This window comes from Diceros bicornis, chromosome 4 (assembly GCF_020826845.1).
Source record: "Diceros bicornis minor isolate mBicDic1 chromosome 4, mDicBic1.mat.cur, whole genome shotgun sequence".
NCBI lineage: Eukaryota > Metazoa > Chordata > Mammalia > Perissodactyla > Rhinocerotidae > Diceros > Diceros bicornis.
The window spans coordinates 99,034,027-99,104,362 of record NC_080743.1 but is presented as its reverse complement, the minus strand read 5'-3'; the positions used below and the strand labels follow the sequence as shown (position 1 = coordinate 99,104,362).

General features: G+C 43.8%; 3 protein-coding genes across 8 annotated transcripts; 1 reads left to right on the top strand and 2 right to left on the bottom strand.

The window, feature by feature from the left end:
- Positions 1-6,927: 6,927 nt before the first annotated feature.
- C4H1orf116 (chromosome 4 C1orf116 homolog) lies at positions 6,928-20,949 on the bottom strand. The gene is made up of 5 exons (XM_058540170.1): positions 20,871-20,949; positions 15,718-15,903; positions 13,125-13,302; positions 9,939-11,893; positions 6,928-9,908 (listed from the first exon to the last, which is right to left on the bottom strand). The coding sequence occupies exons 2-4, from the start codon at positions 15,820-15,822 to the stop codon at positions 10,338-10,340; spliced, it is 1,839 nt and encodes a 612-aa protein (XP_058396153.1). The 5' UTR covers positions 15,823-15,903; positions 20,871-20,949; the 3' UTR covers positions 6,928-9,908; positions 9,939-10,337.
- A 16,995-nt stretch (positions 20,950-37,944) lies between these two features.
- Positions 37,945-42,398, bottom strand: YOD1 (YOD1 deubiquitinase). Of its 2 annotated transcripts, none has more exons than XM_058540177.1 (2): positions 41,466-42,381; positions 37,945-40,431 (listed from the first exon to the last, which is right to left on the bottom strand). In XM_058540177.1, exons 1-2 carry the CDS (start codon positions 41,806-41,808, stop codon positions 39,728-39,730), a joined length of 1,047 nt encoding a protein of 348 aa, XP_058396160.1. In that variant the 5' UTR covers positions 41,809-42,381; the 3' UTR covers positions 37,945-39,727. The 2 variants fall into 2 exon arrangements, with proteins under 2 accessions (XP_058396160.1, XP_058396161.1); XM_058540178.1 differs by having other exon boundaries at positions 40,395-40,457; positions 41,466-42,398.
- Positions 42,399-43,529: 1,131 nt separating this feature from the next.
- On the top strand, positions 43,530-69,389 carry PFKFB2 (6-phosphofructo-2-kinase/fructose-2,6-biphosphatase 2). Of its 5 annotated transcripts, XM_058540176.1 has the most exons (17): positions 43,705-43,787; positions 44,796-44,906; positions 51,135-51,260; positions 51,772-51,868; positions 52,297-52,363; positions 52,500-52,574; positions 52,939-52,995; positions 53,909-54,033; positions 55,828-56,035; positions 56,471-56,617; positions 57,378-57,482; positions 58,253-58,382; positions 59,151-59,213; positions 59,477-59,541; positions 60,153-60,332; positions 66,636-66,644; positions 67,331-69,389. In XM_058540176.1, the coding sequence occupies exons 2-17, from the start codon at positions 44,816-44,818 to the stop codon at positions 67,385-67,387; spliced, it is 1,602 nt and encodes a 533-aa protein (XP_058396159.1). In that variant the 5' UTR covers positions 43,705-43,787; positions 44,796-44,815; the 3' UTR covers positions 67,388-69,389. The 5 variants fall into 5 exon arrangements, with proteins under 5 accessions (XP_058396156.1, XP_058396159.1, XP_058396157.1 ...); XM_058540173.1 differs by lacking the exons at positions 43,705-43,787; positions 66,636-66,644; positions 67,331-69,389 and adding an exon at positions 43,530-43,628 and having other exon boundaries at positions 60,153-65,755; XM_058540174.1 differs by lacking the exons at positions 60,153-60,332; positions 66,636-66,644 and having other exon boundaries at positions 67,325-69,389.
- The last annotated feature ends 947 nt before the right edge of the window (positions 69,390-70,336 follow it).

The window sequence follows — 70,336 nt, the reverse complement described above, 5'->3', positions numbered from 1 at the left end:
TCTATATCTGATGAATCACTAGGGGCTTGTTAGATTTGTGAACATACGTAGACTTGCTTCTCCCCTCTCCCTCTTCACTGACTTATTTAAACTCTCATTGGGACTGTTGGGCACATTGTGGATTAGCTAACAGAACACTCCCACCCACCCCCTTCTCCCAGGATGGACTCTAGGAGAGAGGAGGGGGAAGGGACCCTTACAGCTAGAGGAGGCTTGTCTCATTGACCTAAAAGAAGAGTTTCTGAGCAAGATTTTGCTTTCCTGATTAAAAAGGACAGCTACAGCTGATGCCGCACTTTCTTTCCCCTCTTCCTCCTTTGAATGCTGTGTGATACTATGAAAGAAGATACCTGACACTGTGACCGGAGCCACCATCTTGCAACCACTGAGGGAAAGGCAAAGAGAATCACAGTGCCTCCAGCCCTGACCAATGCCAGTAGCGCCTACCCCCAGATTTCTCAGGAAATCTGGATTTAACTTAATTGAGTAGAAAACTGGGGCAATTTCCTGAGTTCCAGCCCTCTACCAAATATTGGGAAAACAAAGATGAATAAGACAAATCCAGATCATAGAGGAGCTTGTAGTCTAGAGAGAAGAAAAGACAATAAAATGTGATTATAATAAAGATAGTAACAGGGCCAGCCTGGTAGGATAGTGGTTAAATTCACGCACTCTGCTTCGCAGGTTCGGATCCCGGGCGTTGACCTATGCACTGCTTATCAAGTCATGCTGTGGCGGCATCCCACATACAAAATAGAGGAAGACTGGCAAAGATGTTAGCTCAGGGCTAATATTCCTCAGCAAAAAAAAAAAAAAGATAGTAAGGATATGGAACCATAGAAAATAGAGCTCTAAGAGAGAAAGGGGAAAAGTCTAGAGAGAAGAAGGTATTCCAGACAGAAGAAACAGCATGTGCCAAGAGAATATGAAAGAACATCGTTCACTTAGAAAACTGTCTGTGATGTACCATACCAAGGGATGAGGCTGGGAAAGCAGGTGGCAGGAGATGGTGGAGGGCCTGTGTGCCATGCGAAGGAGTCTGAACTTTCTCCTGTAGGCAATGAAGAGCCAACGGAGGATTTAAAGTAGGGAAGTGGCAAGATCAAGTCTGCATTTTATGAAGGTTACTCTAACCAAGGCTGTGGGGAATGGAACACACTGAGTGACACTGAAACAAGGAGACCAGGTAGGAGACTATCAGTCAAGGATGCTCTTGGCTACAGGTAACAGAATCCCCTCTGTCTTAAATAAAAGGGTTATTTTTAAATAATTTTAAACTCTAAAAAAGTTGCAAAAATGGTACAAAGAGTTCCCACATACCCTTCACCCATCTTCCCCAAATGTTAACATCCTACGTAGTACACTTGCTAAAACAAGTTGGGATGTCCTTTTCTGGTGCAGGATCCAACCGCGCTCGGATTCCACATTGCATTTATTCACTCTGTCTCTGTCGTCTCCTCCTATGTGTGGTAGTTCTTACAGTCCTTCCTTATCTTTCAAAATCACGGTGCTGTTAAAGAGAACTGGCCAAGTATTTTGTAGAATGTCTCTCAATTTGTGTTTGTCTGACGTTTCCTCATATTTAAATTCAGGTTGTGCATTTCTGGTGAGTACACCACAGCTGCGACGTGTCCCTCTCAGTGCAGCATAATAGGAGGTACGTGGTGTCAATATGTGTCATAATTGGTGACATTAGCTTTGATCACTTGGCTAAACTTGTGTCTGCCAAGTTTTTTCATTGCAGAGTTGCTATTTTTCCCTTTTCAATGAGCAAGTGTTTTGCAGGAGGATACTTTGAGACTATGCAAGTATTCTATTTCTCATCATACTTTCTTCCGTTAATTTTAGCATCCATTAATGAATGATTGTTGTCTGCAATAATTAATACCACGGTGTTTGCCAAATTGTGATTTTTCTATTTCCAACATTCCTCCTATATTTATTGATTGGAATTCTACTATGATGAAGAACTATTCCTTAAAGCCCATTTAATTATTTTTATTTATATCAGTATGGAATCATGTATATTTATTTTATTCTATGTGTTATAGTCCATGACTATCATTTATTTTGTTGCTCAACTTGTCCATGTTTGGCAACTGAGAGACCCTTTACAGGCTCTTTTGTCCTTTAGACATGCCCCCTCCATTTTTTGAGTATTTCCTTACTTTTTGCCACCACAAGATGTTTTGGGCCCATCTTGTCCTTTCCCTGTCGTCACTCTGGAATTCTCCAAGGGCCTCTGGAACTCCTTTTTGGAAAATGATATTTAGAAACCAAGATCTGGGTGGTAGATGTGCTCATTGCAACAGGGGTGTCATGGCTACTAGGTGCTCTCAGCGGAGAGATCTGGGAAATATATATATGAATATCACACATACACACACACATCTATATCTTTGTCTATATTCGTCTATCTGTATTTGGATTAAAACCACGAGTCTATATGGATACCTCCAATACCAATCCAAAATCACAGGGTTCATTCTAGTCTTCCTCATTTTCTTATTTACAACTCCCTTCTCCAACAGTGGGAAATCTGGCTCTTTTATTAATAATGTACAGTCAGGAGTCACTTAATGATGGGGATACATTGAGAAATGTGTTGTTAAGCAATTTTGTCATTGTGCAAACATCATAGAGTGTATTTATGCAAACCTAGATGGTACAGCCTCCTACGTACCTAGGTTATGTGGTACTAATCTTATGGGACCACTGCCATATGTGTGGTCTGTTGTTGACCGAAATGACATTATGCAGTGCGTGACTGTAGTTACTTATTTGCTCGATCATATAATACACATAAATTCAAAATGCTAACCCATAAATGTGAAAAACACATTCATCAAATTCATCAACTAGAATCTGTCTTTAGCCTTTGACAGCATGTAGTCAAAATACATTTTTTTCAAAGTTACTTAGATTAGTTCTTTTCTTCCCCACTCCCACTCTCACTCATAATAATGAATGGTTATGTCGTTCACTTTTAATACAATTAGGTTTACTTTTTACTGTTTCTATTCCATTTTGGATCCTTCCACCTTCCTCTTCCAAAGACACACACATCCTGGTTGTTATTTGTTCATTATTCATATATTCATTATCTGGATATAGGAAACATCATCACGGTTCTAAAATCTGAACTCTACACAAAGGTATCCTCAGAGGCGTGCTATCCTCCCCCTTCCTTCTACCCTGATCCCGTTCCCCCCTTTGTTCCCACAGCTTCCCTACCCACCCTGTAGGTAATCAATCACATTAGTTTTTGGTTTACCCTTCATGTATTTCTTTTTGCACAAATGTGCAGACACGTGCATTTTCTTAGGGCCTCTTCTTTCTTTCGTAAAAGGCAGTGTAGTACAGATGAAAAGGCCATTCTGGTTGCCGGGTGGAGAGGGGCTGGGGGAGGCTTGCGTGGATTGAAGGGAACACTTAGAAAGCTGCTGCTAGAATCCAGCAGAGAGACGATGGCACTGGTGCAGCTGTGGTGGTAGGGAAAAGAGGAAAGAGGACAAATTTGAACAGTGTTTGTGGGTGACATTGCCACGATTTGGTAACTGATTACTGAGGGCGAGGGAGAGGGCTGTGTCATGGATGATGTTTTGGTTTCCAGCTTTGCTGATTGGATGGATGCTCGTGTTGCTCACTGAGATATGGAACACAGTGAAAGGATCAATGACGGGTCCCCTACATGGGTCTGTGTTTGGACATGTTGAGTTTGAGGTGCCTTTGAGACACTGAAGAGGAGAGAGAGTAGGCAGCTGAGGCATAAAGCATAGAGGGGAGGTCTGAAGAGAAATTTCTCAAGCAGTTAATTCTCCCCTGGGCTTCTGGACACTTAGGTCAGGAAACGAGAGTGCAGCAGCACAGGGAGATATTCTGGTCCCATGCAGAAGAATAAGAACAAAAAGAGAACCTTGGTAGTCACCCCAACCTCTTCTTGCAAGAGGTTAGCTGCTCAGGGCCAGTGCCCACCAGAGGACGCGCCTTCCCAGTGGGCAAGGTCAGAGGCACAGGGCTGTCCCTGCTTCTCAAAGTGGAGGTGAGATGGCAGAATATTCGGGCTAGAGTTGTAATGGATTTCAAGTCACCGTAAAATGCCGATGATGCCACATCGAAATAACTTCAACTAAATGACATCCCTACCGCCCATAAGACCTACCTGGAACCTTGGCTAATGCAGAGGAGCCCCCGCCTGAAGGACTGGGTGGGGAGTCACTGGGAGAGAAGACCAAATCTCTCCCCATATCCAAGCAACTGGAGGCTCTGCTGAACCCCTTGGGAAGACGGTAATGGGGATTGGTGGGAGTTGGACACGTAGATGCCACAAGCCATTTTGCGTTATGTCGCCCTCTCCACTTTCAGGAATGAAGGTAAGGAGGTAGAGTCCTCTGGAGTCTCCAGAGCTCGTTTCCACAAGACATCCCTATTCATGGATGAGAAATTTTTTGAAAAATCTCTTGGGGCAGATTCTCCTGAGTGTGGCTGGAGGTAAGAAGGATTTCCTGGGTGTGCTATAACACACCAGGAGGGAAAAAGAGAAAAGAAAGGGTAGCATAGGAGGTGGTGGTTGGCTGTACGTGAGTGTCAGGTCTCTCGGCAGCCCCCATCCCAGTCTTCAGGTCAAAACTCATAAAATCACAAAATGCTTAAAGGAACTTGATTTTCCATGGGGAACAATTAAAGGCCAGGGCTTTGAGTCTGGACTGATAGCAGTGGGGATGGTGAGGGTGACATGTGGTGGGCAGTGTGCAGAGCGAGAGGGTGGGCAGGTGTGGGGAGGCCTCCAAGCAGCACACACAGTTGTAGATAGAACACAGGAGGATGGTGAGGAGATTGGCTGCAGGAGGGTCTGGAAATTGGAGGATGGCTTTTGACTGTTTCAGGTTGAGGATTTTTTTTTTTTTTGAGGAAGATTGGCCCTGAGCTAACATCTATTGCCAATCTTCCTCTTTTTTTCTTTTTTCTCCCCAAAGCCACAGCACATTGTTGTATATCCTAGTCGAAGGTCCTTCTAGGGCCGGCCCCGTGGCTTAGCGGTTAAGTGCGCGCGCTCCGCTACCGGTGGCCCGGGTTCGGATCCCGGGTGCGCACCGACGCACCGTTTGTCTGGCCATGCTGAGGCCTCGTCCCACATACAGCAACTAGAAGTATGTGCAACTATGACCTACAACCACCTACTGGCGCTTTGGGGGAAAAAAATAATTATAAAAAAAAAAAAAAAGAAGGTCCTTCTAGTTCTTCTATGTAGGATGCTGTCTCAGCATGGCTTGATGAGTGGTGAGTAGGTCCGTGCCCGGAATCCAAACCCACAAACCCCGGGACGCCAAAGCGGACCATATGAACTTTACTGCTACACCACCGGGCCGGCCCCAGGTTGAGGAATTTAGGTGTAGGGTAAGATTAATTCAGTCCTCAAGGGGGATCCATGTGGCATCTGCATTACATATCTATGATAATAATATTAATAGAGCACATTTATTGAGCAATATGCTAAGTGCTTTGTATATGTATTATCTCATTTGATTCTGTTCTCATAACAACTGGGACAGGTAAGGATTATTAATGCCTCTACAGGGTTTGTTCCTGTTACAATTAAGTTCAATTTTTTTACTCCATTCTTAAACTAAATAATAACTGTAGGACAGCATACAGTTCCCTGAACCAGACAAGAAAGGAAGCTAAAGGAATCAAAAAGAAATCAACGAAAAAGGAAACCCAGGTGCAGAGTCTGGCGGCCTGACTCCTAAGCCTGTGCTGTTGGCCACTATATGTTCTCAGTCCCTCCCCTCCTTCTTCCCCTCCCCCATCCATCCATCCATCCATCCATCCATCCATCCTTCCATCTTTCTGACTATATCTATATCCACTTATAGACGTAATTCCTCTTTAGGTGGGAGGTTGGATTAGATAACCTAAAAGTTTCCTTCCAGCTCTCAGGTTCTATTTTACCTTAGACTATATTGTGATTATTTTTGGCAGGATGTTGATCTTCCTAATGAAGTTGCTTGGACTTGTTGAAACATACATTTCAGGGCTGGCATGGATCTAGGAGACAGTCCAGTTAAGTCCTCCATTTTATGAGTGAGATAAAGTGACTCACTGAAGCTCACATGGTCCAGAGCTTTGCCAGGATACCATCCTGCTTCAGATTATTTTGAACTTTGGATACATGGCAAGTGGTAAATAAGGATAATGATCCAAGTAGGCAATGAGCAAGAGGGAACGAGGGCCTAGAATTGGAACATCACCCGTTTTTACCTCACTTGTATGCTACGTCAGTGATGACGATCACGACAGTGGTGGTGATGGTGATGATGGCGATGACTCCTACAATTCATAAGGCCCTTATATCAGAAGGGATTTGGAGAGGTCATCCACTATACCTTCCTGCCTCCTGCTAACTAATGCCTGATTCATTCCTGAAAGATGCCTACCCTACTTTTAAAAAATGCTCCAGGAATCTTAATACCTCTTCTAGCCCCATCTCTTTCTGATTTTAGCCCAAGTTCCTTCCTGTTATATAAGTTTACTCTTTTCTTCCATTTTAAAATAAATATGTATACAATTACATTTAGTTCCCCAAACTACACAGCAAAAGGAAGTTAAAGGAAGCAAAAAGAAGCAAATTGTACGGTCATGGGTAGCAAGAGACTGATAAAAGGGGAGCTGGGTTTGGGAACGGAGACACTGGTTCAGCCTTCACTGAGACACAAACACCATATTCACGCTGATCTCTTTCTTTTCAAATTCCAGGAGTCATGGTGTGGGTGAAGTTGAGTCACCTGGAGGGTGTGCCAAAGCCTAGTTGTTACTTTGCACTTTCATTTGCAGCAAGATCCCTCCCCTGTCCTCTCAGAGCTGAATTGGGTGAGCTCTTGGCTTCCAACTCTTTCTACATTTGCTCCCTTTGAGAAGGAAGGAACAAGACCCAGAAGACAATACTATCATTTATTGAGTATCTACACTGTGTCAAGCACTGAGCTTTACATATTTATATCACTCATTTATCCCCAGATCTTGAAAGGATGGTCTTATCTCCATTATACAGATGAGAACTCTGAGGTTCAGAAAGTTCGAGTTCCAGGTTCCCTGATTGTAAGTGATCGAGTTCGAACTAAGCCCAGATCTGTTATGCTCCATAGTTACTCCCGTGAAGGAAAGGAGCTTGGGAGCATTTTAGCTGCATTCCTCCCTAGATTCTGACTGAGATGGACAGGATTTCTCCTGCTCATCCCCCTGGTCCCCACCTCCTCTAATCTATGAGCCTACAGCTTCATATTCTGACAGTACGATCCTTTTCTTCCTACATGTACGATCATGGATCAAGGGTTGGAGTGGTTCATCTCACATGCTTACACACATTGTAGGCTCTTAAATCTTCACCTCCAGCTCTAACTCATAACATCACAAAGGGCCTGCTCTCTGTTCTTTCACTTGCCCTGCCTTCCATGGAATAAACATCAACTTTTGCACACCTGCCCACCCCCAGGTTACAAGGTGGTCTCTGCTGGACCACACTTCCCACTATGTAAGGAGGCACCTGAGAGGTGCCTGGGCCCATCCCCTGGCCTCTGCGTAGGCTAGCAGGGGGGCCTGCCCCACCGCGTTGGAGTGCAGAACTCCCAGGTAGCACATGAGTGGTGATTCAGAGGAGCAGCTGCCAACACATCTGAGAGCACAGACCCACTGTGCTAGTCTGAGCAGAGGCCAGGCGCATGGTTTGCTCCCAGCAGCAGTGAGACTGCAGCAGGTAAAGCAGAGATACAAGGCCACGTGGAGGGAGAATTGCTACTTGGCATTTTAAAATAAAATGAATGGCTTTTACAAACTTCCACCCAAAATCCTTCAAAAAGGGGTGAGAACAACCCTGACCCCACTCTCATCTTCCACCTGATCAGTCTAAGCTGAATGAAGAGCAATTCTATATGGATACGAGAGGACAGATAAAGTTCAGGATGGGGATGTCCTCACTAGGTCCCCTTACCCCTCTTCAAAATGGGGATAACTGGGTTTGGATTTATTATCCGATTCTTGAATCCCAAAGACCATCCTTAGAGAAAAACATGCTCTTTGAAGGGTGAGGACATGGGGAAGCATGGTATCTTTAAGTAACAAGGGAAGAGAGCCTCTCAAATTAGGAGAATTGGAGAAATGGGCATGCCACTAGGATGAGGATGCAGAGCAGGAGGGCAGGCTGGATGTAACTGTTTTGTCTCAGAGAAAAGTGAAATTTACGCCATGTTGGTCGGCCTTGTGTTGATGCCAGGGCCCCAGACCCCTACCAAGTCTTACTACAGCTAGCCCCAAGTTTCCTTCTTTATCAGGGCAATTAATAAAAAATCAAGTGATTGTTCCTCATGTTGTGTCTTGAAACATACATATGAAGTTCAACCAAATACAGTGTGTCGAATCAGTCCTCCAGGAGGGGGCCTTCCGTCTTCTGGGGAGTCTGTGATAAGATGTGGCTTGGCCCATTGTAGGAGTCCCTGTCAGCTGTGACAGAGCATGTCTTCTCCCAGGGCCAGGAATAAGGCCCCAGGCATTCGGGGTGCGTGTGAGAGTGTGCATAGAAACTGTCACACCCACACCCCACATACCATATCAGGGTGGAGCCATTTGTTGTCCTTACCTTAACCATCTCATCATTTTCTGAAAGACTGAGCTTTGACGGTGCTGGGTCCCTAAGACCACAGCCCAGAAATGCTCAGCAGACCTAAAGGGCACCTTGCCAACAATGGTTCCTTTTATCTGCCCCTCACATCTGGGGATCTTGGACTCCAACCAGGTCACAGGCATGAATCACATTTATTTCCTAAGGGGACGCAGGGGTCATGTATAGCCATGTCTGATCTCCAAGCTTGTACTCACAAGCCCACACCACCTACCTATATTACCCTCTTCTGGCATTTTCTCAAGTTGCATAACTTGATCAGGGAATTTGGGGTTAATAATGAGTTACTATATTACTACTTTTCAAAGATAAAATTAAAAAAACCACAACACTAAACATGATCCTGAACAACATTTAATCTCTGATATTTCAGAAGACACTTTAGGATCTCGAAGGGCCTTAAGGCTGAGCCTTTGATAGTGACTATGATCCTTAGGGTGCTGTGTGGACATGCAAAAGTGTGGCTTGAGGGGAGGCAGTGTGCAGCACAGAATGGGAACCAGGAGCCCCAGCTTTGTTACTATACAGCAGAGTGACCACAACGAGTCACTTCCCATCCCCAGTCGGATAGGGTTGGATAGGAGCGTCTCTAAGGTCCCTCCCAACTCTGATATTCTATGAATAACTAGCAGAGAATGCATTATGTTGATGTCTCATAGGCATTGAGGAAATTAAAAAAACTTGCAGTAGTGTGGACATGGCCTGAAACAGTCCTTTGGTATTTATAAAGCCTCAGGTTTGGCCTCCCATCTCAGCGTTGGCCCAGCCCTGGGGTCAGTCCTGTGCAGACTGAGATAGGGAGCCGGAAGAACAGGAATATAAGAGTCAGGGACCACCACACGGTGTATTATTGAATTTATCAAGCCCACGGACAAGGACCCTCCCCAGTGGAGGTGTGCCGTTTGGTCCCTTATCCCGCCTTCTCAGACCAACAAGAGCTCTTCTGCTCTCAGTCAACCTAGAGTTTTAGTTATAGGAAAGTGTCCTATCCTTGGGACTGGGGACAGTGAGAAGACAGTGGGGGAGAGATAACAAACCAACTCCTCTTGGCCCCAGGCCCTGTCCACAAGGCCAGAACTGAGAGAGAGATCCACTATGGGCCAGTCTCCATCCATTGCAGGTGTCCTGGGAGACCCACATTTCATGTGATTCTGCATTTGCCTAATGTCTCCGACACACCCATTGTCTCATTTGACCTTTTCTCTCAGGCTTAGTCACTGCTCTCCACTCAGTTCTGGCTAGGCTGAACTCGGCAAGGCTGAACTCGGCAAGGCTGAACTCGGCACAATGTAAGAAAATCTCCAACAAGAGCAGAACTCTGAGCAATGACTCCTTGTGTCATATAAATAGCTTTGGTGACAGATACAGCCTATAGTACACACACACACACACACACACACACACACACACACCCTCTTGTGGAAATCATCTTCAGGATGATTCATGCAGGCACTCACTGGCACAACCACTCTAAATATAAATGTATGCTTGGACTCAAATCTCTCCCTCCCCTTCACCTCAGAGAGAAGAGAGCATCGGAGAAAAGCCTACCCCTACCCAAGCCCTGAGTTGTGAGGTGGGAAAGGCTCCCGAGTGGAGCCCTGAGTCTCTTCTTGTGTGAGGGGGGCAGAGGAGGTGGCGATGGTGGTGCTGGAGCCAGTGCCTACTCCTTCAACAGTCCCAGCTTCTTCAGAGCCTCCCTTCTATGTTCATCAGCGATGCCTTTTGGGGAGATCTTGACACTGACACAGGGGGGTCGAGGCAGCTTGTCACGGCTCTGTCCTTGGTAGGACAGGCCTTTGGAGCTCTGCTTCTGCTCCAGGTCGGCCAACTTTCCCACCTGGATAACTGCAAAGTCCTTCCCCGTGCCCAAGGAGGCAGGGCGGGGCCGGGAATTACGTAAGACATTGGGCGAGATCTTGTCCAGGAAGGAGCCTTTTCCCAGAGAGGTGCTAGTTTGGGGGCTGGGATCTTTGTTGGCCGAGAGGTAACTGCTCAGCCCCACGCCTGAACGCTCCAGAGTGTTGGACTTGAAGTTCATCTGTCTCAGGCCAGGGATGTTGCTTTCCTGGAGAGTCAGCCCTGAGTCTGGCTTTGGCTGAATTAGGGGACTATTTACCCTTGGGGCCTTAGGGATAGGAACTGGCACGGATTTGGCAGCTGGAACCTTCCCTGGAGTGGGTTCCTGGGCAGGAATCAAAACCTTGCCTGAAGAAGATCCCTGAGCTAGAGCCGGAGCTGGAGCTGGAGCCTTCACTGGAGAAAGTCCTTGAGTTGGAGCAGGAGCTGGAGCCTTTCCTGCAGCCAGCACAGCTGCAGAGACCTGAGCTGGAACTGGAGCTGGGACAGGGGGCAGCGCGCGAGTCTCCTTGGGTCTGATGGAGCTGGTGGGCTTACTTAAGTGCGGGCTGGGCTCATCTTGGTCCTGGGGTAGCCCCAGCTTTTCCAGCGCCTCTCTGCGGGCTTTCCTCTGCTCCTGCAGTGAAGAGGAGACCAGGTTGGACTCTCCAGGGGCAGCCTCAGAGTGGCGGGACAGCCAGTTCTGGGGATCACTGTGGAAACTGCTTCGGCTGCTCTTCAGAACAATATTAGGTGGCAGCTTCCGGGGCTTAGGGGCTGTGAGGGGAGCCAGTTGGGCATTTGGATCCCCTCCTGATGGGATGGGAGCATTTTCAACTCTCATATTCTGAGACAACTTAGCAGGAGGAGGCTGAGGTTGTCCTGGTCCCATCATTGAGCCTTTCTCATTGGCTTTTTGGGACATGGCCTCTGAAGAAGTCTCCTTTCTCTCCTGGGGGCTGAGTGACGTGTGGAGCTGGGGCGTGTGGCTCTGCTCCCCTGGCCCTTTGGGCAAGCTGTCGTCCCCACACTGCTTGGGCTGGGTGTCCCGGAAAGCCTCCGGTGGGGGGATGAGCGCTGGGTCCAGATCAACGGCAGCCTCCCGGGGGCCGGCCAGAGCCCGGCGAGGCTCACTGCTTCGGCTGACCTGCTCTTTCTCAGGCTCTGGGACAAGTCCCTCAGATTCCCCTGGGATGTGGCTATTAGTCTGGGTGGTTCTTCTCCTGAGGTTCTGGTTCCTGCCAATGTGGATATTTCTGGGGAGGCTGTAGGAGCCAGACCTGAGGCCCAGGCCTCGCGGCTCAGGTGGATAGGGTGAGCCGGACTGAGTTACTCTCCTTGGCTGTGGTCCTTGCTGAATGGTCGTCTCCTCTGAATGTCCTGTGAAGGTCCAGGAGAACAGGCAAAGAAGAGTGGACAGAAGTGAGAACTTTGCTGCTGAGGGGAAAGCAAATACTTCTGAAATCTCCAATTAGCAACGGATGGGTTTTGGTTTTGGTGTTCCTTTGCTCTTAAAGGGGCAGTACTCTTGTCTGGATATCTTTTAGACTAACAGATCAATACTAGCAGATTCCCTTCAACCAAAGATTAATTTTTCACGATGTTTGGGGAAAGGGCAGGATCACTCCATGTCCTTGCCTCAGGCTCTTCCTAACCCTCTACAGATGCACCAAGGTTGGGGAGAGATTCAGGACAGTCCCTCTAGCTATCCTGGGGCTCCCAGGCAACTGAGGCCAACAGAAGCATTGAATGTGAACAGTGTGAACGGGTGATTTGCTCTTGATTTGACCAGGCATCCGCCTTCTTCCACCTTCACTTTCTGTAAGCACCTGGGTGATTCTGTAATGGCTACAGCTGTCCCCGCACTAGAAAGTGACATGGGCTCTTTCTTTCCAGTCAGCTAGGCAGGTGCATCAGGCCCACTGGGCCAAGGAATCAGTCTCGGGCAGCAGCGAAGCCCCAGGTCCCCATTTACTGCTCTATCTCCAGGGAGGGTCTAACACCTCATCAGTAAATATTTACTAAATGAATGAATAAATCATTGCAGTCCTGATACCAGTGGGATTGTCCTCAGGAGTAAAGTGCCCTCCTCACCCTGGGACTCGTTGCCACTCTTATGTGCCATTCTGTTCCCCTTCTACTGATCCTCAACACCACTGGCTCTCCACAATCTCTCACAAGGGCACCACTTGAGGAGCCCTTCCCTTTTCTTATCTTCTGCAGCCTCATCCTCTGGGTAATCCAGATTAGCTCTCTAGACTGACTCAGTCTCTCCAGAGCCATCCACCCACCCCTCCCTGATTCTCTCCCCCACCTCTTTGGTCATATCTCTTTAGAATTTCTCCACCAGAGACGGGAGCTGGTCAAACCCCTTTCCCTCCTAGGCCCCTGATACTTCATAGAAAGACATAGGAAGCTGGCTTGTCAGCAGTCCCTCCTTCCCTCCAGGGACAAGGCTCTATCCTAGCCAGGAGAGTGGAGAGGAGTGCGGTTGTCCCGTGTTCTGCTTGTGACCCTTAGAGCAGAGGGCAAACAAGGTGAGAAGTGGCCAGCAGGATGTACTGACTTTCTGGATTTCACTGGAGGTGCTACTCCAGACAGTCTCTCTTACCCTGGGGAGCAGCCTGGGTTATGGACAGTGCTCGGGGACCTCGAGGAGCTGTACCTTGCTCAGACTCGTCAGTGAACAGTCCACTGTCAGCCTCAGTGTCCAATGAGCCTATGGTCTCCTCCAGGAAGAGCAGACACTCCTTCTCTTCAGCAGACAGGAAGTCGTAGCTGCTGTCACTCTGGAATGAGGAGAAGAAGGAGAGGAAGAGAGAGCTGTGAGAGGGAGCTCCGCAGAAACTGCAGAAACTGGCGGGGCCTGAGAACCACCCTGCATTGGGGAAGGAATGCTGAAGAGCTGGAAATCTTCCCACAATGCTACCCTGCAAACTTGCTGGAGTTGCTTCCTGAAACTGCAGGCACCAGGGAGGGCAGAGACGGTCAGGCTGTTGTCCAACTAGCACCCATTTCTGGTAGCCAGGCAGGCGGATGGCAAGGGGCCTTTCTTTTGCTCAGCCCTGGGTGGAATGCTTAGGTGCACAGATCAGAAGCAGTTCCAGGTTCTAATTCCTATACTTCTGTGTGACCTATGTCAAGTATTTTAATTTGTGTGTCTCTGATTTAGCTCTAAGTTATATGGGCAACATAATGATTTGACCTTAAACTAGAATGGTATTGCTTTTAACTTTTCAAAGTACTTCTGTATATTTGATCCAGCATGTCAAGGACAGTATGAGGACAAACAGGAAATACAGCCAGCTACTGGCTGCCAGGTCAATGAGAACAGTGGCATGACCAGCCACAGATAAATTCACTAAATAATTTATACTTGACTTTGAAATGCATTCCATACACGATTTTTTCCCTTGTGTATTTACTTTCCTGATGGCATTTGGATCTGGCTAACATTCAAATAAGTGTGCACTTCTTGAGCAAATATTAACTTAAGGGTGGGGAGGTGGAACAACTTGATCGATATGGGAGAGGGGGAAGCAATCTGGTATTAAATATTAAGTAGATATTAAAGTAAATAATTTTCAATATGAGAAAGCACATAGGAATATTGGGGAGAAAATGCTATGGCCATTTCAGATGGTTACTGCCCATGTTCTACAAGGCCAGGAAGATCCATGGAATAGTCGCTCTCCAAAGTTAAAGGTCGAAGGGAAAACCAAAAGGGCAAATGGGAATATAAGAAATTTGGCCTGAGTCCCTTCCTGGCATCTCCACCCCTCTTTCCAATATTTGAGTCTCTTCAGAGTTGTATATTCTCTAGACTCAATCAGATGGCCAGGAAAGATTTTGAGACAGTTTAAAAATATCCTGAGGGGAAGGGAGGCTGTGGTTGGAATATCCCTTCCAGTTCCCCTGGCTCCTTAAAGAGCTATCTGTCAGTTGACTGACTGAGGCCAACATGTCAAGGGAAGCCCCAAATATAGCCCGTGGAAGCCCTGAAGCCCACACCAGGACTTTCTTGAACAAAATCTTCTTTACTGACCATTTCCTCCTAAAATAGCTTGCCAAATAAGCCAACTCTGAGTTTCTCCTTTGCAGATGCTTCACTTTGAAAACCTTTAATCCCTGTCATGCTCTGTGTCCAATGGTATGTAACTACTCATATTAGCCTCAGTCTAACAGAAACAGAAAGATGTCTCTGTGGCCCCATCACCTAGGGTCAGAAAGAAATTATATACAGACTGTCTGCACTTTGGATTTTGTGTGCGTGTGTACGCTGCTTTTTCTACTCAAATTTTACATATAAAAACTCATTGACTGTATTAAACATCCTTGACATGCAGTAGAGATCCTTACAATCCTGAAATTTTCAAATACCTCTACAGGATATAAAGCAGTAAAGTATAAATTCTCAAGGGTTATTATGCATGTGACGAGTACCAATAACAAAGGAATGCTTACAGACATGGGGCAGATTTACTCCTTCACACCAGCCTTACAACAATCGAGATTTAAACTCACGCCCAGAAAAATTACAGTTGATTACATGCCACTCACAAATGTTAAACACAGTGACTTTGGAAGGTTCTCAATCTCTGCTCATAGATAGGCTATTTGTTTTCTACATAGAGGCATGTGCTAAGTGCTTTATATGCATCTTATTTACTCCCCCCAAGAACCCTATGAATTCAGTGTTAATACTATCCCCTTTTTAAAACTGAGGAGACTGAAGCTTAGAGAAATTAAGTAATTTGCCCAAGGTCATACAGCTTATAAGTAGAGAACCCAGATCTGTTTGGCTCCAGAACCCAGGCTCTTACTCCCTTCTCTTTGTTCTTTGTAAAAGGCTGAAGTAATGCTGCTCATTGCAGAGAACTTCAGGAATCAGTGTGCTACAAGGATCTATCTTCTAGTTTCCACCAGGACCTCAGATCATTGGTCTGCTCTCTCACCTCAACTCAACCCCGCAACTTAATGAAAACTAGGAAGAAGTCTTATTTGTCCTATTGCTCTCTGGGGTTGTCCCACCCTATTCTCTATAGAACTAGGGGTGACTCAGAGGCAGAAAACACCAATTGGTATGATTCACCCCCTGACAAGGAAGATAAAAGAAAGAGAAAGAGCAGTGAGCAAGGACAGTGGTGGGCAGGGCAGGGCAGGTATGCAGAAAGCGGGCCAGGTGCAGGACAGAGATTACGTACAGATCCAGAGCGGGTGGAGGTGATGCTCATCATGCTGTCGCAGCTGCTGACACGGGTCACAGGTTCCGAGCCAGGCCCTGCTGGCCAGAGCTCCCTCTCGGGCATTGCCCGAAGCAAGGTGCAGGGACGGCGAAAGGAGCTCCCAGAGGGGAAGCGAAGGGAAGTGAAGAATGTCCCAAGCCGGGCCTGAAAAGAGAAGAATCAAAGCCACGTGTAAGCCCAGCCGAGGCTCTGGCAAGGCTCTGCCCAGGCCCTGGAGCAGCATGGCGGCAGGGACACCAAGCAAGCAGAGAGCTGGAAGGGGCCTTGAACAGCCATTACCCAAATCCCCCAGCTTGCATGGAAGGACAATAAGCTGGCTCACATACATGCAGAAGGATGGACTTAGGTGGTGGAGAAGTAGTTTAGTCAGAAAGGAGATTCTATCACTTCTTTTAGTCACTTTTTTCCCTCTGAACCAGAGAGCTTAACTTGCATTCTCATTACTATAAATATTACAGGGGTTAATGGCTTGGGTTCTGGAGGTAATTGAGTCTGGGTTCAAATCACAGTTCAGCCATTTACAGTTATGTGACTTGAGGCAAATTACTCTTTAAGTCTGTTTTCCCTCATTAAATAGGGTTAACGTAAGGATTAAATGTTTGTTAGCACAGTTTAGTTGGTAGTAAATACTCAAACACTTAATGAACAAGTGAATAACTACTACTGTTCTTGCACTAAGAAAAAGACAAGATCTATTTAGGATTAAAATAAATTGAAGTAAGGGAAACAAGAGCTTAGAAAAGGAGGGTTTGGGTTAAATGGGAAACTATAGGCTTGAGAGAAGGGACAGGGCCCTTAATAGTACCTACTTCATAGGGCTGTTGTGAAGCCCTATGATGAAATACTCCATGTAAAACACTTTTTGCAGTGCATGGCCCAGTAACCATTAGCTGCTATCACAGTCAACATCATCACAACCACCACCACCACAGCCACCATCATCACCCTAGTCTAGGAGACACATGCATGGCACCCGCAGTGGTTGACACAAACCCAATTTCCCTCTTGTGTATCATGCCCCTCTGATGTCGCACTTATAATGAGGTTCCCTGATCTGTGTCAAATGAACAAGAGAAATGTCCTATGTGGCTTCCTCCCCACTCCACCTCATAGGGGAAAAAAAGTTGCAAGTTCATTGTGCCATTGGTAATATCAAAGGAAGGCAGTGTCATCTTCTTTCTGAAAATCCCAAGGATTTTCATATGTCTGTTTGTGGGAAACACTCCACCAGAGTTGGAAAGGCCAGAGATGACTCTCCTATGTTAAGATGAAATTCTAGAAGAATTAAGATTAAAAGACAGTTCCAAGGCCAAATAAAGAGTTGGGGGAGAGCTAGAATTAGAATATAGTTTGTCTGATTCTGAATCAGTATTTTCCCCACAACATCATGCTATGTTTCCTGCTCTCCCAATACTAGGTAAAATGTCCTAGAAAAATGTGTTCTATTTGAGATCTTGGGACTTGGTGTTTGGATTCCAGCGCAGGTTGGCCCTTTGACCTCTGCCAATAATTGCTTCCAGCACCAAAGTCAGGTTTGAGCTATGCTGGGTGAGTCAGCCTGCCAAATCTGTAGAACTGACAAGCACAAGGCCTCATGGAGCTCCTCTTCTGCTTGGCAGGAAGCCCTCAAGTGGGACAGGTAGGGAGGGGCAGGACAATGGGGAAGGAAGGGGGAAGATCCCTAATGAGCCAGACACATGTAGTTCATAAGGGTTCAGAGCCTCTCAGGAGATAGAGAGGGAACCAGAGGTGACAAAGACACCAAAGAAGCCTAATGATACATCAACATCAGGTAAGATAGCTCTTAGAGTTCCTTCATGAGGTTAGTTCCCCAATACTCAGAACCTCAAAGAAACAGAAACATGAGAAGTCATGCAGATGAAGTTCAGTCACCTCAGCTATCCACTCCATTAATGACTGTCTAGGTTCGGAAAATACTAACTCATTCCTAACGTTATGTAGGGTTGAGGCCATTACAGCAAAGGGGATCCATGTCCATAAGTCTAGGCATATAGAAGGCATGTAAAAAATGCTGGATGAATACACCTGTCTTCTGTTCTAATGTCCATTGAGTCGAGCTGTTGGAAGGCTTATTTTTTTGGCTTCTACCCTATTACTGTAAGCTATTTCTTAAACATTTCATTTCCCAGAGAATACATATGGACTCAATGGAATTTGGCAATGCTTTCAGTCCAACTAACATTTATGAGCACCTGATAGGTACAGGGTGTGCAAAACTTTATAAGATGAAGGCATTGTCTCCAAGAAGTAAATGTAAATCCAAGGGTCTAGTTTTTGGCTCCAGTTTTCTTATTTGTAAAATCAGGGCAGTAAATATTAAAATTGACTCATTGTAATTAATGTAATATTCTCTGTGAATGGGTGAACAGATGTTGCCTCTTCCTTTCAGAAAATTACTACCCTTGCTCTTCCAAGTACACTTCAGACTTTACAGCGGTTTACTGGCTTCTCCTTCCCCCCAGGGCAGCCTACCACACTCTCATTTTGGAACCAGGATGGCCTAAAGCAGCTGGAAGAGACAGAAGCAATATGAATAGCACTGCTTCAAAAAACAGCATCGTATAGCTTACAAAGTGCCTTCAGATATGCTAATTAGATCTTCAAAATAACCTGATAACTTAGGCAGGATGTGACATTTTCTTCATTTGACAGATGATAAAACTGGGGATCTTTCCACTTCCCCTTCCTAAGGGAAGTAGGCAATGACCTAAAACTGTATCTACAAGGCAGCCTGTGGATCCCCGCTCCTCAGAGGGCATCTCAGGGACTGTCCAGAAGCAAGAGGGTCATGTACCTAAAGAAGGGTCATCGGCCACCCTTGACTAAACACTAAAAGCCCTAAGATCACCCTTCTTCTTCTACCTCATACCTTAAACCCTGGAAATTATCTGGTTCAGCTTTATGTTTCCAGGCCAGCTTTTTGCTCCAACAACACATACTGTTAGAGTAAATAAACGACATCAAATGCCATTGAAGATCCCATCATCAGGTGCTACCTAATCACTGCAGAGATAAATCTGAACCTGAAACCAAAGCTGACTGAGCCCTAAGGTACTTGTACCTCATCTCCACACCTTGTCTTCTGACCCAAAGAATCTGAACTGTAAGAAAGTCTTCTCTTCTTCCCACCCTTCCACTCTCCCTCACCACTTGGCCTGACGTGGATGCTGCATTTCCTTCCACCAACTTTACAACCTTGAAACTTGGAGGCTATTTCAGGGAAGCCATCGAAACCTGCGGTATTTCTACCTGATAAGAAGCCTGAGAAACAAGCAAAACACTCAAGATGACAGTTTGGTATCTTTTAACCCTTGACCTCTTTGGGGGATTTGAGGGAAGGAGGGAATGGGTTAAGAAATATGCACAGCCTATAGTCAGGGCCACCCATGCAAAGGCACATTAAATATTAACTACTCCACTGAAACCAGCCAAGACTTGGAGGAGAGTAAATAAACAGCATGTGGAGTTCTGGCATCTGGAGAGGGTGGGGTGGGGAGAGGGCTCCAGTCCCATTCCAGTTTGGCTTCTCTGTACCTTCTAAACAGACCCAAGGCCCCCTTGTCACCCTCCGCCCATGATCCCACCCCCATATCCTCCAAGAGCTCAGCCCCTCTCTCCAGTAGTCAAAGAGGTTTCCTATTGCTCTTAGACTGGATATCTCTGCTTTTTGCTGACTACCCAGAAATGTGCCTTAGGAGAACATCCTAAGAAAAACGTCAGGGAGACGAAAAGTTGCACTGTGTGTGTATCCCTCTCCGTGAGCACATGAGCAAGTCTCTCGGTGTGTTTAGGCAATGTTACAATCTCCTTTTTCACCAGTGGGTTTGAGGGAAAGGGTGGCTGAAATATCCTCTGCACAGAGAGATTTGTTCGACACTGCAAGTTATCACCATCGACGGTAGCCCTCAGTCAGTGAGTTTGGTGGGCTGTTCTGTGGTGTGGGCTAAGCTAACACCTAATGCTCCAGTTGCCAGGACTGGAAATCCAATATATTCACTTAGGGCTTATGTGCACCAGGCCCAGGGAGCCTGGCACTGGGGTCTTCCCACTTCCCTCTCTCTTGCAGCAGAAGGAAAAGAGGCAAAGTGAGGGAGCAGAACGCTAACCCACCAAGATGGATAACGGAGAGCTGACTTGCTACTCTGACCTGACTTCCACATCCAGCTTCTGTGTACAGGGAAACCTGCCACACAGACTGCTACTGGGAACCTGAAGGAAAAAAGGCAAAACCACTACGGGTCTTGTTGTCCTCTCTGGACTCTGCCACACTGGTTTGGCCTGAGCCCCACTTGGAACTCCCACCAGACTCCACATGCCACTGTGAAATATTAACACAGATGAGGCCCTGGCAGAGCCGAGTAGATTTTTGTTTGCCAGTCTCTGTGTCTATTAACAGGTAAAGTCGGAAAATTAATTGAGTTGAACCCAAATAAACTCCGCTTTGCAACCAGATTATCCATGGGTTTTCTAAGGATGAGCTGGTAGCCTGAGTTGGAGTTTTCCCCATGTAACCAAATCTCATACCACCTTATAAACGACCTAGTACAGCTCACACCTTACACAGCTGTCCACTGAGAGCTCCATTATCATACTACCGTTATGGAACACACACACTGCACCCTTTATTCAAATAAAGATAGACATTGAGTTTATAAAGCCATGGGAGAATTTCCTGTTAGAAATGCAATGGAAGACCAAAGCACTCTTCTCCCCTGGGTAACGCCCTGTTTTGACTCCCTCTACTCCAACTATTCTCTTCCAAAATTGCAACTCAATTTCAATTGCTCAGAGATGGAAGTTTCCAAAACAGACCTATTTTCTTTTCTTATTGTCTGCATTATATGCTTATCCAACCTAAACAGGCAGATGAAAAAAAAAAAGCGTTCCAGCTCTGGTCTCCACAAAAACACTTCAATCTCAAGAAGCTACCAACCTGCTCTGATCCCAGGCTGGACTCAGAGAGTTGAGGAACAGAGAGAAAAGCCCCTAGCTGGGGCTTACAAGCCTCCCCACAACCCTGCAGCTGCCACTTCCCACAAAGCCCCCGTCTTGCTGCAGAATAAGCAATAGTTGGTTAGTGATTAACTCACCTTCACTGGGTGGGGGCTGAAGAGAGAAAAGGAATACCCTTATATTTCAAAGGGCAGAGACAGAGACAGAGCTGCTTCCCCTGCCGCCTACTGTTTCCTCCTTTTGACCTCCTCCTGACTTACCTGGACAGGTAAGTGCTTCATCTGTGCTGCCACTGCCTCTCAGCCAATCATGGCCTTCCCTCCCTGCTTCTCATTCCAGCTGTTTCTCCAGGGAGGGTGTGGGAGGGGAATGGGCAGGGCGGTGCTCCTCTCAGCCAATCATCTCTTGCCCTCCCCTTCCTCTGCTTAGAGCCAATAAAGAGCCCTTAAAAAAATAAAAAAGGAGGGCTGGGAGGAGGAGGGACAGGTTTGGGCTGAGACTGAAAGAAGAGAGTTGGCAGGGAGGGAGTAGGCAAAAAATATTACTATTATTAAATCTTGATATAAAGAAACGCAGTCCACTGGGCAATATGCTTTTCTATGCGTCTGTTTGAGACTATCTAGAACCGCCTCCTTCCACTTGGAGCTAAGTATTCCTCTGAATTCTCCAAGTTAAAATTCTTTGTTGCCAGTTTTGCTAATAGCTTTTCTAGCCATTCAGAATCACTTTCATACTTAAGCCTTTTCCTTGCAGCTCATAATTCCAGCAGTTCCACTCAGGACAGCTGAAAAAGGTGTCTAAGTCTAGGGGTGCCAGAGCCGAGACACCCTTGCCCCACTGCTTGCCAACGACCTTCTTGGCCTCATTTATTTCTGGGGGAAATGAAACCATTTTCTGCCCCACGAGGTCCCTGTCCTGATGAAAAATTGACTGGACAGCCTTGAAGGAGGGAAGATGCATGATGTCATTTGGGTCTCTGATCTCTTTTAGCTGTTCATGGAAGGTAGTAATGAATATTAAGAAATAAAAACAAAATAAGTTACCAACCAGTTTAGCAACTCCTGTCTCCTTCCACGCAGATTTTTGGCACCTGTAGTTAAAACAACCTGAAGAGAGTAGGGAGAGAGGAGTAGGCGGAAGAATCCAATGCTTTCAGGAAGAAATCTCCCTTCAAGTAGGGAGGCCACTTTTACCAGATATGACTTTTGCTTAGAAGCTGGTTTTTCCTGCGTATAGGTTATCCTTGATACCAAAAGAGCAGAAAGAAAAATTAAAATCACTGCACATAGTAATTGCCAACATTTATTAAGCTCTTGCTATGCACTAAGTATTGTGCCGTGCTAAGCACTTTTGTGCATTATTTCATTTAATCTTTATTTCAACTTCAAAAAGTAGGCACTGTTAATATACCAATTTTTACAGGGAGATTAAATAACTTGCCCCAAATCACGTAACTAGGAGGTGGCAGAGCAGGGATTTCGATTCAGGCAGTAGAACATCAAGTTTGCCATGCACAGTATAATGCCAGTCAGCCTCTATTTTGAAGAATATCCAAAGTAGGAAACATGAAATATACAGATAAGTTGCAGGTTCTAATTCTAATAATTAGACTCATCCTTTCTCATGACATTTCTGTCTTGTAGCTATTCATATCTTTTATAACAAGATGACACATGTCTTTCATTTTTCTCCTTCTCTGATCATAGTTGGGCAGGAAATAAGAAGCGCAATGATCCTGGGTCCAAGGTAGAGAAGAGGTGGGGCAGGACAGGGAGGAGGAAGGAGGTTTGAGGAAGCCTGGGATAACCCAGTATCCTGTCAGCAACATATAGAAAACAGAGGTGACTGAGTGTTTAAGGGCAATGACCACTCTTCCTGATGTGTCATTCAAACACGAACGATGTCACAATACTAACAAAACAGGAAAGGCATCTCCAAATCAGGAGTTCAATGCAACTAGAGTTACACCCATGGATGTGACTTGAATATTTGCTTAAAAATGATTTGACTTAGGAGCATTAACCTCAAAGATGATAGTAGGCACAGTCTTGTTTGTGAACAGACACAGTTTATCAGTTTATAATGAAATTAGGATAATTAGGAAGGGCCCCTATGTTTTCCTGGGTAGATACAGGAACATAGGCAAAATGATCTTTCTGTTCCTCTCTTTCCTTTTAGACATCTCTTTTTGAAAATTATGAAATATTTCAGATACTCTGGCATAACAAACACCACTGTACCTAACACCTAACATTCTATTTTCTGTTAAAAAAATAGAATCTTGACACTACAATTGAAGTTGCTTACAAGCTTCACCCCCCCCCCACCTCTTGGCTCCTCAAAACACACATACACCCCAGCTGAAATACATCACTATTCTGAATTTGGTGTTTTTTATTCTCCATATCTTTAAATGTTTTCCTTGGAATCTTTCTTGTTTTTGCTTGGAAAAATATCAAGTCTCTAACATCAAAGTTCCAAGAGAATTGGGGAGGAGGCCTAGACTAGGGAAAAGAGAGAACTTCCAAAGTCATAAATACCTGAAAGACTAAGGCTTCCCAGTTGATGTGGGTCATCATTTAAGGAGGAATGTGTGTCATTGCTCCTTGTATATGAATTCCTGTTTGATGACCTAACTGTGAAATCTAATTACAGTCCAGCTCACCTGACTCATCTAAGGCCTCACTCCTCTGTCCTCGAGTGCTGTTGTGGTGCTGTCATCTCCTTGACTGTCAGAAACTGGTTTACTGTTTCCTTTCTAAGTACACCTCCCCACTGAAGCATCTGACTTCCCCTACACAGTGCACTTCCCCTACACACATACACACACCACTTCAAAACTGAAATATACCACAGACAGTCATTGGCCAATCTTTTCTCTTTGGGCCCCTTATAAAGTTGGACTCTGCAAAATAGAGTGAACCTCTATTTTAACCATTCATGATACTTATTCATTCACATTACAGTCAAATCCTGTTAGTGTCTTTCTTCTCCTTTTCTCTCCAAAGAACAAATGAAGTTACTTTGAACAGGTGTCATCACCATCCCTAGGAAACACTGGGTGCCTACTATGTTCATGGTATTGGATGTGACACTATACTCTGGGTCTCTGAGGGTACTTCTGACATCAGGGAGAGGAAAGGTTTTGCTCCTCAAGTAGTAGCAAGAACTTGCTTTAAAGAGAAACAGCTGCAGAAAGATGCAGATGATTATAATTTGGCTATAAGCCATGGAATTGATAGATCAGATTAAGACATCAAACAGATCACCAAGTTCTCACCAAAGTGATATCAGTGCTAAGCCTAAAATAATTAGATGGGAACTAAAGGGTGTAATTAAGTAGATTTTGATGAAGGAATTCTGAAATTACTTAATCATTAAGTAGTTCCTGGGAGCAGTTTTTTTTCTTTTTTTTTCTTTCTTTTTTTGAGAGCAGTGTTTCTTTGGCCCACCTACCATGGAAATTGGGAGGATTCAGCTGTCCTTTTCCTCCCAGTGCTAATAAAAGCTTGAGGGCTGAGGCAGTTTATTAGCATCAGAGAGTTTTATAAGGAACGTCAAATCTTAACATGTGCAAAATTGAACCCAGCCTGCCCCTACCCCTCAAACTTGTCCTCTCTCCTCCATCCCCATGCCAGCTAATTGCATCATCATACCCATTCTCAGCCAGACTCAATACTTCACAGCAATCCTCCTGTATCTCCTGTGAGATTGCTCTCATATCTGTTTCCACCTCTTCATCCTCTCTACTCTGGTTCAAGACTTCACTATTTGTAGGATCGTGGACCATTAAGGTTGGAAAAGACTACAGAAATTCCTTGTTTCACATCTTCCATTTTATAGATGCACATCTGAGTTGTCATTCTTCTCAAAATACTTTGATTTATTTTCATAGCATTCAGGATGAAATTCAAAGTCCCTATATGATGTAAAAAGACCTTCATGAGCTGGTCCTACATGATTCTGTTATCACATATTCATCCATATTCTTTACTGCAGTCACGTCTAATTTTTCTGACACTGCCATGCTTTCATGCTTCTGAGCCTTTGCACATGCTGTACCCTTTGCTTGAACCCATTCCCACCCTGTCCTCCTGGCTTAGTCTTATTCTTCCTTCAAGGTTCAGCTCCAGCTCCAGCACCACCTTCTTTTGGAATAGGGTATTAGGTGCTGCTTCACTGCAATCTCTTAACACGATGTACGTGTCTCTAGATCTAACCAACTAGGATGTAACTGTCCTCTCTCTCTGTAACATTTGAATTCATGAAAGGTATCAAATTTTTCTATGTATAACTCTCCTATTCTATTGTAGTCATTATATATTAATTCCAAAACCAATGATGAACTTTTGGGCAACTGAAGTTCTTTACTTAAGAAACTTGCCCTAAAAAATTCTTTTTTTCGACATCTTTCTGGTAGATAATCCATGCAACAATTTTGCATATTATTTTTCCCAAATCTTGTCTTTTGACATACTATTAAACTGTGGCTTACTCTTAGAAGTAATAGGCATTGGCTCATCAGAATTGTTTTCAGAGGTTTTTGACCTTTTGATGTCATGAATATACTTATGAGTCTGAGATACTATGAAGGCCCCCAGTTGGTGATGCTTTACATTGCAGTGAGTTAAAACATATCTGGCAAGGGGCTGACTGATTTCCTTTATCTTTCTTAAAATGCTTCTAACATTCTTTATGTTCTTTACTTATTATTATGGGTATCTAAAAATTGTTTAATAAATAAGAAATATCAGTTTTAATAGTATTTACAAAAAACTGTAGCTTACAGCAAATATTCAATACTAGAAAATGCCAGGGAACATTATTGAATAACATTGGATCTCCTAGCAAGCTCCTGATAGCTGTACACAGAATAATTTGTTAAAATTGCCCATTTAAGAATTTATTTTGGGGCTGGCCCTGTGGCATAGCGGTTAAGTCCAGTGCATTCCGCTTCAGTGGTCTGGGTTCCTGGGTTCACATCCCGGACATGGACCTACACCACTTGTCAAGCCATGCCGTGGCAGTGACCCACATACAAAATAGAGGAAAACTGGCACAGATGTTAGCTCAGGGCTAATCTTCCTCAAGCAAAAAAAGAGGAAGATTGGCAACAGATGTTAGCTCAGAGGGAATCTTCCTCACCACAAAAAAAAAATTTTATTTTTCTTCTTAAACTTATTTCTTGGAACACTCTTCATAGAATTTGCATTAAGTATACAATAATGTATTAATATTTATTTTATTCACTGTTAGCAGTAGACAAGGCCATGGAATACACACTTATAATATGGCAACAGTTATAAGCAAGACAGATTGATTAGACCGTAACCACTTCTCTCCCACCTGCTAGCGTCCAGGTTCCCAGAAATGTCAACTTTAACCTTCTATACCACGTGTCAGCATTTCTTACTCCTCCTTTGGTTTTAACACTGGATTTCTTCAAACCACTAATATCTCTTGTTGTCACACAACAAGCAGATTGGCACCACTATAAATTCATTAATAACAACCTCAAACTCTATACTGCCAGGCAATTACCACATTTTTCTAGGAAGCTGGATTGCACATTTTCCGCGACCAGTCTTTCTTCTCTCTCCTCAAACTTTCCACCCCTCTTTTGCCCCCTTCATTTTCAGATAATGATTTTGCCACAAAATTTGAAAAATTCAGTAAGAAAGCAGCAGCCGAGAGGCAGGAACTCCACTTTCCCATCACCAAATTTACAAACTTACCTTCTTATGCCCCCATTTTTTTCTTCTTCTCTTTTGATACAACAAAAGACTTGTTCTTCCTATGAAACCCCCTCATCCATACGTGCTCTGGATCTCATCTCACGAGCTCTATCCCTGCAATCCTTTCTCCTACATCATCATTTTGACCTTTCTACTAAAATAATTCCCATCAGCATTCAAATATACTATACCACAGCGTAGTGTCTCTGGAACCAAACTGCCTGGTTTGATTCCCTGCATCTCCACTTAAACAAATGCTATTGACAGGGGAGCTATGAGACATAGTATGTTTACTCTTCCTTTTCCATTTATCATTTTTGTCCTTCTACACCCACCCATCATGTAAATCTCCTCTCAATACATTCAAATATAGTAGTACACTATCAATTTCATCCTGAAGAAACATTCTCCAGAGCATTCTGATCTCCGTTTGGATAGGTTGTTCTCTAGCCTGCTGCATGGCTGCCATTTTGATAGCTGTCTTCATCATTCTATTGGGAAAAATCCTTTCTTCTCTTTCTTTTGTTGGATTACGTGGGTCTCATATCTTCCTCTTTCTTGAGTTAGCTCTCTTATTTTGGTAAAACACATTCTCCAGTAGTTTCCTGAGAAAGAGCACATAAGATCGTATATGTCTGAAAATATGTTTATTCTAGCCACACATTTGATTGATAGTTTGGGTGTAGAATTTTAGATTAATGTCTGCTAGCTTTCAGTGTTGCTGTTGACAAGGCCAAAGTACATTTATGTTTCTAAATTTAGGGCTTCTCTTTTGTTTCCAGTATTCTGAAATTTTCATGATGATGTATTTTGGAGTGAATCTATGTACTATGCTGCTAAATCTTTCTAATCTGGAAACTCATGACCTTCAGTTCTGATATATTTTCTTGAATTATTTTTTTTGATGAATTCTTCCCCTCCATTTTCTCTCATCTTTCTTTTTGGAACTTCTATCATTTGGATGTTGGACCTCCTGGACCTCTAGCTCTCTCTTCACTTTGCTACTGGGAGATTTCTTAAAATGTATCTACAACTTTCTGTTGCATTTTCTTTCTGCTATTGTATTTTTAATTTCCAACATTATTGTTTGTTCTCTGAATTTTTATTACATTTTTCTTTAGTTTCATTGATGCAAAATCTTCTCTTATTACTTTAAGAATATATATGTAAATATAATGTTAGTGGCTTTCTGCCTCCATAGTCTCTATTTTCTCCAAGTTACTTTTTTTCTGTTTGTTTTGGCTTTTGTGTTTCTTGTTAATGAATATCTTCAGATGTCTGACGATTCTTGGCTACCCACACAAATTCAAGAATTTGGGAACAAAAAGCTAAGTTTTGTGGTATGGATGGAGCTGGTTGATTGGGGACATCACTGTAGAGAGATCTCGTAGGGCCATTTGGTTGGAAAGTCTTTGATGTCAATATTTTTAGCCTTTTTTGTTGGCCTGGTTGGAATCCTCAGAGAAGAGTCTTCCAAAATCCTGCCTGAAGGGCATAATTCTGGCAGCTAGCATTCTTGAAGCCTAGTGGCAGAGGAGGGTTGTTGGTCTCAACATCCAGTATATAAAAACATCACTTCATCCTCTTAGCTCTAGTACAGAAACTCTCTTTTACCCTCTCCTGAGAAGGGATATAGCAAGCTCTTTGTTGCTCAGAGTAGGAGAGGAGATCTTGAGAAGTCTGTTCATTTTTGTTTTTTTAAATTATTTTACTGAGGTCATGTTGGCTTACAACATTGTGTAATTTTAGGTGTACATTATTACATATCAGTTTCTGTATAGACTGCATTGTGCTCACCACCAATAGTCTAGTTTTCATCTGTCACCATACGTATGTGCCCCTTTACCCCTTTCACCCACCTCCCTAGCCCCTTCCCCTCTGGTAACCAGACTCTTTACCCATCTTCCTGGGTTTTTTCACCCCTGTTTCTAGAGGTACTAATATCACCAATTCTTGAATTTTGTGTGGGGGGGTCGCTCCATAGAGAAAATACAGTTGCTGGCTTAGGATTCAGCTTTTTCAAACTGCTAGGTCAGTTACCACTCATCTAACTGCTGGCTAGCATCTAAAATTTTGTTGCTATTATCTACCCCACCATCTCTTTGTCTTTGCAATTTTATGCCTTTTAAAATCCCATTACTATCATTTTATTGCAATTTTGGGAGAGTGGGGATCATTGAATATGTTCAACTTGCTGTCTTTCACCGGACATCCTATTTACTCCAACCCATATCCATCTGGCATCTTTCTCCGCTACTCCCCTGAAATAGCTCTTGCTATGTTCATCAATGAGCTCCAGGTTGCCAAATCCTACAGACTCTTCTAATCTTCCTCTAACTTGATCTTTCTGTAACATCCAACATAGTTGGCCACATTCTGTTTCTTAAACAACTATTTTCTCTTGGAATTCAGGCCACGAAATTCTCATGCATCTCTGATCTCTTCTGAACTCTCAGTTATCTTTAGTGGCTCTTCCTTCTTTAATTGACTTCTAAATGCTGGCTCTTTTTCCTTTGCCTGATTTCTAAATGTTGAAAGTTCCTTGGGGTTTGGTGCTGCGGCTTCCTCTCTTTACACCCTCTCTCTAGTTGATCTCTTCCATTCACGTAACTTTTAACTCTCTATAGGTGAACAAATCCAAAATTTAGATCTTAATCTTTAGACATATTTTTTTAACTTCAGACCTGTAGATGCCTTCATGACATCTCCTTTATATGATTCACAAACATCTCAAACTGAATGTCCGATCTCTTATTTTCTCTATTCCTTCCAAATATTCTCCCCCTCCATCTTCCATGAGTCATTAAATGTCACTTTCATTGACCAGTTGCTTAAGTAAAAACCCTGAGAGACATTCTAGATGCTTCCCTCTCTGTGACTCTCCTTGTCACCAAGTCCTGGAGATCTTATCTCCAAAATATATCTTAAATCTATCTCTTCTCTTGACATTTACCTAGTCCAAACTGTCATCCATTTATTAGCTCTTCATCCTTGAGGAAGTTACTGAACCTCTCTAATCCTCAGTAACCATATCTACAAAAATAGAGATGATAATAATAGTTATCTATCTCATAGAGTTATTATGAAGATTTTACATGAGGTAATACATGAAAATGCTCAGAACACTGAAAGTGCTCAACAGATGTTAACTATTCTAATTATTACCATCATCACTTACGTAGGTTACTGCAGTAACCTCCTCCTAACTGGTCCTCCATTTCCACTCTTGCATCTTTTAACCCATTCTCCCCAGAGCAGTTAAAATAACTTGGAGAAATATAAATCTGGTGCCTTCCTTAAAATGCTTTAATGTCCTCCCAATGATCTTAGGATAACTTTGTTCCTAAGTTACACATTAACTTCATTCATTCACATGTTCATTCATTCAAATATATATTGAATGTCTACTGTGTGTCCAGTACTTTGTTAGGTACTGGGAATACAATGGTAATAAGAGAGAACCGGTCCCTGCCCTCGCGGACAAACTACTTGGGAACACATATATAAAATAAACAAGCAAAAAAATGTGGTAAATATAAATTAGGGTAAGTGCTTAATATAGCTTACAGATGCTGCAAATCTGAATCCTTGCTCGCTTCTAAAACTTCATCTCACATCCCTCTTACCCTGTTTATCACACTATGGCCAGAGTGGCATGGAAAATATTTCATTTCCCCCTGCAACATAGTGTTTGCAAATGCTATACCCCATACTTGGAATGTTTTTCTTACTCTTTGACTAACTCCTACTCATGCTTCAGGTTTCAGCTTAAATGTCACTTTCTCAAAAAGGCTTTCCCAGATTCACCACTTTTAGTTAGATTCTCCCACCCCATTATTCTCTTCATAGTACCTGTATTTCTATTCCTTTATAGCATTGTTTGTGTTTTTTCCCCCAATGTATACATAGCACCAGGCCAGTTCCTGAAACAATGTTAGCATTCAAAAATGCTCATTGAATGAATGACTATCCTTGTAATCCTAAGGTATTTGACACCATATTTTAAAGAAGTAGAAGTTCAATAAGAGTTTGTTAAATTAAAGATAACTGCTTAACAATTTATCTGAGATATATTACGACTTTAGCTGCTTCTAGCCAAATCCAAGATCATTTTCTCAGTCTTCATTTTTACAGAGTAAGATTAAGAAAAAGGCTAGATGTTAAAGGATGGGCCTAATGGAAAGGGTCACTTTGGCAGAAGGTCAACATAATTCAAAGTCTGTTCCTTAGTTTTATAGGTTTAAAACTTGATTTTATCAGTTCACTCCATAATACTCAAGCTCTGGAAGAAGTAATTCAATCCAATAAAATTCATAAGAGAAAGATTTATCAATCCTAATGCAAAGTAGTCGTCATAGTAGAAGGAAGTTTGGAATTCTAATAGCTATAAAGTTCTGTTCACAATTAGGATGGATAATTTTGTGAAATATCCCATATAATAGACTTTAAAAAATGATTCTTATTCCATAACAAAGGACACATTTTCTATTTAGTTCAATATAAATATCCAACATGGGCCGGCCCCGTGGCTTAGCGGTTAAGTGCGCGTGCTCCGCTGCTGGCGGCCCGGGTTCGGATCCTGGGCGTGCACTGGCGCACCGCTTCTCCGGCCATGCTGAGGCCGCGTCCCACGTACAGCAACTAAAAGGATGTGCAGCTATGACATACAACTATCTACTGGGGCTTTGGGGGGAAAAAATAAATAAATAAAATTATAAAAAAAAAATATCCAACAGGATTGAAATGAACTGTGCTAGAAATATTCATGGTAACTTAATAAACTGCTTCTTCCTTCTGGACTGTTCTAAATAAACATTGACAAATTCTTACTACCCCTCTCTTCCACTGTTGATTGAAAAATTATGTTATTAAATCATTTGCTTCATACCTGATATTTCCATTTCCAAGACTATATCTTTTTCTTTTCCCCCCACAAATTTTATGGTAGTTGTTTCTTGATTACCAAAAGAAAGGTGTTGCTGAGGACTTCCATTTTCAGTAACGTTGGACTAGGTAATTCAGACAAACCCTCTTTGCTAAAGCAGTGGGGAGCCAGAAGCATAGTAAAGAATTTGAAGAACTGCCAGGCCTGGGTCAGGTATGAGGATGGAGGTTTAGTGTGGGGCACCCAACATTTGGGGCCACTTTCCTCTGGAGACATATCTCTGTTCCAGAATGGTTGGCTGAGATGCTGAGGGGTGCTTCTCACAGCTTCACAGAAGCAGGGGATCAGGGACTGCGGCCCAAGATTCACCAAGGGATGGGACCTAGGGAACCACACTCGCTGTAGGTTGGGAACTCAAACAGCTGCATCCCAGGAATGAGCATATCTCTTCCAACACTGGGGTGGGGACTAGCTGTGTTGGACTTACTAAGTTATGGTGATGTCTATATACTCTACTTTATGAGCCAGTTAAGGGGTTATCAGGAATAAATTTGTTTATAATTTGTATCTAACTTCAGCACTAATTTCAAACCTGACTCGAGTAGGCTTCAACTCCCAATTAATAGCTTTCAGCCTACTGCAATTACTCAAGCGGGTCATCTTTAGGGTTTTAGAACATGGCCAAGTCACTGTGACACCTGCTCTAATATCTTAAGATTCACTAATGAAGCCCTTCGATTGAATACAGAGGAATGCCATCAGAGTAGGATCAGAAAAGTCTTGTTGGTGTAGAGAAGGAATTTTAGGAGAGCAAGGCAGAGAAACAGTTGAGAGAGGCAGTTACTAAAGCAAAGAAAGAGAACTATTTATTCTCAGAGCTGGTTCCTCGTGAATTCTTGATTTTTTTTCTTTAAACTCACACATAGGGAAATCATGAAAGTTTTAGTGAGCTTCAGGAAATAGCTTCATGATAGCCTGGCATTTGATTTCCTCTGATAAAAACCCTCAAAATCTGTACAAACAACAGAGACAAAAACAATCCAAGTCAGAACAAATTTTTATAATAAAAAAGTATTTGCGATGCCTGCTTTTCTATTCTTGAGTCTCTCATTTTAGGCTTAGAGATATAAGATAAGCATTGTACATACTACTACCAAATATGGAAGCCCTGCTTTGCAGCCTCTATATTACTAAATAAGAGCACAAGCCATTCCTTTCCAAACACTAACGGGATGGTAAAGAAGAGAAAAAGAAAAAAAATGCTCTTCTTCTAGGGAAGAAGTTCTTTTTGTAATTTTTCATTCCATAACTAGCATTTGAAATAAAATTTTCAAGATGTTGGAGGGGTAATGACTTCTAGCTCTATTTTATCACAATGCAGGAGGCTACATCACTTGAGTTTTAACATTAAAGCATCCCTTTCTATTTGTATTCAGATTTTAAAGTAAATTTTACTTTGCAATATTCACCCCTTATTGGTCTGAGTTCTTTCCTCTAGAGCCTCAGAGAATAAATCTAATTCTTCTTCCACACAACTCCTTTCCAAGTTTGAAGTTAGCCATCACATCAATCTGAAATCCCTTTTCTCTTCTCCAGGTATCTCCAGTTCCTTTAGCTATCATGACATTTGTTAAACCTTAGTTTTTCATCATGTTTTACATGTAAAACTCTCATCCAAACTCCCAATGCAATGTGGCTAAAGCAGGATACATTAACACTATTATAGCTTCCTTTTTTCTAGATCTTTTAACTATTAAAATCCAACTATTTTTGCAGCCCATCATATTGCCCTGCTAGGATCAGAACTACAGTTAAGTACTATTGCTGTCTCTTTATCAAATCAACTACAAAGCCAGGTTTTACCCATGCTGGACTCACACAATGGATTGTTTTAGAACTTAAGGGCAGGACTTCACATTTATGAGTATTCAATCTTAGAGTTTTTCAGCCTGTTGAGATTTTTGAATTGTCATTCATGGTACTATCAGTCTTTTCCAAATTTATATTATCTTTAAATTTAATAACTGTCCCTAAGTAGTGGATGAACATGGATTACATAAGGCCTAGGACATAGGACTGACATAAGCCATCAGTCGTCTCTGGAAGTTGATATCTGTTCATTTAAAAAACCGTGGTTACAGCTGTGGTTCTCAAACTTTACCATGCATCAGAATCACCTGGAGGGCTTGTTAAAACGCAGGTTGTTGGCCTCTTTTATTTCTGATTTCTATTTGAGAACTGGCATTTCTAACAAGTTCCCAGGTAATGTGAATGCACTTTGAGAAGCATTGCTTTATGGGCAGTTCCTTGTTCAACAAGCCACCATCACACAGCCCACGAGACTCCTTACCACCTTTTAAAACGAGGTTTGCCTTGACATTCTTAGGTTGGATTTATGCTGACCCCCAAAGATATTCTGTCCTGGTGCACAAATTGATTAAATTACATTATGGTTCCACTTCCATAATTTTTAAGCTTCCAATGAGAAGGAAAGGATAAATAGTTCAATTTAGTTAGAGAGCCTAAACTCTGGCCATTTCTAATAACTCCAGTGCTGTTTCAAATAAATGTTTAAATGTTGACATTGTCAAAGATTAAATAAATTCTCCCAGAGAGATGTCGCAGTTTCCAAACAGATCTAAGTTCACACAGATCTAAGCCTATTATAAATAAAAGGGAACATTCAGTCTTCCCACTTTGACAATTTGTCAGCAACAGACACTGAATAGCAACTTTCTGGAGCTGACTGCATACCAGAAAAATCTGGAGTCAAGGAAGGGAAATGTCAAATGCCCTCTGGTGTTAAAAAGAAGAAACATTTTAGTTTCTCCTGTCAAAGTCATTAAGGCTCCCCCCTGACGGATTTTGGTACACAAGTCAAAGCAGTACCTATTAGCTTTTGATAATAAATATGTAACTTGAGTGTAGCAGCTGTTCACTGGCCCTCTGCCCTCACCCCAAAATATGCTCAGACAACAATATTTTCACTTCATTTATTCCTTCAAAACAAGTCACTTCATACAGCATTTAGATATTTAAAATCATACACCTCATAAATAAAGTTAATGTATTTTAATGACAATGGCAAAATCACATAAGAGTTGTACAAAAGGAAATCAGACATCTCCCAGGTAAAGCAGCAGTGCATTTACCTTGAAAAAATGCTGGCAAATAGACAAAAGAACATTTTTAAAACAAGAAAACACTGTCCATATTCATTAAGAAAAAACGTTTTCTTATGTCAAGAAAAAGAGCTTTGTTCTGTTTTGCCTTTTCCTACTACTTTTTCAAGTCATGTCCTAAAGATCTAAATTTGACAGTCTGTGGTTTCCTTGCTTTAGGAATTTCCACCTGTACTGCATCAATACAGGAAATATAGGACTACTGTCATTCTCTATCCCTTTTGACAAGCTATACATATTTATTCTGTATTTTAAGCTGAACTCAATACTTTTTTAAAGGAAAAAGTTACTCTTAAACAGCTTGCGTCATGAATGGCACCAAGGTGAAATGGAAAACTGTCAGGAATTAGGTGCCCTGGTCCTTTTAAGTACTTACGGGCTACAACTAACTACATATCCTATATCAGTTATAAAGCCAGGTTCATGTAACCTTAGCAGAAATTCTAAACCTTTCTTAGGTTAACCTGTTTACTCACAACTTAACCAAATCTATCTCCACTATCTCTAAACTCCTAGATGTAGGTTTGCAGTTTCAAAAACAAGTATAAAAAGGCAAATGCTTATATTCGTGGTTTTATACTTCAATGATAAGCTTTTCAGTTATGGCCCTGCTACATCCTATGCCAAGAAACGGGAGGATGGTTAAGGTAACACAAAGGCATTGCTTGAAAAATTTTCTGAAAAGCGTAATTCATGGCTAGGAATGCATCCATTTGAGAATCTCTTCTGGTTAAATGGTCCTTTATCCTCCCACTCCTTTCTCCCTTCACTCTAAAATAGCGTGGGTGGGTTAGCAATCTCCTTAAATTCATATGAACCAAGACTTAAATCATCACGCCACAATTAAACATCAATATAATAATTTCTTCAAAGTCAAATATTCAAAGCACTGTAAACAAAATGCCAACTAATTTTTGGAGAAGAAAAAAAATAAAACCCTTTCCTACAGAGAAGTTTTACATTCTTTTTAAGTTGGATGAAATGCACGAATTATTCTAACTCTTTTAGTAAGAAAACATCTTTACTTAAACTAGCTTATTCAAATCAAGTGTTTTACTTTAGGCTTAAAAATGATGTCGCTTATATATGACATTTTTAAGGCCTCTGACTCAAAAATCAGCTCCCCTAAAATAAGTTTGCTGAGAAACAAATCAAGAGCTTAAAGAATCTTTTCAAAGTTGTCATCTTTGTGCTACAAGGACAAATTTGAATACTGCACTGTAAAATGAATGATAAAGAATAATCACAGTATAGAAATAAATAACATTTTGAATGCCAGGGCACAGAGCATGCTCTTAATAGTTACTGAAATTGAGTTCTACTGTTATCAAAACACCAGAATGTTATACCACTGGATACACTATGTACTGATGCTAATTGTTGATTAAGAAGAGCTGATTGTTAGCAGCTCAAGAATTATATTTTAATGTCTTTAATAAGATCCCTGGAGAGGGCTAACATGTAAACTTTTACTTCATATTTTTTTAAAGTGCTGCAAATAATAACAAATGTGTCTCAACACATGATAGAACATAAATCTTAATATATGAAAGTTTAGGAAGGCCACCTGATTCGTAAAGAAAAAAAAAACACTCTGCTACTAACTTGCATACTCTCCATTCTAATTTTTTCAAAAAAGACATAAAAAACTACGTTTAGCTAGGGCAACTTGCAACATACATGTTTTGATGCCTACACAAGACAGAATAAGGTAGATAAGCAAGTTAGGTGTGGGTACTCAGTGGCAAATATAGATAGATAATATGTTAATTCATCCTGATTATGATTTTGCTGAGACCTGAACTTCATGGAATAATCAAGTGGCATGACAACATTAGTTTTTGCCAACAGGGTCAAGGTGACCAGCAGCCAAACTTTCAAGGGTACCACTTGACTGTGCCTATTTTTCATTCATGGGAAACAATTAAGAAATTAACCATGAAACATTAACAGAAGATGTAACACATGATGTCTTCATATGACTATAACATCACAAAATTCCCAGGGATATTAATTTTAACTTTTGAAATCACTGTATCTAGAAGTGCATCTTCATAGCCCTATAGCTAATCTTTAAATCCAAAGAAGAGTAAGGGAAAGAAAAGTAAGGGAAAGCAGGAATGGGGGATGGGAAAGCACAATCCTCTTTCACTGTGCCACTAATGTAAACTATCTTCATTTTAATTAAAAAAATAATCCTTTTATGGTCAAAAACTGAATGAATAGGAAGAAGGGTTTCATTATGCTCAAGTGCAAATTTAAGAAAAAGTTTCTTTTAATCCTGCTGCAAATACTAAATCCATAGGTTTTCAAAATTCTCAAGACTAGAATTTACACAAATTAATAAACTAATTTCAAGAGTTTAAGGAGTGAGGTAAAAAAAAAATCTTTAAATTCTGTGAGGCTTACAAGCTTGAGTTTAGAATGTGCACAAATTTAGGGCGGGCCCCGTGGCTTAGTGGTTAAGTGCGCGCGCTCTGCTACTGGCAGCCCGGGTTCGGATCCCAGGCGCGCACCCACACACCACTTCTCCGGTCATGCTGAGGCCGCGTCCCACATACAGCAACTAGAAGGATGTGCAGCTATGACATACAACTATCTACTGGGGCTTTGGGGAAAAAAAGGAGGAGGATTGACAACAGATGTTAGCTCAGAGCTGGTCTTCCTCAGCAAAAAGAGGATTAGCATGGATGTTAGCTCAGGGCTGATCTTCCTCACCAAAAAAAAAAAAAAAAAAAAACCACATAGAATGAGCACAAATTTAGATCTTTAATCCTCAATAATTAATTCAAATGGTCTGCAAACAGTGCTTCATCTTGAATTTTCCATGATCAGAGCATTACTTTCAAGTACTAGTACTGAATTTCAGCAGCTGATTAATTTAAAAAGTCATTATTGAGAGTGATTTGACTCAGTATCAGTGTTCAACTGGTGAATGAACAACCTAGATGGTATAATAGAATAAAATAAGATCCCCTGAATGAATACTTAAGACATTTGCCATAAAAGTATAAGCTTAAATACTCAAAAACACACAAAATGAAAGGGTTTAATTTTATAAAATATCAGGTTCTATTTCTTTCCATTTGTTAAATTAATCCAATGTAGATAAAATATACTCAATTTTAAAATGACAGAAATTTATGTTGAGAAACACATCAATACGTGCCTGGTTATACATTACTCAATAAATATTTGTTGCATGAATAAACTTCTCTAAACTTCCAGTAACCAAATGTCAAGTTTGGCTCCTGAAGTACCTAGGAAGGAGGGCAAGCTTTATGAATAATGATGCATAAAGCTCAATTTGATGGATGTTACTCAGTAGTATACTTTTAACTTACAGTTTTAAACTTAATATCTTCTGGGGGAAATAAGAAACACAAAAACCTTTTTAACCACATGACAGACAGGTACAAAGAGATTTTCAATCATATTCATTTGTACACATTATGATTGGCAAACATTAAGTATAGCAAGCTCACAAGTGCTATTACTTTTAAGGCTCAGTAAAATAGAAAATTAAACACTTTTAAGTTATGCTGACCATAATAATTTACAAAGGTACTAAAAAATGTCATCTAATGATTTCAAGCATACTTTGTGAATTGTTCCTTAAAGGTACTTTTCTCCTAAATTCTTTATGTATTCCTTAATTTTATGTGGCCACCTCCACCAAGTGCAAGCGCTAAAAGTAAATTTCAGTTTTAAAACGTTTCCCAAGAAGATATGCTGAAAGAGATATAACTGCTTTAAAGTATACCATTGGTTTTCTAAGTGAAATATTTAATCAAAAATGAGACCAAGATAACAAAAATTCACAACATTAAGCCTCTTCACATTATGTGAGATAACACATAACAAATTATAATTTAGCATCCCTGATCTTCAGAAGAATTAAGAAAAGAGGTAGAAAACTTTTACCTGGAAGATTTCATAGTGAAGCCAAATTTTAGAGGGTGTGCCTTGCGGATTAGCCCACGAAGTAAATGGCTACGCATCTAATATTAAGAAGTAGAATTCTGAGAAAGTTGAATAAGGCAAGGATTTAAAAACTGTCATAATTTGGAAGTGAAACAAATTCATTCAACATTATCCCAATTGCTTTAGAATTCTTCAACGTCAAATTAAAAGATCGTGGATAAGCAAAGTGCTAATTTGCAGAAATGTGAAATTATGCAAAAGAGCATTCATGGCGGGATAAAGCTAGCATGAAAACGAATACTGTTCAGGTAAGCAAAAGATCTCACAGAAACCAAACCAAAGCACAGCATTATCACTTTAGATGTAGATTTTTTTTAGGAGTTGGAGGAAGTGCTCTTAACAAAAAGCTGAGGAAATTAAATTCCTCTAGACAAATCTTTATGTAAAAAAGCAAAATTTGCGCACTCAAATTTCAAGGAACTTCAGGTAAAAAAACATACCCTGCTTAATTTTAAAATTTTATTCGACGTGACAAAAATCAATAAATGAGTTGCATTAAAACACGAGGCCAACATTCTTTTAAAGCTTCAGTAAGCTGCTCAGGCACCTTTCCCCTCATACATTCTACTGTTATACTCTAGAAATCCTAAATTGGGCACTATCAGTTCCTGTTTTTAGGTAACATTCTCAAGGAATAGACTCATCCCAGTAAAAATTATTTATGTACTTACAATTGGTTAAGTACACATTTATAAAGTCTACCAAGTCGCAATATAAAATCAGGTTTGACAATTCTGAGTATCTTCATTTGAGGAATCAATTCATAATTTAGAAACTATTAACTCACTCAGAGTTTTTTAAAGGACTCAATTACTGGAGACACTGTGGTTTATGTCCAGTGACCTCACACGAGGCCTTCTGCACAACCCAAAATATGAAGTTGTTTTCTTCTACAACTTAATGCTGCTGGGTGCTAGTTTATAATACTAAAACTCAATCTTCAGGTTAGCATCAGTAGATGGCAAGGACCACCTATTCTGTTGCTCCAGCAGAAAGAGGGCATGTATCACCACTGTGGACACACATCTGTAAACTTGCACACTAATTTTAATCTTAACAAGGAATTTCAGTGTCTTAGTGGTTTTAAGTTAAAAGGATGGTTCAAGCATTGTGTCCTTTTGTTCTTTAGGGTAACAAATAGCTTATTGGAAAACCCAGAGCCTTCTGGATCTGTGAGGTAGTAGGCTTCAATCCTCATCATGCATAGATCACACTTCTCCAAAGTTGGTATGGCCTGTCTCCTTGGCATGGTCCCTTGCTTCTGCTTGTCCAGTTAATCCCTTCTGACATACCATGCATCTCAGGGTGAAGCGGTTTACATCAGTAAATTGTCTCTTTCTTCTAGCTTCATCTGCTAATTCCAGTGCTTGTACAAGAACAATATCATCATTAGAGGAGAAAATGGTCAGAGGAGGGGTGTCTGGGTCAGGGAAGTTACGCTGAAGTGGATCATAGTGGATGCCATCATAAATAAGCAGGACCCTTTTGGCATATCCTGCATCTTCCCCAAAACGATCAATTCTTACTGTCTGTGTATCCACTACACATATTTCGCATTGATAAAATTTGGACAAAATCGATATCTCAATAGCTCCTCCCCAAGTATCATCCCTTTTAATCCAGTCACAGTACTCTTGATTTGTTTTTCCCAGGATTGCCTCGTTATAGAAGTCTGGGTCACTTGCTACAATTTCTGCTATGAGGCATCTCATCTCAGGGGCACAAGCTGGATTCAAGACTCCTCCTTCAACAACATAGTACACACTGGTAAAGAGGCAAGAGTTGTCTGCTGGGACTGCGGTTCTGGTAAGCACAGGCAAAGTTTCCCTGATGTAACTAGGAGCACCATGTTTTGTGAATGCAGGTGAAGTTTTGGGCCTGGTTTGGTCTTCTTCAACGATCAGCATGTCGCCTGTTAAAAATAAAACAAATCCAGAACTGCACACAAATTACAGGTGAAATTGAGTGTTCACTAGCCAAGTCTGTAAATTACAAACAGAAGGAGTTAAAGTATAAGCTGGGGTTACTTGGGAGAACACAGCTTTGCAAACAAGCAACCAGTAACACTTCTTGTTCAATGAATCTTCATAAAGATGAAAACAGAACAAAGAACAAAACATTTTAGGTTGCATCCCAATTTAGTGAAGCGGCCTGGATTATACACCTTTATACTTACTTAAAAAGATACATTTCAAGAACAAAATTTCCTTATGCTTGCTCTCTTCATGTTAAAAGCACAAATCTTCCAGAAGGTGTTTACCATAGGCTAGGCCACTAGAGGGTTCTCCTCCTTCTGAAATTTAACATATCCACCCTGTTTAGTTTTTACAGGATCTTTGAACAACAGCGGAAACCTTTTAATTATCAATATTGCTGTTCAAATTTTAATACTGGACAGAAATAACTGCTGTTGTTCAGAACTTCAAAGGGCCTTTACTGGATGTGTAAAAGCAAACTCTAAAATAAGTATACTTAACTGTCAAAGTAAATATATATGAAGGTGATTGCCAAAACAAGCCAGGAAAGCAAAAAAGTATATCCTGCATCCTTCAGACCTGCTATCATCTTTCAGTGATACAGGGGAAAAGAACCATCAGGACAGAGAAAACAGGTCCCACTTTTTTATACTTTTTTGGACGCAGAGGGAAAATAAAATGAATGAGACGTTCTCAAGGTGGACCAGAAAGCAGACGGAGGAAGGGCGGACTCCAAGGCTTCTCTCATAGGTTGGGCCCTCCCTGTCTCTTTCAACTATGTGTAAAGTCAAGGAGCTGCTAGACACTTGCCCCAGCCTCCGTTAAGAGTTCTCTGTTCTTTATCCTTATCCTTGTCCTCAAAGCCTCCAGCCGACCCACAGCCAGCTTACCTTGACTGGTTCTCTGTTCTCCCTCACGCCCCTCTCCGTCCTCCCAGTCCTTTCCCTGGCCTCAGCCTCGATTCCCTTACCTGACTGGATGGGCAAATCCCCCAGAACGGTATCCCCGTTGCTAAGATCCAGGCACTCGGGCGGGTATCCGACGAGGATTCGCTGACAGCCGGGGGCGATCCCGGTGATGGTGGCAATTTGGCCCTGGAGTTCTCGCACCCGGGTCCGGCTGGACAACCCCTGCAAAACATGGGTGCCATCCTTGGCCTTGCAGCGGAGCCGCCACATCGTATCGGTCCGGCCTCCCATGGGCCAGACACCCGTGGAGCCACCTTTGGTCCCAGCAGCAGGTTGGCAGACGCCGCCGGGGCAACCAGCCGCCGGCTGGACTCCAAAATGGCCACCCTTTGCCGGGCCAAACATCGCGAGAAGTCGCTGGTGGTCACAGTTCTCGCGATACTTTGGTGCAGCTTCTCCCTTAGCCCTTTAAGAGTGAACTCTCTTAAAGTGACAAGTTTTCGCCCCCACCCTTCAGGAGCCAAAGGATGAAGATTTATCCGTGTTCCTAAAGTACGACTGGTCTTGCTACCTATAGAGCGAGTGAGGTGCCCTCCGCGTCGGCAGCATATATGCTTAAGGGAAGAGGGCGGGGAAAGGAGTTCCTGAGTACATTGGAATGTAACCTTGCACTTAGTGAGGTCAGAAATCATTAAGTTGGGGCTTCCAAACTACACCGGGAGAAACAGAATCATAGTTCAGAACCTAAACGAATGCCAAGAATGGTCAGTGAGTCAAAGGACCTGTCAAAAACAATCAGGTACTCGTGACTAGACTCATGGCTGCAGCAAACATTGACTCATTGAGATTAAAGGGGCCGGCCGACTGGCCTTTCCTCCGTGAGACTGCAACCTGACAATGTCCATTTGCCACATCAGAAAGCACAGTATGAGGTCAGCATTTGGGCCCAGGGCAGTTGCTACATTCAGGTGGTGGCAGTATATGGGGGAGGAATGAAGAGGACTAACCTATGTCATCCAGATTCCAGTTCACGCCCTGGGTATACAAATATGAAGACGATTCCATTCCTGCCTTCAGAATAACAAGTACTCACTGTAATAGAGAGAGAGGGTGGGGTGTAAAGGACGCATAGCCACTGAATTTCACAGCCACGTGGTAATGCTAGATTATGTGACCTTTTTCAACCCTGTATCTCTAGAACTAAGGACTGTGCCTCGCAGATAAGTGCTCAATAAATACTTGCTGAATGGATAAAGTCAGAGTTGTACAGGCACAGAGAGGGCGCCTATAACATACTAGGAGTTGTAAAAAGCTCCAAAGAGGAGATACTATTTGAGTTGTTTTGAAGGATGAATTTAATCCCGGGTGAAGGAGGAATAAAGACATCTCTGAATTACTCTCTCTTCCAAGAAGCCAATACTCATCGTTCTTTTTCATCGTGGATTCAGAACAGCAAGTCCTACCCTGTGTAGAGTGGCTTTATCCACAGAATCAAGCATCAAACGGTCCTGGGTGCAACTGTGAAAAGTTCACTTGAAAAGTGCAAACTCACCTTAACTTCTGAATAAGTTATATGGAATCTGTACATCTTTTCCCACCTTTCATGACCCAATTTTCTGCTGGAGCAATTTTCTCTTTGGTTCTTCAAGTTGACCATAACAGATGGTATAGCGTGGGAGGTAGGAGGGAGAATAAAGAAGGTGATTAGACGTCCGCTGGAGGATTTGGATGGGTCCAGGGGAGCTCCTGGTTCAGCGATGAGAGTAGTGATTTTCTTAGTTACAATGTCTGACCTATGGGAAGGATATGCAAACACCCTAAGGGTGTCATCAGCTCCAGTGCTGTGGTAGCTTACTCTAGCAAAGCACCTTCTAAAGCTTACGTTCCAATTTATAGATCTAACGAGATGCCGCTGGGATTCAGGGAAGAAAGCGTTAATCTCTGCAAAGTTTTCCTGTCACCAGTCATACCCTCTGAAGAAGTCTGCTTAGTCCACTCTCGCGAGAGTATGGAAAAAACGCAGTGCTTTTTATTAATCCCGCCCCCAGCCCTATTCGTTGCCAAGCAACGACGCAACCAACCTCGACAGCGCTGGGGAACTTGGGAGCCTCTAATCTTTTCCCTTCACAGTTCCAAGCTCCTTATGGAGCTGGCGTCAGCGAGTCTGACTTGAGCCCCGCCCCCTGGTGCCTGCGGGCGCTCGATTGGTCGAAGATTCTCTCCAGGTGAGGACCAAGGCGAGAGTGGGCGGAGCCATGCAGGGGCACGTGATTTGCCGGTGATTGGAGTACCCGGTCCCTGGCCACTGTCAGCTCTGGTCTGCCGCGTGCCGGGGGGGAAGTGCCGGGGCCACTGCCGGGAGGGATCTTAGGAGGGATCGTAGGGTGAGCGACAGCTGTACAGCGCCTGGGAGGGCACGGGCGGGCGGGAGGAGGGGGCTGCGTGCACCCGGATGAGGTGCGGGACGAGGATCCCTCTGTGTTCTAGGGACGTGCCTGCCCCCGGGCATTGTCGGGAATGCGGACGTTCAGGGGCTGGGAGCTGCCGCTGGTGTTTGGGTGGGAGGATTTGTGTGGTCAGTGGAAGGACAGTGCAAGGTCCTTGAAGCAATAGGACCTTTCGTCCTCACAAGTCCCTTGTCTGGGTTTGGGAAGTGAGCTCGGTGCTCTCCTACCCTAGTTCGAGTCAGGACTTACCCCTTATTCTGCAGGTGACCTTGGGGAAGTCCTTTAACACCTGTTTGTGCCCCAGGGCTAGATGGGGAGAAGGTGCACAGCAGGGGCTGGAGAATAACGCCAGAGGAGAAATGGTGACGTGCTAGGGCCGTCTCAGGGTCCAGTTACAGTTTTTCCCTCAGGGAACATCTTTGAGATTTCCCTATTTCTCTCATTTTGTTCAGGACTGAATCCTACCATTGGACTGCAATTACTTTACGATAATGAACTTGATCTATTCGAAACTCACCCACCCCCAACTGCCACTACTCTCCCCACATTCTTAAACTAGAATCTGAGGTCAGGAAGGAACTTGGATAAGCCACTTACTTTGATTAACCTCAGTTTTTCAATCTGTAAAATGGGGAGAAATAATAATGGTAGCAAAATCTGCCTTATTACGGGATTATTGGAAGGATTGAAGGAGATAATTTATGTGACTGTAAACTGTCAGCATTATAAGTGCAAGTTCTAGTGCAACTCTCTTTATAAATGAGGACAGAGGGCTAGGGAGGTTCATGACTTATCCAAGGGCATGTAACTATTAACTGGGAGAAAGGGCTGGACTTCACTCTTGGCCCAGAGTTCTTTCACTTGTACCACACTGATCCTCTCCACTGAATGTTTTGAGGGATGTCTCCTTCCTTCCCTTCCTTACATTCCTTTTGTCTCTTCCAGACATCTCCTGAAGAGCTGCCATGTCTGGGAATTTTACATCTTCCTCAGAACAGAACAACAATAGCTGTGAAACCAAAACCTCAAGTCTTCGAATGTCAGAGAAGAAATGTTGTGAGTTCTGGGAAAGAGGAGAGGCTGGTCTCTCCTAGGATTTTGTCTTTGGAAAATAGATTACAATCCAACTGCTTGCTGCTTGGTGGGAGTGAGAAATAATTCTTTGACATGACAATTTAAAACAAAGTCTGCAAGCAGAATTTTCTGTCTGAAACAAGTAGACTCCGTGAAATGTCTGTCCTTGGGGCTGGCTTGCTGGTGTAGCCCAGCATTTTCTTACTGCTTTCTTTAACCGAATCTCTATCTTCTGGGGCTATCTTCACACTTGAATGATGTTGAAAGTTAAGGTAAGCATTGTTGTACACACAATGAGTAAGGCAGAGTGGCAGGGTGCAGGAGTTGCTTGGAGCTGATACTGTTAACAGTTTCCCTTTGTGTCCTGGGCTAAGTTTGGTGAGGGTGCTGCTTGCTGCAGAAACTGCACATCAGAGCCAGTAGCTCATTTCTGCAGGCCTCGGGGGAATCCGCCATGACATTTGACTCCTCACTGTGTCTGGGGCACCTTACTTTCTCACAGGTTTAGCCTTTGCACTTTATAAACTATTTTCCCTGCAAGTTCATTCCTCTGGGGACAGGTTTCTCAGGAGCATTTTCATGCCAATCTTTTAGAGCGAAACAGCAGGTGGGTTTGCAGAGAGATGAAGTGTCATTCCCTGTCCGCATGATTCTGCATGCCTAAGCATCATTAAGGCTGCAAGCCTGCATAGCCCACTCCAGAAGGTCCTGGGCAGCTGGTCCCCAAATGTTTCGGGGAACCTCAAGGAATGCTAACCCTTGCCCCTGCTTCCAGATTGCACCTTTCCTTTGGAACCCTGTCAGTCTATTCTTCTCGCTTCAGTGGTTATATATATCAGCAGGTGGAAAAGCAGACCATCATGAGACCTGGGATCATCTCTTGTTCAAAGCTTTGCCTAGAGTCTCGACCTTGATGTCAGGCTCTTGTTAGTCTCATGATTAGTGGTGATAATCTCTTTCACCAGCACCCTTGAGGCTTGCTGGGGTTTGGGCTTTGCAGAGTCAGCTTGTTTGGATGTGATCCTGGGGTTGGTGCACCTCTGTGATTAGGGTCTCCTTTCTCTGCCAGGGCAGGAAGCCAGGTACCAAAGGCAAATACCCCGTGGGAGATAACTAGTATAGTATGATGTTTGAGTGCAGTCTCTGCAGTCAGACTGCCTGGTTTGGATCCTGGTTTTACTACTTCCTAGCTGGGTGCCCTTGAACAAGTTGCTCCTCTCCACGCCTCAGTGTACTCCTTTATAAAATGGGGACGCTAATGGTATCTCCCCCCAGAGGGATGTGAGAATTAAACGAGTAAATATAGGAAGGCACTTAGAAGAGTGTTGGACACACAGCTAAGGTGTGTTATTTTCCACTAGTGACTCTATTTGCATGTTGTATTTATTCCTGAAACATTATATATAGATTGAATTATGCTCTAAATGTTGTGCTGGGAGCACATTATTTAAAAGTGCCCTGTGAAGAATTATATTTTCAGTAAAGAATGTTTTTTCCTCTTGTTTAACAGTATTGTAACTCAGATTTTGCGGTATGGGATGCACATCTTAAAGAGAGGTGCACTCGTGTTACTAGGACATTTGATCCAAAAGAGAGCAGAGAGCTGTGGGAGAGGGGAGTTGATAATTGTGGGAGTCTCCTACCCTGCACAATGCCCTGTGTCTGTTCTCCTAGCTCTGCTTTATTCTCCATAGGAATCTCCTATCTGCCTTCTTCCCTCTTCTGTGGTTTTTCTGTCTTGAGGGCTTTTGATTAGTCATGAAAGCGGTAATCTCAGGTCTCTTTCCTGTGCTCTAGGCTAATTCCTGCTCCGGGCTCTGATTTCTCCTTTCCAAGCTCCACTCTCTTCTCCCCAACTAGAATCTGAGTTGTCCTAAAGCCACTGTCATGCATTTACCCCATTCTCTTCTCTCATGGGTTGGACTATGAGACTGTTGTAGCCGTAGTCAAAGGAGAAACAGTTATGAGAATATGTGTTGGTTTATTTCCTTTTTCTGTTATTTGCCTGTATCTTGGAACAGGCTTCCCTGGCTGCTTAGTGTTCACCCCCAGACGTTGCTTTATGAATAGCTCCACTGGTATCCCCTTGCTGCTGATTACACCTGTGCTGCCCGCCTTCGACTCTGCGAAGTGGCTGAGCTGGAGACTTTAGGGAGACTAAAGGGTGACTTTAGGGAGCCAAAACCTCCAAAGGAGCATTACTAGAACTTCAGCTGCTCCAGGGGTGTGGGTGAAGGGGAGGTGCTGGCTGAGGTGCCTTTAATGTGGCCAGATTATGGTTTCAGGGCTCTGTTAAAGCAGGAATTGGCAGTGAGAGAAGCCCTACTTGGTTTTTTTCTTTGTTTCTTTTATTCTTTGATATTTTGAGTAGGTCTGGAACAGGCAAGTTCCCATGTGTATCTTGCCCTAATTACAAAAGCAATATGTGTTCATGAAAAATTCAAACAATACAGAAAGTGAAAAGTAAAAAACTCTCACAATTCTCCTGTCCCTGTTAAGTTTGATTCTTCCCGACATCTTATTCTGGTGTACCCTAGTAATGGAATGGGTTCACACTGTACATGCTCTGTTCTGCTGCCCTTTTGCTTTTATTTTTTAACTTACTGTATCGTGGACATTTTTTCACGTCAGTAAATCCACATTTACCTCTTTCTGCATGGTATTGCACTGTATGGATATGCTGCCTTCCACTGATGGACATTCATGTTGTTTCCAGTTTTCCACCATCACAAACAGCGCTGCAGTGAGCGTCCTTGCACAGACACTTTGCATGTGTGTACTAGCAGCCTTTCCTACAGAAATAATAGGAGAAGAGAGACACACATTTGAAATGTTAATGGGCATTACTAATTTGCTCTCCTAAAAAGTTGTATATTAGCTGTTTTTAATATTTCAAAGTGCTTGATGGAAATTGGGCGTTACCAACTGTAGCTGCACTGGTTAACTAAAACATTAACTTTCTTAGTATTTGGCAGCAGAATTTGGATATTTCATGCCTATCAGTCAAACAGCAGGAGATAATGGGCAGTTTTATGACTTCTGGTGAATTAAAAGAAGATACTACTAATGAAACACACTTTAATGGGCAGCATAGTGCAGAAATATTGGGCCTATTTAAGAGAAATAGTGGGAGAAGACCTTGGCCATGAAAAGGCCGGGAATCGTGGGCCTTCTAGACCACCCTTTGGGATGAGATCCGAGAGCATAGTCGTGCTTACCACCTGGCTCTCTTCGTCAGGTGCTGGTGAGAACTGGTGGCTGGGACTGAGTGGGCTGTCGTGAAACCAGGAGTCTGGTCAGAGCTCTGACCTTGACTTTCTACTGTGGGATGTGGGCCAGGCTCTTCACTTCTCTGGGCCTGAGTTTTTCTCTCTGTAGGAGGGAAGTTATCAAGTCCTCATTTCCCCTCAGTGTGTTCATGAAGGGAGAATAAGTTTAAGATTGAGAAAGTGAGTTAAACTTTGTGTAAAGAAGGCAGACGAGAATTTCAGGATTACAACAGCTTTCCATTGTGTGTCAAGGGATATGTTACACTGTTAATGAAGCTAGTCAGCATGAAGTATCTACTATTCAGATTAAGGTGCTGGTGGTGGTGGTGGTTGTGGTCTTGGTGGTAGTAGTTTTTTTGTTGTTTTTTGGGGGTTTTTTTTCTGAGGATGATTCGCCCTGAGCTAACATCTGTGCCAATCCCCCTCTATTTTTTTTTCTTTTTTTTTTTTTGGCGAGAAAGATTGGCCCTGCGCTAACATCTGTTGCAATCTTCCTCTTTTTACTTGAAGAAGATTGTCCCTAAGCTAACATCTGTGCCAGTCTGCCTCTATTTTGTATGTGGGATGCCGCCACAGCATGACTTGATGAACAGTGTGTAGATCCACACCTGGGATCCAAACCTGTGAAACATGGGCTGCTGAAGTGAAGCACGTGAGCTTAATCACTATGCCCCCAGACCGGCCCCCTCCTCTATTTTTTTGTATGTGGACACCTCCACAGCATGGCTAGTGAGTGGAGTAGGTCTGTGCCTGGGATCTGAACCTGTGAACCCAGGCCGCTGAAGCGGAGCACGTGGAACCTTAACCATTTGGCCACGGGGCCAGGCCCATGGTTTTGTTTTTTAACAGGCAGAACAGAATGTTCCTAGTTTTGCTGATGTGTCAATTTAAGATAGGAAGTGTGGTTTAGTTTTGTACTCTGGAAAATGAGAATCCCTGGTTGCCGCAGGTATGTGGGGGTTTGGTGCTGGAGGGCACTGTGGGGAGTCCTTAGTGACCTGTGTTTTCTTTTGTTCTTGGTACCCTCTGTCCATCTGGTAAACATGGAGCAGCTGGTTCCCTGGCTGGCTTCAGAGCAGCTCCCAACTATCAGTTCATTTTCAGCTTCAGGGAGGGTAACAGGACTTTCGGGGGAAGTGCCTAATGGGCTGGAAGGTGTGGACAAAGCAGGCCTAGAAGTGTAGGTAATGAGCCGAATCATAGGGGATTGAGAATCGCCAAGCCAGAGAAAGTGAGTGAGAAGAGTGCATCGCCGAGCCAGAGAAAGTAAAAACTCAGGAGGATTTTCCTACTGAAACCGGAGGCAGCTGATCCCAGGCAGAGGAGCTCGGCCTCTTAGGGGTCAGAGATCAGGGATGAACATCACTGAGGCTGCAGGGTGGCGTTTGCTTGCCTTCGTGCTCCCTATTTGTACAGAGCTGAAAATCACTTATGTTGCTCGTTACCTACCTTGGAGGAACTCCTGCTCAGGTCCGGGAATTTTCTGTGTGTACAGTGCGTAAAGGACTAAAAGCCAAGCCCTCTCACCCTGAGTCTGGACATCCACCCCTCCCTCACCACTGGCCCACTCTTTGGCTTCCGAGTACTTCTTGCCAAACACCCCTCGGAAACTCCTCCTTCCGAGGTCTGTTCTCTACCCAGGCCCTTGTGCCCACTTCTGCATTGAGATCTTTTTATATTCCTTTCTCAAAAGATGAAAATGACTTTCCCATCCAAGTACCTCAATTTTACTGAATTGTTTCTTAGCCTTGCAGGGTCACCTTGCCCCAGGACAGAGAAGCAGCCACAACTATTAGGGCACCTTCTGGAGAGCAGTGCTGGGAAGTGGAAGGCGGGCGGTTCTTTCCCTTTCCCCTGCTTGTGCAGGGCCTTCCTCATAGGAGCCAGCAGAGCCTGAGCCCCACCGGATGACCTCAGCGTGGGTCTTGGGCCCAGGAAAGTGTCTGGCAGCAGAGCAGTCCCTCTCCCACTGGTCCTCTGTGGCGGGATGGGCAGGAAGGAGCCAGCCCCTGTCAGCAAGCTGATGAGGAATCACGGGCTCTTTTTATGGTGAAAAGCTGCCAAGGAAACATAAGAGCTGGATTCTAGTGCCAGCTCTTCCCATGACTCATCGTGGGTCCTTAGGCAAGTCACCTGACTGACCTCTGAGCTTCTAGTTTGCCCCGCCTGTCCAGTGAGACCTATCTCTGTAAATGAGCATTCCTGAAATAAGTTCCTAAGGAAAGGTGGACCAATGACTGTTCCTCCTTCTAAGTTATCTTGCTTTCATATGGGCCATTGAGGCAGGCTGGCCGTGATGCTGTTGTGGGCTAGCTTTACCGTGCAGCTTCCTGAGATCTAGTCAGAACCTGTGTCAGTAGGCTTTGCCACAGTCTGAATCTCACTATGGTTTAGAAATTCTGGCTTAAGCTCATGTCCTAAGTGCAAAGGCCAAAACAGCTTGAGGCCAGGTTCTTTTTGCAGTGGGCAAGCTGATTCTTGCCTCTGGCTCTGAAGGGGCAGATGGATCCTTAGGATAGAAACTCTGTTGGACCTATTACAGGAGCCAGCTCAATTCTGCACTGGTTGGATCTCCAGGCATAAGACCTTCCTTCACAGCTGTATCATTCTCAAGTTACTAGACGTTCTCACATTAAGGAAGGTGCCATGGTTACTGTCTTTCTAATCCTTACCACTTTTCCTCCTCTTTCCACCTTGGGTACCTCTCTGAAGACGTGTGGGGAAGACATGTCTTGGTTTGGGTACTTTCTGGAAGTCTACATGACCCCTTAACTCTCTTTAGGAGGATTCACCCTGTATCTCCTCAGTTTGCCTCCCCAGTCTTCCTGAACCCTTTCCTCACTGAGGTGTACGAGATTACGACTATGAAGTTCCTAGGACAGTGAATAAACCTTATTCGGCCCCTAGTCATTTAGTTCTGCTCTGTCTCTTCTCCCTCTAGCGTGGGCATCTTACATGACCAACTCTCCGACTCTCATCGTTATGATTGGCTTGCCAGCCCGGGGCAAAACCTATGTGTCCAAGAAACTCACACGTTACCTCAACTGGATTGGGGTACCCACCAAAGGTAGGTGCAGGCCATTCATTCCTTGGGAAGGGAAATGATCAGTTCCTGGGTCTCACAGGCTTCTGAGAGACTTATTCTCCCTGGCATCAAGGTTAAGGGTGCTCCTGGCAGAAATAGTGGTTGCTTCCTGATTTACTGGATTTATTCCCTGTTCACAGATTTGTTTCCTCCTGGCCTGGGTGGATTGGCCTAGTTTTGAGGGAACGCCTTTGATAGCATAGGGCTTTACATTTTTAAAGCCCTTACATAGCCATCATCTTGTCTAATCCTAGCAGTTTCCCTGTGAAATAGCCAAAGTGGTTGAGGAAATTGAAACTCGGAGAGCTTAAGACTTGTCTAAGGTCTAGTAAGTCTGAACTCAAACCTAACTTGACTCCTAAACTGTTGTTGTTCCCAACATACCATGGTGTTTTTCCCATCCCCTTGGCCACTGTGACATTAGACCAAGAAGTCCCCTTTGGTGGGGCCATTGTAATGTTTCATTGCTGAAGGGTATTGGTGTCTTCTGCAGTGTTTAACCTTGGGGTGTATCGGCGCAAAGCAGTCAAGTCCTATAAGTCCTACGACTTCTTCCGGCACGACAATGAGGAGGCCATGAAGATCCGCAAGTGAGTCTTCTCAGGCCTGACCTCCGGGTCAGCTCTTTCTTGGCCATCACAAGACTGGATGTGATAGGGCTTGGTTTTTCTTTCAATAAGTATCCTGTGGGGATTTTAAGTGGAAGTTATTTGCTAGACTGGTCACTTTGGGCTTGAGTTGGTAGAAGAATAGGGCTTAGGAAGATGCATGTATGCTTGTAGGCTCAGCCTACTGAGGGATAAGATATATGCGTGGGGTGGGGGAAGGGGAAAGATATACGATGGTATGAAAACCTCAGTGGGGGTAGTTGAAAAGTCTAGTTAGGGAAAAATTTTGACCAGTGGGAAACCTAAGTGAGAAGGGACGTGACTGCTATGGCAACCCAGCTATTCTTGTCTCTGGCTACGCTGAGCTCGGTCTCGCTCCACTCTGCTGATCTCCTCTGCTCTCATGGCAGACAGTGTGCTCTGGTGGCCCTGGAAGACGTTAAGGCGTATCTCACCGAGGAGAGTGGGCAGATTGCGGTAAGCCTTACCTGCCTCTTCCCTCTCTTGATCTCTACCCTTTCAGCAGCTGGCTGCACAGCCCCACCTTGGGTTCACCTCGGTGGGATTACATTTCTCGGTCCCCACTCATCTACCCTGTGGGTTCTCTTCCCAGGTGTTTGATGCCACCAATACCACTAGGGAGAGGAGGGACATGATTTTGAACTTTGCCAAGGAGAATTCCTTCAAGGTAGGATCTGACTCCATGCTGGAAGAGAAGGGATGAGTGGAGGTAGGGAGTTAGCAGGGACATGTGGATCTGTTTGACCGTGGTAGGTGAGGATAGGATTGGATATCTGATTCTATTCTCTTGGGGCAAACCCCCAATCCTTGAGTGCTTTCTTTCAGGTCCTTTCTGAGACCCTTAGCCTCTATATCTGAGGCCCTGGGGACGTGGTAAGAGCTATTTTTAAATGAAGAGGGCTTGAAGGCCACTTGCGTGAAAGAAAGTCCTGGGGGATGGTGGCTGGGGTGGGGCAGGTTTGAGCATGTGCTCTTAATTAACAGCCTGGCCATTTTTGACTCATTTATCACTGCCCTCTCTCCCTGGCCAGGTATTCTTTGTGGAATCTGTCTGTGATGATCCCGACGTCATCGCTGCCAACATCCTGGTGGGTGACACCCCTATGTACCACCACTTCTTTATCCTTTGCCTTGTGTGTATATGTGGGTGGTGGAGGGAGGAGGGTCAACTGAGTAATGAAAGAAAGAAACAGACTTGTTTAACGTCACAGAGTGAGCTTTTGATCTGCCAGAGCACCATTTTGTACTTCTACACTCTTCCTTTGGGAGAGGAAACGGAGGCTTTAAGGAATGAAGTAAGAATTAGCTGTTGAATGGAGGCCAAGACTTAGACTGAAGGAGTCCTGGCCCTGGGTGTTAGCTGGGTGCTGAGGCCTAGGTATGTACTTAGAGCAGATCAGACTCTTCGTTATCTGTTAGAGCCGCCTTATAGGAAGGTCATCTGTCCACTGATGGTCTAACATTCAGGTCAGCACTCTATGCACTGAACACCTCATACCCTGTGTGGTCACAGCATAGGCCAGCATAAGCCCTCTTGACGGGTTGTGCTGTGCTGTGCTGAGCAGACATCCGTGCGTGGTATCGTGGTAGTGCTCTCTCAGCAACGTAGGAACTTGGGATTGTCTAAGGAAGAGGCATCTGGTCCAAGTCAGGCATGCCTCAGATTAAGCACTCTATTCTGAGTGGTCATGGGGAGAAATGGAAGCCCCTTCTGTTTTCCCAGGAAGCTACGTAAAGGGATTGGGGCTCAGGAGCAGCTCCAGCTGCGTGACTGCTGCTGCCCTTCAGCCAGGGGCAGGCACATGACTCCCCAGTTGTCTTTCCCTTCTTGGTTGCCAGGGTCACAGGACGGGGAGGGGTTGCTCGATGAGTGGGGATTGCCAGTGCTCCAGTGAAAGGCCACTTTCATGGACTTCCTTTTCTTTATTTAGCAGTGGCTATTTGCAGGAGGGCTGTCAAGGGCAGACGTCTAACTAGGCCCTGCTCTTCCTATGATTCCAGGAGGTAAAGGTGTCGAGCCCTGACTACCCTGAAAGGAACAGGGAGAATGTGATGGAGGACTTCCTAAAGAGAATTGAGTGCTACAAAGTCACCTATCAACCCCTTGATCCGGACAACTATGACAAGTAAGATTTAAGGCCATGGTTTGAAGGGCCTGAGGCAGGAGGCTCATCTGAGAAAGATGTCCCTCTGTCCTTAAACTTACTTCTGACAATCCAGACCTATAATGTTTACATCATTCCAGAGAAACAAGGTGAGGATTTGTGGCTTCTATGTGGACTGAATCCTTTGCTTGAACACTGAAGTGTTTTTTATCGTCAATTCTTCCTCTCTATCCTCTAGAGCAAGACTTCTCAACCTCAGCATTATTGACATTTTGAACTGGATAATTCTTTGCTGTGGGGGACCATCTTGTGCATTGTAAGATGTTTAGCAGCATCCCTGGCCTCTGCCCACTAGATACCAGTAACACTCCCAAGATGTGACAACCAAAAATGTTTCCAGACATTGTCAAATGCTCCCTGGGGAGCAAAATCACCCCCAGCTGAGAGCCACTCCTCCAGATCAACAGTTTTGAACTAGGGTGTTGTAGGACACTCCGCAGAGATGTGTCATCAGTTTTTGATAAATTTTTAAAGTTTAGTGTGTATGTGTGTATATATGTAATATATATGTTAATACATATGTGTATATATACACATTATATAGATTACATTATGTATACACGTATGTAATATACACATTACATATGTATATATGTGTATATACATGCATATGTAATATAATGTAATATGTCCTCGGAAACGTGATAGTCTCAGAGAGATGTCTGATCAGTGCTAGCACTGTAGCAGCGCCTGTCAGCAGTGTGATGTAGGATATGGGTCCACTTGATGTGTGTGAGCTATAGGAACCATACCAAATGTAGCGTCCATGTTGAAGAAAGATGTGTGCACGTGGAAACCTGTGAGAATAAGGCCTTTGAAAAGGCATGCAGCCGGGGCAGTTAACAGTTCTGTTCAGTTAAGAACACAGCCATGCAGCCAAGTGAATGGCGAGACAGGTGTGCATACCTACTGTTAAATTGCTTCAGTGGTCTACTTAATGTTTTGAGTCTTTCAGTTCCTTCAAATGTGTTGCCTAGAATGTTAGTATTTGGAGGTGTTCCTTAGTACAGAAGTTGAAAACCACTGCCCTAGATGTGGCATAACAGTGTATTCTTCAGTTAGCCCAAAGTCCTATATAGAAAAACATTCTAGAAGAATGTGTGTGTGTGTGTGTGTGTGTTTATAGATGTTATCTCTGGTGGTAGGGTTGTGGGTGATTTTTATTTGCATCATTTTACCTTTTTTTTTCCTGAAATTTTTTTGGAATAAGCACTCAATTTTATAATGAGAAAAATTCCATGATGGCCACAAAGCAAACAGCCTATGGAAGTGCCTTTGAGAGAGGCTTGATTTAGGTGGCTGTAGGGAATGCATAGAGATCTCTGTCTGTGGTTCTGCCCCCCTCCCCTCCCTCGCTGCTGGAGGATGCTGTACTCTGGCCAAGTCTTGACCACCTCAGATGGGAGCTGTGCTTCTCACCAAATTTCAGAGTTAGCAAAATCTTCAGGTCATCTAGTCCAGCCCTGAGGGGAAGCCTGAATTCTGTTTTTCATACTTATCCACATTGCATGGCACAGTACAGGCTCCGAGGAAAAGGAACTGACTGACTAGAAGGTCAAGAAATTTTACTTCATCTTGGTTGTGAGGAGTAATCCATCCCTTACCATTTGGTTCCTGAAATGTGGGTGGGGGTATGACAGGAGAGGAGGAGGAGCTGCTGTGAGCCTGCAAGTAACTACGGAGATCTTTTCCCCTCCTACTGTTATCCTCAGGTTTTCATACTCAGGGGATTTTTTTTTACCTTCTCTGTTCCAGGGATCTTTCTTTCATCAAGGTGATAAACGTGGGCCAGCGATTTTTAGTGAACAGAGTCCAGGACTACATTCAGAGCAAGATAGTCTACTACCTCATGAACATCCACGTCCAGCCTCGCACCATCTACCTTTGCCGGCACGGAGAGAGCGAGTTCAATCTCTTGGGGAAGATTGGGGGTGACTCTGGCCTCTCGGTGCGGGGAAAACAGGTGAGTAGTTAGCCAGCAGGCTGGATTTGTTATGCTTAGAGTCGGAAGGGCATGGTGGAGGTCATCTCTTTTATCCCCTTACTTCTTCCTAAATCCCACTGGGGCTTAGGCTGTGGTTTCAGATACTCAAAGCAAGTACTACAGATGTTTTCTTGCTCGCTGATTCTAGCTTTGTATTGAGTGTGGATAACTTGGAACCATTTCTGCTGTGATCCTTCAGCCATCAAATGTCTATTGGGCATGACTTGTGTGCTTAGCACAGTAAGGGGGCTCCAGCTGAAGTTCATTTCCTCTTGGGTTTATCATAACAAGGTAGCACCTTTCAGATTTTGACTATGGTCATACGCATTGTCCTTTATAGGGAAAATTAGCAGCTGTATGTGTATATGTGTGTGTGTGTTTCTCTCCTTTTAAAATTTTTACTTCAAACCCCAGTTTGCTCAGGCTCTAAGGAAGTTTCTGGAGGAACAGGAGATAGCAGACCTCAAAGTGTGGACGAGCCAGTTAAAGAGGACTATCCAGACCGCTGAATCCCTGGGGGTGACCTATGAGCAGTGGAAGATTCTGAATGAGATTGACGCTGTGAGTAGGCAGCTCCGATGGCTAAAAAGCCAGTAAGAGTCTCCTATTCAGGCAGAAACTCAGAAGTCATGACGTGGGCAGTTTTATTTAGAAAATTGGAACCACCAAGGAGAAACATTGAGGAAGCTGAATCTATGGCCAGTTTGGGGAGGAAATGGGAACAATTGCACCCCTAGTTGAGGCTTCCTGCCTGCTTGAGCACCTGGGCAATGATGAGACCCAAACCAGTCTCTGGCCTAGCCTCCCTGGCACCTGGGAGAGTGAAACTCCATTTGGTTTCTCTGTATATTTTCCTCCCGGGAAAAAGAAATAGCTAAGGACTCACTTCTTTTAATTTCTGCTTAGATCGTTTGGTCAGCTGTTCTGGAAAAGTCCTTTCTGTATTTTTTCTTGGCTTTCTCTGTCCTTGAGCACAAAAGTAGGCATTTGTTTTTCTTTCCTTCCTCTGTACCCTTTTATGCCTTCTGCAAAAATTCTCCAATCCCCGTCAGTTTCCCCTCCTTCCCTGCTGCCTGTTCCTTTGAGCCTGCTGACTTCTCTTGACCTGTATTATTCCCAACAGTAGTAGGAGAAAGTGGCAGCTTAAGCTAGAGCAGCTACCAGTCCCAGAAACCCTGGCCAGTCAGTTGCAGTACAAGAGAGGACCACGCACAGTGCCTGGCGCTTAGAAAGAAGCTAGTGTTCTTCAGTGTCATCCTCTTTATTTGGGTGGGGCTGTGTGGTTCAGTCTGCCTCTTCAAGCCAGTGTGGCTCCTTGCAGGGGGTGTGTGAGGAGATGACCTATGCAGAGATTGAGAAGCAGTACCCAGATGAGTTTGCACTTCGAGATCAAGAGAAATATCTGTATCGATATCCTGGTGGGGAGGTGAGCGTCCTCTCATGTGGGGTGACTGCCCAGCCCTTTGCTGGGGGTTTAGCCTTAATTTGGGGGAAGAATTGAGTGTGATTTTGGGGATCTAGAAAGGGTAGTCAAGGCATCAGTTAGTTTATCCTCTGCCTTTGGGCCATACTGTCTTTAATTCAGGTTAGGCAGTGGAATGCCTCATTAATTTGTTAAGATCTCCAGGGAAAGGGGTGACAAGATATCCTCTGTGTTGAGTATATTGTAGAATCAACATGATCTTTTTTACTGCTTTTTTTCATTCCATTCCCTCAATCCCACCCTCACCTGAGCAGGTATAGGCACCAAGTAAATATATGGGATATGAATGATTTCCCTTTCATCTTCGGTGTTTTAGACTGTTTCCTGGTCTAAATGGCTTCATGTTTTAGGGATGTATGAGGCAAAGGTAGATAAAACAGCACGGCAGAGGTCTGGGAAACCCCTAGGAGCCTCTTCTTGACTTATACTCTGCCTATTAATCTGAGGGAAGAAAAAATAACACAGGCTGAATTCAGATTTCCTCACCTTGACCTGTAGTTTTCTCAGTCTGAATGTTGCTCTTGAAAGGTCTGAATATTCTCAAGAGACACCAGGGCTGGGGGGAGTTAGCAGGCGACGTGAAGTCGCTGAGCCTCCAGGAGGAAAGCCAGCTGGGCAAGAAGGAGAATTGGCCTCCTGACTCTGGATGCAGCCCCTGACTTGGCTGCCAGCTTGTACCTGGCCTCCTACCAGCTGCCTCACTTCCCCCACAGTCGTACCAGGACCTGGTGCAGCGGCTGGAGCCCGTCATCATGGAGTTGGAGCGTCAGGGCAACGTCCTCGTCGTCTCCCACCAGGCCGTCATGCGCTGCCTCCTGGCCTACTTCTTGGATAAGGGTGCAGGTGCCATTTGAGGGAAGGGCCAGGGGACGCATCCATGCGGAGGGGCCTGGACTCGGGGTGGCACCAGGATCCGTGGCAACTGGACCTCCCCCTCTTCCACTCACATTGGAGTACATTCCACAGGCAGCAGTGTGGGGCTCCCAGCAGCCACTGGCTGTCTCCTTGCTGAAGTTACTCTGCTCGTACAAAAGCCCCCAGTGGAGGGTGGCTGCTGCTGGAGCTCCTTGGTCTTGCTGGGCTAGAGGGCCGCATCGAACTGACACTCCTGGCAGCATCAGAAAAGTGGTTGAACGTTCCCAGCTTGTTACTTTGGCTACAAAGAGGGTGGTATCTTAGAAGCATCTTCATCCTTTGGATTCAGGGTAGGGCAGTTTCTGGGTAGAGCCATAAGGAAGGCTGCTACCTTCTCTGATACTTTCCTTCCCTTCCTGATCCACCTGAGCTGCTGGGAAGCCTGCAGAATGGCCTTTGGTGTAGCCAGGTGGGCCACAATCTTCCCTTCTGTGGGGCCCTGGCTACAGCACCTACTTGTGTTTTGCCTGCTTGGAAGGATGTAAAATGGACTTATTTTGTTCCTTAGCTACCCCGTAGGTTGGGTGGCTTTTTAGTGGCCATCTTGATAATTGTCTGGGGTTTATGGGAGGAGTTGTACAACTCTAGGTCATGGTAAAAAAAAACTCATGAGCTCCTTAGATTTTTCTCTTCTACTAACTTGGCCTTCCTCCATAATACTAAGAGACTTTCCTCACCCGGTCTTTTTGCTTTCAGATGAGCTACCGTACTTGAGGTGCCCTCTCCATACCATCTTCAAACTTACTCCTGTGGCCTACGGTAACTATGAGCTTAGGAGCTGGGCGGGAGGAGGGGATTGAGGAAGATCAGGATATTTGAATTTTCTCTGAAGTTTGTCTGGAAATTCGACTCCATCACCCTTGTATACCACGGAAGTTTCATCAATGCCTTCCATTTTTAAAGGGATGTATGTATGTATTTGGGAATACATACTTTCTTTTATGGATGCGTTCACAGTGAAACTAAGGAATTTTTTTGAGCTTTTTTCCTGAAGGCCTCTTTTCTCTCCTCTTTTTTCTCAGGGTGCAAAGTGGAAACAATTAAACTCAATGTGGAGGCTGTGAACACTCACCGTGACAAGCCAACTGTAAGTATTTTGCCACGATGAACATGCAGGTTCCCTGTCACCTTGAGTCTTTGAATCTCTGGCATGAAGAGACTGGGGTTTCTTTTATGTACAAAAGGAAAACAGATCCAAAACTCATGTCCCATGTAGTCTGCTTACTTCCAAAAGGAAGAGATATTGGAATTATTATTTTGTAAAATTAGTACCTCTTTCATGAGTCCTAACCTTGAAAGTTAAATATGGGAAGTGTTTGGCTGAAGTGAGATGCAGATTTTCCCCCAGGAAGCACTCCCTTTAGCAAGCAGGATCCAGAGGAGCCTATAAGGTGGGGTCCAGGGGTGTGGGTTTGTTCCTAGGTCTGTCATGGTGATCTCTGTGGTCTTACATAAGCACCCTCCTTTCTTTGGGCCTCATTCCTGCTTTGAAGTATGATGCTCAAGGAGCTTCTCCCTCTACAACCCTTTAGCTTCCTGGGGCGAGGGGACCAGGCCATGGCCCATGTCTTATGAGAGACCCCATCTGCCGAGGAGCAGGAGTGGAGGAATCTGTTGTGGTTACAAGCATTATTTAACCTTTATGAGTGAGCTTTGGTTTGGCTTTCATTTGTGTGGTGTCCCTCCGTTTCCAATCAGAACAACTTCCCCAAGAATCAAACCCCTGTAAGGATGAGAAGGAACAGCTTTACGCCTCTGTCCAGTTCGGATACGATAAGGCGTCCAAGAAATTACAGTGTTGGGAGCCGGCCCCTCAAGCCCCTCAGCCCTCTCCGTGCCCTGGACATGCAAGAAGGGGCCGACCAGCCGAAGACCCAAGTCAGCATTCCGGTGGTGTGACCGTGTGTTTCCCTCCAGCCTTAGCCTCCTGCCCTTGTTTCTAATCACTAGGGAATCATTTAACTTCCAACTTCCACCCTTGACCCCCCACCATGGGTCTTAACATAGAACGTGTGGTCATGTGTTTCCAGACCAACCTAAGCTACTCTGCAGTGTGAAACATCTCCCTGCCAGGGGCAAGTGGACGAGTTGGGTGTTTTGGGCCAGGTGCTCAGTTGGAGTGGTCTGGAGGAGGAGGAAAAGGGATGCACTCCCCTGGGGCGATTGGCATAGCTGGGGCTGAGGCTGAGGCATGCCCCATATACTTGGTTCTTGTCTGTCCCCCCGTGTCTAAACTCGCTAATGTCCTTGTGTTGGTAAAGTGGGTGGCGGGGTGGAGGGGCACACAGAAGCCCGTTTTCCCTTCACCTTTGTCTCTTCAAGGTGTGCTTGACTCACAGTCCTTACTTGCCTGCTTTCTTCCCATTCTCTCATCGCCCCTTTGGGTTGTCCAGTGTGGTGCATGGCGTTGTCATTGTGGTGTCTGTCGGAGGGAAGGGGCAGTTGGTGAGAGAGAAGTCTAGGCTCCGTTGATGCTCTCTGCAGTGGGCCTAAATGGATCTGGACCGGGGAAGCCATTCTTTTCCCTTCTCCCTTCCTCTCAAGCCAGGTCCTGCTAGGGTCAGCCCAGGCTACGGAACATTCACAGATGCTCTGGAGCCTGCAAGCATACGTGGGGTGAGAGTTCTTGCCTCCTTTCATGAGAAACAGTCCTAAGTCTTGGATGCCCTGAGGGAAGCTGGCTTTCACTCTGGGGGAAACATCTTGGTTTGTATCCTTCACTTCAGAGCCAGGCATAGGCCTTTTGGCGGCTGTGGAGTGAGGTTTAGGAGAGGAGGGTGGTCTCTAGCTCCTGCAGGGCTCTCGTAGGGTAGTCATGTCTTTTCTCCAGTGGCTCCCAGCTTCTCTGCCAACCACAGCAAGTTTCTTGTCAAAGACTCTGACCTCTGGAGCTGTTTAGAAGGACAGAGTTAGATTCAGGAGTCACCACTGATGTTTGAATTGCTCAAGGCAAAAGGCAAAGAGTTCCCTCGCGATGCTTATTATTTTCCAGTAATTTTCAACACACTCTCCTTTTTAAGTTAAAAAAGTCTTTTTGCATGAGCAGTTTTTTTTCCAAATATGGAAAAGCCTCCCTGGAGTATTCTTTTGTCTCATCTTGATGTGCAGAGGAGTCTTTGGGATGCTGTGGGGTCCAGCTCTTCACCGTGTGCATTTACCTATTCACTTCCGTCATTTCATTTTCTCTGTAAGATTCAACAGGAAATGTTGAGAGCAGGGATTCTTAGCCCCTTGGGGGCCCATGATGGCATCTCCTCCCCCCCAAATTTGTATGCAAAACGTATGGATATATGTTTTATCCATATATATGGATATATGTACATTTTTCTGAGGCAAGTCTAGAGTTCTCATGAGATTTTTAAAAGAGATAGAGGACTCCCCATATTCAAGTTATCCATTTGTCTGTTAGAGGTAACCAGTGAGAGCAAGTTAGCTATTTGCCACGGGTGTTTTTGTTTGGTAACAGAAGACCTTTTGCCATCGTTCTCATCTAGGAGTATCTTTAGAATCCCCTTTAGAACTTTTGAAACATACACATGCCTGGGTCCACTTTAGGCTTAATATTAACTCAGAATCTCTGGGATTGGGGTCTAGACACATGTCTGTTTACATAGCTTCCCTGATGATTCTGATTCTTACTCCAGGTTAGAACTCCACTTTATGAGGTTGGGTGGAGAAATACTGGGATAGTTCCTTGGACAAAGTGTCAACCTAAGAATTCGGAATTCCTCATGGCTCTGAAACGGCAATTGTCTGGAGTTAGACGTTTGAGCAGATCACATTTTAAATAAGGTGTCCCCTTGAAGGCAGGCTGCTGTGTTTTAGAGGGTATTCTAGGCTCTGGTCCCATCTTTAACCTTTATGTTGCAGGGCAATGTGGAACAAATCACTACATAAATAGTTGTCCTTGAGTAGTAGGGGAATTTTAAGCACCTTGGAGAGAGGTACTGAGATATAACCTATAGGTGATAAAGGTTATCATCACTGGCAGCTGACTTGTGACCCTGAGTTCTTTATTCTTCCATGCTGAGTGGGACATCACAGCTAGTTTCCAAAGGCTGCTTGCCTAGATTCTGCTCAAAATTGTGTCCAAGATGTAAAGTACCCTGCTGTTTCTATGTAGCCGTTACGTAATGTGTGCTTAGTGTCTTTGTTTGTGGGCTTTGGGCTGGGGGGAGTTGGTGGTGGGGGAAGCATACACAGAAGTAGAAGAAATGTCCCTGCCCTGAAGAAGGTTATTTTAGAGACAAGGCATATAATTTATAATAAATGAATGTTTGAAAGAGCAGCACATCGAGTCTGTAAGTGTGGACATTCAAGTGGAGTATAGATTACCTCTCCTGACTTTTCTTTTGGCCTATGGCTATGAGACTGAAAGAGTTGGGAGGTGGAAATGTCCCCGCCCTTGTGACAATGAGCTATGGTCTAGGAGGTCTGGGTGGCACTTTTACAAGGTTGCCTCCTCTGACTTTGCTTGGCTGGTGGTATCTTTAGCCCAAATGAGCATTCATCTGGTCTTTTCTCCTACTGTGTAGTGTGAGTAATTCAGAGCTAATGAATGAGAAGAAGGAGCATTTTGAGCCAAAGACTTTGGATTTGGGCTGTACCTACTCTTAGTGAGAGGAGAATTCCGTAACGAACTGGCATTATGTTACTGTTATAAATCCCAGCATTAGACACAGGTCTCTGGGATGTCCATTCTGGCCTTCAGCCTGCTGATTATTTCTCCACTGTCCCCTGTGCTTGTTTGTTTCCCCAGAAGAGGGGCCTGAGGTGTCTTATTATTCTCACACAGGACACAAGAAATTAGAACTTGACAACAGCAAGGGTTTCAGTATCTTTCAGTTTTTAGAGCCAGGGGAATACAGAATAGAACAGAGCTCTTACTGCAAGTTTTAGAGAAGTCCTACTTCCTACCTTTTCTTTCCTGTGCTCCTCTCACCGCCTTCTTATTGACTGGATGTTGGTAGTATATACACAGTGCTGATTATGTCTGTATCACAAATCCTACAAAGGAAGGATGGACTCCAGAGTACCTTGTGCTGAGGCTTTATGTTATGGGAGAAATAGGTGAAGGCTTTAGCATTTTATCTGTTGGTATAAAATGGGCAAAGGAAAATCACTGTGTATTCTATTTTCTTTTTCTTGCTTCAGAGCTGAATGAGGAATTCTGTGACGGACTTGAAAGAGGAATCTAAAGCAGATTTAGAGAACTAGCTTCTCTTCCTGTCTCCTAATCCTCCAACTGGAGTTTAGCTCCTACTTTTTATGTGTGTTGTCTTTGGTTTTGTTTTCGTAAGAGGATTGTTTTACATTCAGTGGAAAGTGGAATAAGAAAATCTTTTTAAAATATGCATTTTGCTAGGGGTCTGCCCTATATCATTGTCTCTGGTTTCTGTTTTTCGGTTTTTTGATTTTTTCCCCCAAGAAGTTAGAGTTAGGAATACAATATATTTGTATTCCGACTGAACGGTTGAGTGTTTCCTGTGAGGTTCTGAGTGTTCCCTTTTGCAACCCACGTTTGATCTTCAGAGGCCCTGGCATTTTGAAGAAACGTGATAGAGCTCTTTGGAAATAAATCCATCTTAGGATTTTTCTGTGAGCAGGAGATCTGAGCTCCCAAGAAGCTAACTGGTGCTTGGGGTGCCCAAAGGACATGGGAGAAAATGTCTAATAATTGAGAGAACTATATCTGGGTTATATATTCTTATGCACATTCCATTGTCTTTGCTCAGCCCAGAAGCCATTGTTGTGTTTGTTTTCAAGAAATTTGATAAATTTAGCCAGGTTTTTCAGTATACATTTTGACTTGTTTGTGTTTTAGAATATTTTAATTTTAAAAATATGTAACAATTGAGTCAGGCTGCAACATTGGCAGGAGTGATCTCTGACTTCCCATAGAGGTGACACAGACATCAGAAGTATGTCCTAGAATTTAATTTAGACTCATACTGTCTGGAAGACCATATCTAGTAGTATCTATATGCTGACTGACTGATAGACTGGGGTAGGGTCCCTATGCTGACTGACTGACAGACTGTAGTAGGGTCCCTGTGCTGACTGACTGACAGACTGTAGTAGGGTCCGTGTGCTGACTGACTGACAGATTGTAGTAGGGTCTGTGTGCTGGCTGGCTGACTGACTGTAGTAGGGTCCGTGTGCTGGCTGACTGACTGTAGTAGGGTCCGTTTGCTGACTGACTGACAGACTGTAGTAGGGTCCATGTGCTGACTGACTGACAGACTGTAGTAGGGTCCCTGTGCTGACTGACTGACAGACTGTAGTAGGGTCCCTGTGTTGACTGACTGACAGACATGTAGTAGGGTCCGTATGCTGACTGACTGACAGACTCTAGTAGCGTCCCTGTGCTGACTGACGGACAGACTGTAGTAGGGTCCCTGTGCTGACTGACTGACAGACTCTGGTAGGGTCCCTGTGCTGAATGACTGACAGACTCTGGTAGGGTCTCTGTGTTGAATGACTGACAGCCTCTAGTAGGGTCCCTGTGCTGAATGACTGACAGACTCTAGTAGGGTCTCTGTGCTGACTGACTGACAGACTCTAGTAGGGTCTCTGTGCTGACTGACTGACAGACTCTAGTAGGGTCCTGTGCTGACCGACTAACAGACTCTGGTAGGGTCCATAAGCTGACTGACTGACAGACCCTAGTAGGGTCTGTGTGCTGACTGACTGACAGACTGTAGTAGAGTGCCTGTGCTGACTGACTGACAGACTCTAGTAGTGTCCCTGTGCTGACTGACTGACAGACTCTAGTAGGGTCTCTCTGCTGACTGACTGACAGACCCTAGTAGGGTCCGTATGCTGACAATCTGATTGGTTTCTAATTATACCAGTTGGTAGTGTATGCACATTATTGTAATTCTCTGTCTATTGCATGTGTCCTACAAAGAAAGGAAGTAAACACTCTACATGTTTTCTTTAGGGGGATGTTCTGTGCACTATGATTTTTAATAGACATTTCTTTGAGAGTAGCAGCCAAATTCTCATTTTGTAGAAAATGAAGGTTGTACATCACTTGTATGATATTTTGTAAACTCAGCTGAAGAAATGCCTGCTCAAAGCCTGAAATTGTTACCCCCATTGAAGCCATGCCACCACTCCCCACTTCAGGCAGGACTTCACTTTCACCATCCGTTTCTGAACCTCTGTGTCCTCAGCGTCCCTCTTGTAGAATGTAGCATTCCGTTGGATAATGCTGCTGTTTTTAGTTTGCCATGCATTTGGCTCTTACTCATAATCTAATAAATAAAAGTGCAAAGGAAATTTTGCATTCAAAAATTAATTTTAAGAGTTGACAGAAGTATTCTTTCCAGTAAGCCTTTCACTGGGGATCCATGACCACTATTTACCTACTCAATGTTTTTGTATCTGAATTGCTCGTGTACATTTTTTTCTTGTGTTGAAGTAACAAGATCAACTCATTCTGATATGGTGATGGTTTTGCTGTGGCAAAAGCAAAGGACTCATCACCAGCTGTGCCCTTCGGAGGGGTTGGGAGTGGGCTGAGCACCGCTGGGTTGAATGGGAATGGGTTGAATTGGGAACCCAAGCACTAGAGGTATCCTGCAGATTTCCCAGGCACAGCTCTGCTGAAAGAAGAAACTTAAGTGCTTAGCAGCATTCTGGTTTAATCTGGTGACATTGATATCAAAATATGCCACTCAGATCCACATAAGGTGTGTATAACTGTACTTGAAATGTGTTTTTGGTGTGTGTGTAGAATGGGTAAATAAAATTGTTGAGTAACTTGAACCTATCAGAAGGTTTCTGGGTTTTTTGTTTTGTATTTTGGGTTGTGTTCTCCACCCACTCCTCCAACCCCAAAACTTTGCCTCATGAGCCAAAGCCGGTTCACAGTGTAGGCATAGCTCTCTTCCGCCACCTTCTGGGAAAGATGGGAAGGACATGATGGAAGGCACACACACTTCAGTAGGAGTTGTGTGTACTTTTTGGTGCCTCTACAAGAATTAAGAAAAAATTACCTTTGACCACACTGTGCTGTGACTCCCATTAGCAACATGTAACTCCTTGTTTATTGTAAAGAAAAACCCTGGAGAGCTCTTAGAATTTAGTGGGCTGTTCCTTCTAAAATATGACCTGCTGTTTCTAAAGAGATTACAGCCAATGGGATAAAACGGCATTTAACTTTTTCTGGGACAGGAAATAGAGGTGGAATTGTGTCACCATTCTCATGGCTCATTCCTTGTTCCCTAACAAGGACCAGGAGCTGTTAGACACGCAGACAGCAGGGCCCCATCCCAGGCCTACTGAATCAGAATCTTCATTTTAACAGGATTACCAGGTGATTCAGATGCACATTTAACGTTTGAGAAACTTCTAGGGGGAAGAATTTCTCACAAGGTAAAATGTGAAATCTCAGTTTATGAGAAGTTGATTTCTGCTCTGATGACTGATTTCAGCATGGACTGGGATAACGGCAGTGGTAGAGACCCTCCTCAGGAACCAGGGAGTCCTGACCACGGTGTCACTTTCTTGGTGTGGTCTTTGGGCTCGTGTAGCCTACATGCTCCCCTTTTACTGCAGGGTGCCCTCCGGCTTCTGCCTCAGGTGTTGGGTATGTAGCTTACGGTCTAGGTCTGAAAGAAGCGCCTGGTCCAACATGGTCACGAGGTTAGGGAAGGAAGCCCGTGACGATGCCGTTAGAGTTGGCCTGACTCCTGAGAGTAAAGAGGTGTGTGCCAGCACAGCACTGTGTCTGTGCATGTGTGAGATGCGGGGGTGTGGACGCTGGGGGAGCAGTGGAAGGGTGGGGGAGGGATTCTGCTCCACTTTCCTTCGTCACTTGTGGTGGTGTAACGGCTTTGTTTCTCTTCCTCTCTGGCTCCTAGGCAAAGGCTGTGCTGGCTGTGCACAGGCACTCCTCTGCAGCATCCCTCACATTGCTCTCCTGATGATGTGGAGGCGGGGGCCAGACCTCTCCGGGGCACTGGGATCTGCTGATAAGCTTGGGATGTCGGCTCCACGGGGCCTTGAACAGGAAGTTAAGTGAGGATTGGATATTTGGAGCCACCAAAATGAGGCCTGGAAAAACATCACCACATTTCTTCCTCTCATGCCTAGTGGCAATATTAGTTACACTGAAAAATTTAACTTCCCTGTGACTCAAAATGTTTAACAGCCTGAACTGATTAGTTTCTATTATCCCTTTGCTGGGTTTGGCCCAGGTTGGCCAATCTTGTTCTGTTTCAGCATTTAGCATCCTACCTGTGACTCTGTCCCTGGCTGGCTATACTTTGCCTAAAGTGCAAATGCACCTCGTCAGATTTAATTGTTTCCAAGTGGGAGGGCTGAACTCCAGCAAGCCTTTGCTGTGCTGTGAGAGCTGGTCTCTGCATCCATTACAGGTGAGCAGGCTCGAGTACAGTATACATATGTTAGCAGTCACTTTTTTGTCACATTGGAAACAAGAGACAAATTCACCAGGTGATTGGAGGATACCTGAGAAATTTCAGTCCCTAAAACATCTCTTCTGTGGTAATAGAAGAGCAGTGTCAGTAGCAACCTTTTCGTTTAGAGAAGTTTTTCTTGTTTCAGGCCCCTTGAGGGCAGGATCTGACTACAAGGCTCCCGAAAATGGGTACCTGTCTTCTAAGTTCTCTTTTGTAGCTAGTGTATTTTCTATCTGATACTGTGTGCCTCTCATAGCTGAAGAGGGCTAATGTTGTTCTCTCCAGTGGTTGGGAACGAGGGCTGGAGGGAAAAGTAGAGTGCCTTTTACATCGCATGAAGAAGTAAAGAAAGTTCCCGGGGGATCAATTCTTCCAGGGAGTTCTTTTGGTTTCAAAACAGGTCCAGGGAGACATGTCCTTCTGTGGGGTCTGTCACGGTGATATGGTCTCTAAGAAAGCTGTGGCTGTGACTTCAAAAGCAGCTGGTCTCTGATGCCTGCCTCTTAGCTAGTTGTCACTGTTCTGGTCTACTGGGCTCTCATGCCAGACATCGGGGAAGAGGAGGGAACCAAGCCCTCAATGCGTTAGTCGTTTGGTTTCCCTTGGAGATAAGCTGGGTAATTTTTCCCTAGATCAATGATTGTCAGATGTACAAATATGTCTCTGTAGATGTGATTTTAATACGTCACTACTCCTGAAGGAGGATGAGGAAGCTCCAAAGGATATTATATCATACAAGCAAAATCCTTTTTTTTTTTTTTTTAAGGATAGTAAGTTTTTAGCTTTAAAAAAATTTTTTTCCCTTTCGCTCAGATGCCCGCTTGCTGGGCAAGAGGGTGAGTAGCAAGGAAAGTAGTGAAACACAACTTTTCCCAAACGGTTCTTTTATACTGTGCTTGATGCAGAGTTCTGTTACCTAAGATGTGATGAGCTGGGCTGCAGGCAGTTCAGCATCCAGCAGCTAGGAGCTGATTTTATACCCGCAAAGCTGCCTTCAGAGAGGCTGCTGACTGCTCTGCAGCAGGCGATTTTCATCTGGCTGCTTGTAGCGTGCTGGACTGTAATGCTGTTCTCATGGTGCAGGCTTCTTTCTGCATCTGAATACACTGTCTTTCGATGATCAGAAAATGTTTTTATCTAGTTATTTATTCATCCATGCCAGGTATTTTTAAGTCCTCATGTTAGTGTTTGCATGTATTTAATTAGAATGTAAGGTAATTTGTGTTGTCAGTTTTTTGGTAGGAATTCAGGTAGTTTGAGCTTTTAAGTCTAATGTCCACAGTATCACCTTAAATTAAATTTCCAGAATATAGGTATCTGTCTTCTGTGAAAGGATAATGACTATGTTAAGGCATAGGAGCTTTCTTTTGAAAACTTTTTCTCATTGATTTTTATTATAAGTATAAATCAAGAGATGCATTTCTCTGAAGAAAAGTTTATCTCCTGGATAAATAAAATCATGCTAATATATGTGAGTAATATGTATTGTTTTTATAATAAGAAATACAATAAAAGTTATTTTTAATTAAAAAATGCTATTAATTTTTAAAATCACACACAAAAGAAGGTGACATTTGGTACATTATACATACACAAAATATTAGTAACATCATCCGAAATGTGTTTGAAACTAGCTTCTTTAAAATGATTCTCAAAGTATTAGATTGTATATATTTCCAACGGGTGGTTTTACTTGCTGACTCCTGCCTTTGTTGAGTTCCATTAGCATTTCTGAAGACTTCTGGGACCATTACTGCCATGTGTTAGCAACATTCTTGAGCTTTATTAACTTATTCAAAACATTTAATGATCACCTATTGGTTGCCATGCAATGACTAAAACAAAGCCCTTGTCCTCTTTCTAGAGTTTATTATTGGGAAGGAAAAAGTTAACAGTAGGTCTGTAACCCATCCCTCCCTACTAGGGATACCTTCCCCCTTATGAATGTCCTTGACCAAAACCATTAGTAGATAATAGGTAAATGTTTGTGGTAAAGGAACTTGGAACACTCTCTTTAGGGTCAGTAGCAATAGAGATGAAATGAAATGTTCATAATAACAGTAGAGCAATTACAAGTTCTACAAGTCCAAGGGCTTTGATAGCATGAAAATAATTTATGAATTCCCCAAGTTTGAAACTGAGAGAGAGTGGTTATAAGTGTTCCTAAGTATACTGAGCTTCAGCAGTGTATCTGGCGGAGTAACAATAACGAGGGAGTCAAGGGTGTAATTTCTTCAGAAAGATCTCCGAGCTCTTTTGCGAGTGTTACCTTATTCAGCAATCCAGCCATCATTTGTGGAGGAAGGCTGCGAGTGTCTGGGATCATTCTCCCTGTGTGACAGATAGGTGAAGGAACAAATGCCTTTGCTGAGTGACTCACCTCAACAGTGAGGGAGTTTTTGTCAGAGCACATACCTGAGAGCAAGGCAAATCATAAGATTGGTAACAGTG

Bases quoted from the DNA above. Each gene is read 5' to 3' on its own strand.
- C4H1orf116 (XM_058540170.1), bottom strand. From the start codon at position 15,822: ATGCCCGAGAGGGAGCTCTGGCCAGCAGGGCCTGGCTCGGAACCTGTG. The intron at 13,303-15,717 runs GTACGTAATCTC...TCCTCATTCCAG, and splicing joins CCTCCACCCGCTCTGGATCT to AGTGACAGCAGCTACGACTT. The intron at 11,894-13,124 runs GTAAGAGAGACT...GGACCTTCACAG, and splicing joins AACCCAGGCTGCTCCCCAGG to GACATTCAGAGGAGACGACC.
- YOD1 (XM_058540177.1), bottom strand. From the start codon at position 41,808: ATGTTTGGCCCGGCAAAGGGTGGCCATTTTGGAGTCCAGCCGGCGGCT. The intron at 40,432-41,465 runs GTAAGGGAATCG...TATTTTTAACAG, and splicing joins GGATTTGCCCATCCAGTCAG to GCGACATGCTGATCGTTGAA.
- PFKFB2 (XM_058540176.1), top strand. From the start codon at position 44,816: ATGTCTGGGAATTTTACATCTTCCTCAGAACAGAACAACAATAGCTGT. The intron at 51,261-51,771 runs GTAGGTGCAGGC...TGTCTTCTGCAG, and splicing joins GATTGGGGTACCCACCAAAG to TGTTTAACCTTGGGGTGTAT. The intron at 59,542-60,152 runs GTAAGTATTTTG...GTTTCCAATCAG, and splicing joins CTCACCGTGACAAGCCAACT to AACAACTTCCCCAAGAATCA.